Genomic DNA, 72,089 nt, shown 5'->3' with positions numbered 1-72,089 from the left:
TTTTTAGTTTATGTGTTTTAAGCCACGCCCCTAATTACACTGGCCACGCCCCTTTGAGAGACCCCCCCAGTTTTTTCATCCCACTTAAAGCCCTGTCTAGTGCTAAAATAAAAACTTATATGAACACACTTAGTGAGCCTCTTCTTACGTGAAGAATATAGGAAAAATAGAGCTTGAAGCTCAGGTAGCTGTAAACATCGTAATGTTGCTTTAAAAGTTAAATAAAGCAACCCTAACATCAGCACTTTTGAACTCAACCCAACAGGCGTCTTCTCTACTCGCTCACTCTTCAGAATGACTAGTTCATTGGCAATGTGACAATCTTTGTTACCTACTACTTCAACTTTCACTCCTCCACGTCACAACCATTACTGCGATATAGAATGTAAAAAAAGAAAACAGCACTGCTTTTTGCTCTCTCCACACCAAATACGCCACCTCCCACATCACCCACTCTTGCCCAAAAAGGTGGTTTAATAGGCATCTCTCAGCAAAATTCTCACTTCAGTACCTGCTGCAACAGGGAACACATCCCAGCAAACCATCACTTGCTGCTGTCTTCATCACTAGCATGGGGGTCATTCTTGGCCTTTCAAGGTGTCAATGATCATGTCCATGCATTCAAGTACTAAATTTGGGCAGCCTCTACTAAGCCACAGATAAACATGACCTATTTTCATGCCACCTGTTGTCACACTCTTACTCACTCCCTTACTCACTCAGCCTTCAACACTTGTGCCAATTGTAGCTTGAGATCCTGTCCAGCAAGCAAAGGCTGAGGTCCACAATTACTATTATTCATTATTGGGCAATCATGTGACACTAAGAGGCACTTCAGACCAAGCAATGGATCATAACATTGTGTTGAACTGTTTTCTAGGTCAAATTATTTGAGCTGAAATAGTGATTTGAGAGCAGTGCAAAATGGCTTTGCTTTTTGGTGTGTCAGCCCCACATATTATCTATGCAGAGGGGCGTAATACGGTGAGAAGCCCTCAAATAGTCAAGAGTTGTGAAGCGGAGTCAGATCTATTTAACCAGAGTGACCTGGATTTGCATGAGATCCTAGAGCCAAAATAGTGCAGGCACAAGGAAAGGGCAAATGGAATATCAAATGCAGAAGATGTGTGATTACCACAGTATGGCAATTTTTATGCAGCTCATCCTTATAGAGCCCGGACCACCCAGGTCGCTCCCTGCCCCGCCTCCCCAGAACCCACAAATCAATACTTGATACCAGAGCTGTAGGTAAAAACGGCCATGTTTATTTCACACCATCACACATAAACATGACAAATTAAATGTACTTATTTACATTCTTTAATATGCAGATCTAATACATTGATCATTAATCAATATTTAATCCATATTTACATTTTAATTTTGCATCCTAAACAATCAGCCTAAATGACTGACTTACTTGTATACAACACATATTCTATTGCTCCTGCACCAAGGGGCCCTCTGGCTCGCGTCCCCCAACTGAGAACCACGCAAGGCGCAACCCACCTGCATCCTTGAGAGGTGAGCCCCAGCCCTCTGGTCCTTGTCCGCCACCTTAGGGCCCACCCCTCTACCACCAGGCTGACCAAGGGGGCTCATAGGGTATAACCAGGTGCCGCTGCCCCATGCCCTAGCTTGTAACCTGGCGCCATTGCCCCCAGCCGGTGTCCCCATTCTCACGGCGGTGAGCTTACCATCTCTCCCCCTCAGTGCAGGCCTAGTGAGTCTGCAGGAGGACTCCCATTAACAATGTGAGTCAATCTTCTGTGGCCTCCTTACTGCCACGAGGGCGACCAGGGCCACAGGTTCTTCGCACTCCCCACCACAGAACGAGATCCGCACAAATGACCAAATGCCATTACTCAAACGTCAGTCCCAATGTCTAACAAGTGTACGCCGTCACAATGAAACATCTGGTCACCTCTGATCAGTCTGTGAGGTATATGGCACAGGCGGCACTGCCCAACACACAGTTTCGCCAACTCCCCTGTCAGGCGCCTCACTGACACGTTCAACGCCCTAGATCTCACTCCTGGGACCCATGTCTGCTACAGGATCATGCATCACCATGTGATCTGCGCCCGAAGGAATGCCCTTCCCAACCATGCGAATTCCGTCAGCAACGCCTCCCTGACTGCCTGACGACCAAGAGCCACCATGTCATTGCCGCCCAAATGCAGGATAATTAAATTCCAGGGACTGGAGTCCCTCGTGCGCCCTCGTCTCCTCCACCAGCCAACGCAGTTGCCCGATTCGAAGTCCCCCTGTGCCTCGCCAGTGGAAAGACATCCTCTCCAAACGCGCCGGTTTTGATCCGCGCTGCTGCTGCAATCGGTAGGCGGCCTGCCGCACGAAAGAGTGTCCCAACACCCAGATTACTTTAGAGGGCATACTACTGCGGAAAGAGAAAGACATTAGAGTGGTCACAACGGGGCATTCTTATGTCATATTACAATAAGTCTGGCCACACATAGCACCTGAAACATGAGGAGGACCATCGCCCCACACGCTTCACTTCCTCCACTGACAGGCTGCTCCTGCTGCTAAAGTCGCCGCCCCAATCCTGAATGAGTTGGACGAGTAACCGGTGGGATCCAACCTAAGACTCCTCAAGGAACACATGAACACCACCCTGAATTGGTATTTTGACAGGCACCCCTCGTGTTCGTGGATGAACAGGGCTTGCTCTCTCCCCTGCCGGCGAATAGGCAAGTATGCCCCCATTCGAGCTACTGGATACACTCGTGCCCTGGTTGCCGGTCTGAGATGAATCGTGGTCCCTTTGCCCAAAGGATCTGTATTAGATTTACGTAACGTAACCGAAAGCCCCCCTTGGAGTAGCTTTATATCCTCCCACTGCAGCCCGCCCGCATAATCTACTTTGGAGGCTCCCACCAATTCGCTCAATCTAAAAGCCCCATAAAAGGCTAGTGTGAAAGTAGCAGCAAACAAGGTAGTCTCATAAGCAGAAGAGCACACCGCCTGCAAGGCGTCTAGCATGTCACCACACGTATGCAAGTCAAGTGGCCTTCTGCACTCCTTCCTCACACCCTCTAACTTGGCCCACCCAGTCAGTGCCTTTTTGACTAAGAACAAATTCCCAGGATCTTGCACCCCTGACAGTTTTGCAAAAAAGCCCACTGCCGCTAGGTGAGCCCCTACGTACGACACAGGCCTGATCTACTCCCTCAATGTCTGTAAAAATCTACATATGGCTTCTGATGAGAACAAACCCACTATCCCTTCACGCTGCACGAAAAACCTGTAAGCCTTAAAATGATGCTGATATGTCTTCCGGGTGCGCTCGCTCAGTGAGGCCCCTACAAGACCCACTAATGCGGGGCTTCAATCCTCCACAAAGATGTCGGGAACACTGTCATCTGGTCCGCTGCTTGTGGATGGTACCACCGGAATTCCTGCAACTTGGAGCGAGACAAAGCATCAGCCACCTGGTTCTCTACACCTGGGATATGTACAGCTCTAAATAGCAAGTTCAGTCTCAAACATAACAGCACTGGATGTTTTAAAAGCCTTAAGACATGAGTACAAGTAGCCCCTTGCCTGTTAATAGCCTCCACTACAGCCATGTTATCTGACCAAAAAAACACAGATTTATTCCTAAAGAAGTCAGACCACACCTTGACTGCCACCACTATTGGGAACAATTCTAAGAAGGCTACGTTCCTTGTCAGACCGCTCTCATGCCAGGCTGCTGCCAATCATCCCTGCACTAAGTGAGGTTGCAACACTGCCCCAAAACCAACACTACTTACTGAATCAGTGAGAAAACCTAAGGCCTCACTGGTGACTGGCGGCGGCGGCCACACTACCTTCCCGTTAAAATCCTTCAGAAAACTGCGCCAAACTTTCAGGTTCTCCCTCACTTCAGCCCGCAACCTCACATGGTGGTGCTTCTGCGTCAAGCCCGCCATTGCTCTCGCAATTGATCTGGAGAAGGGGCGCCCCATAGAGATGATACGCAATGCAGAATTTAACTGACCTACCATCACCTGGAGTTGATGCAACGTCACCTTTGCACCCGCCAGCACAGAATCAATTGCCTGTGAGAAGGCCTGCACTTTGTCCCTTGGTAACCTGCACTCTCCTACCACTGTGTCAATTTCAATCCCCAGGAATGCCATGCATGTTGCAGGGCCTACTGTTTTCCCTGGGGCCAAAGGCACCCCAAACTCTACCAACATGGACACCAGTTCTCTTAAAGCTTTCCCACGTCTTCTCGACGAAGACAGGCCCATCACATTTGAAGTCATCCAAATAATGCACAATGTCTGTGTGCCCTGTTCTGAAGGTGAACAACCAATGCAACATAGAGCTAAACAGCTCAAAATATTTACAAGATACGGCACACCCCACTGGCATGCATTTATTATAGTAATACTGGCCTTTCAGCTGGAAACTTAGTAAGTGTTAATCATCAGGGTGCACTGGCATGAGCCAGAAGGCTGACTTAATGTCTGTTTTCGCCATGCAGGCTTTGGGGCCCAAGTCATGCAATTTCTGCAGTGCGGTGTCAAAGGAAGAGTATGTCACAGAGCATAATGCCGGGTCTATCACATCGTTCACTGACGCCCCCTTAGGTGCAGATAAGTTATGTATCATCCTGAACTGACCTGGGTTTTTCCTAGGCACTACGCCCAGCGGTGAACAAACATAATCGGGCCATGGAGGGGTGGCGAAGAGGCCCGCTATCCTGCCCAATGCACTTTCTTTACTAACCTTTTGAGAAACCACTGTGGAATGTGTGCGTGCTGATAGTAGGTTATTGCAATGACTAGCAGGTGGTACTCACTGCGCAGGTATGAGACAACCTGTGGAAAAGCCCTGATACAATATCTTGGCTGCATTCCTATTGGGATACTGATTCAGCCAGAAAATCAGTTTCTCCATCTCATCTGGCATGGGCAACATCCTATTGGGATGATGTCTTGGGATCCCTGCCTCTATCTTTTGATTTCTTGATACATTTGAATTCTAGGTGTGATGGGTGGCCACAAAAGGTGCAGGCATGCTTAAACTTACACGATCCGGCTGGCCGTGTACAAATTGTTCGGTTGAATGCCCAGCAAGTTCCCTTCTTTTTGCCTGACCTCCCTTGAGAAGCACAAAAGGGCTGCTTCATTGGTGTTTTGTTGTTAACACTCTCTAACCGGACATTCACCTCTGTCTGATACCTTCCAATCTCAGGGTCCTCCACCTTTGCCCATCTGAAATCCCAATCGTAGTCCAGCCATGCCATCCCGCCGTACATTGCGTGAGCCTTCAGAATTTTGTTAGAATAGAATACCAAAGGTACTGCCAACTCAGGCCTCTTTTCAAGTATCACTGTTGTAAACACATTAAAACCAAAAAGCCAATTTGTAATTGACTCCTCAACCCTTGGTTCCCTTTCCTTGGAAGAGCTATCCTTCCCATCCTTTTCTTTAGTCTCTACCTCCCTCTTTTTTGGCCTGATTAGTGAGAAGATATCTATGAATTCACCCTTCCAAATCTTTTCTGTAACATCCATCGGGACATGGGCAGCCAATTTACCTTGCTTGGACAGTAGTGTATCCTGCCCCCCAATAGCCTTCTGCCCGCCGTTGACATTTCTTTCCTGCATTCTCAGCCCCCTTACCTGTTGGGGCCACTGCTGATGCAACAGATTGTGCAGGGGCCGCTTGACCCACCGCTGGAGGGGCTGTGCTCGCTACCTTCCCCTGCGCCTTTGCCATGAGACCTATCTGTCTATGCATCTCACTGACCGCACCCCCCAAGGCCGGTGGCAATGCCCATGGGGCCACTGGGATGCTGCTGACCTGACCTCCTGTTGCCGGCACTGCTGACTTCGCCAATAAAGTCGCCATTGATGCCAGTATGCTTACTGTGGACCCCTACGTTAGCTCAGATGACCACCCCCAGGAATCCCTAACGCATGAGCCGGCGTCCCCACAGATGCTGTGCCCTGAGTTGGCTCCCCCCCACTTAACATGCCTTGTGTTGCTGGAGCTTGTACCACCGCAGGCACCACATTTTGCAGCATGCCCTGGACCTCTCCCTCGACTCCTGACAAATCATTCGCCACCGGCACCTGCGCTACTGCATTGGTGCCTGGGGGTTGCGTCGCGGATGCCAATGCCCTCAGTGCGCCCCAAATTTCTGCCAACACTGCCCCAACATCATTTTGTTCAGTTACACTAGGCACCACCTGTTAGTTTACTGGCGGTGGCGCGGGAGGGTTTGGTACGCTAGGTGTCCCCTGGGGTACTTCATTGGAAGGAGGCTGCTCCCCCCTTCCTCCTCTGCATTTTTAGTGTTCTTGCCCACTCTCCCACTCTTATTCTTTTCCTTACTGGGTCGTGTCCTGTGTCTCTTTTGTAATGGCAGGAATGCTGCCCTAGGAGGGACATTAGCTCTGCGGGGGCGATCCTCCCCCCCAGGTACCTGTTCCTGCTCTGAGACCGGCTCTATTACCTCTTCATCACTTTCTTCATTTGGGCTTAATTTAGCTAAAACCAGTTTCAGAAGCTGGAAATGGTCAGGATCGCTGTCCTTTCTCTTTCCATTATGCCCCGCTTTGGCAGGCATCGTCTGCTGGCTTCACCACAAATTGCTGAGCTCTCCTGGCCTTGCCGTGCGTTTTATTGTACAGACCGATTGCATCCCAGCTTGTTCTCAATATAGCCCCTTTTGCTCTGGTGCCTCGCCGCTAACATGCGCTCTTTCTAGGCATAACTGACGTGCTATTTCTCCGCTCTCAATCTCCCGCCGATAATTAGAGGAGGGGAGCGGCCAACTATAACTGGAGCGTTCAATCCCTTTACGCGCATCTTTCAATTATGTGCACCGGGCAGCCGCAGAAACCGGAGGCATGAGGGGTCACCAGATACAGTTTCCCCTATTCCAAATACCAAGCAAAACACAATTGCACAGCCTCCCCCGCGACTGCCCCATGCCACAACCAAAGGCCCCCCTCCCTTTACCTCTGTGTACCGCAAGTAAACTCTACCGCTCACTCCCCGCTTCCTAGGCTGCACTGCACTCCTCCTGGGCTGCACTGCACTCCAGCTGAAAAACGGCAAATCCGCTGCCCTCCGACTCCCAGCACCACTGCGAGGTGCCGCTGACAAACGCCAAAGAGCGCCGGCCCACCAACGTCGTGTAGACTCTGCAGATTCGCCGACCGCCACTTGCAGAAGAAGGGGAAAAGAAAGCCTGTGACGATACTGGAGATTCTTGAGACACGCACTGCGACTGGGGCCAGCGCCTGGAAGAAGAGGGGACGAGAGCCCGGGCACGATGTCCTAAATAGGCCATAGCTCCTTCCCCCCATCGACAGTCCCAGCCGGAAGTGCGTCATCCTGTGCCCTGGAAGTAATTACTGCGGCGGGTCGCCAATCGGGCTACCCCGGCGCACAAAGGTGAGCGGGGACAGTACCCCAGGCTGCCGCTCCCTAATGGTGCGCTTTTTGAACTTTTAGGTTGTCCTCCTATTCATATTTAAACTGGAAACACTACCTCGAGTACACATTTCATGCAAGGGAGTGCTTGCTAGCCTTTGTGCAGTAGCACTATGCTTAGCATCTAACAAAAATGACATCATCTTCATACAACTATTAATAATGTGGTGCAACACAATTTTTCCCCATTTAGGCGTTGCAGTACTGCAGACCTTCACCAGTGCAGCAGGAATGTTAGTAGATCTGGGTACAGATTACTGATTATGTGGATGTGTCAACTGTATACTGTAGTGTCATGCTGAAGCCTTGTTTTAACAGAGAATGGTAAATGTAGCAAAGGGAGTGAGAGAGAAACTCGTGTGGGACCAGTATGTTCCCTTCGACTCATTTCATTTTTCAGCCAGAAGGAAGCAGACATCTAACTTGGAATTGCTTATTACCTAAAAGAAGAGTTAGGGATACAAAGTTCGTGCACACATTTCAGTGAATTCAGACACTTAAAAATATCAACTCTGCCCGAAGATCTTTAAAAACTCTGCATCTTTTTCCACTAATGTGCAGCGTAACATATATCCCCTCTCTCACATACATGTAATTTACCTCGTTACTCACTCACTCACTCACTCACTCACTCACTCACTCACTCACTCACTCACTCACTCACTCACTCACTCACCTACCCTTTCTTGCCTCCGCTTGCAGAGACCAGTATAAACATCAATTCTCTCAAGTAGCAGATTTTTTTCCTGTATATTTCAGGAATCCTTTAGCACACAGCAGCACCTGCAACAAAGTACCTGCAGCTTAAAACAAAATAAGAGACAGAGAGAGAGAGAGAGGGAGAGAAAAAGAGAGAGAGAGAGAGAGAAGCATGCTGGGGAATGGCTTGCTATTGTTAATAATCCTTTTAAGAGCGTAAGAATATGCGATTCTCTGTAATAAGCTACAACCACCACAAACATGATGCACATGTGAAATAAGAGGATCCAAGGCCAGGGACACTGGTACTCTCAGGAACACCAGACCAAAGCTCACCCATATCTAAATGAATTCCTAGGTCATAGCATTGTGCCTTCATCTAGTATCAGGCCATTAGTGGGCATAGATGGCTTTCCAGGAGTCACCAGAAATTATGCAGGGTCTACCAGGAAGACAGCATTACTTTACCTCTCAGAGTTCAAGCTCACTGTGACCATCTGGATACCCATCTCCTTTGGTATTTCAGAGGGGCTACAGCTTCTCAAAGCACTTTGAAGCAGCAATAATGTGGCATGACAGTGTCATATTAGACATCCTATTTATTTATGTACTTATATATTCAGGATTTGTGTGAAGTGTAATACATAATAATGGCAGTTTAACAACTTCAGAATCCTGAAACAGAAAAAATGAATTTCAGAAAACACGAAAGTTAGATCACAGCCATGCATATGGATAGACCTATTCATTTATTATTTATTCATTTTATTAGATCTCATTTACTTAAAGTGCTGAATGCACAAAATAGGTCGGCAAAAATCAGAAAGTATTTTAGCTAACAGCAACAGTCAAAGTTAATTTTGTGAAATTAGAAATGTAAAACAATGTCTTACAACAGCCTCTTTAAAGTGGAAACATTAGCATCTGATCTAACACTGACAGGCAATTCATTGGAAAGTCGAGGTGCCAAAACTCAAATGATCGAAAAAGGGTGGAACGGGGGCGTGGCTGCGAACATAAGACAAGGTCAAAGAATATAAGCAGGGAGGAGTCAAGAAGTAATAATATTTAAACACAAAACAGAGAAAGTCAAATTTCATGGAAAATTGGAAGGAAATCAGCAAAGTTGATGCAACATTTAACAGATTAACACAGACAGAAGAACAATTAAACTGACAAGAAAGCAGAGTTTGCATAAGGAGCCTCAAGGAGGAGAGGGGAAAGAAACACTTGAGCTGTAAACGTTGAAAAGCATGAAGTGACAGTTCCCTTAAAGCCGAGGCAATATAAAGTGGAACATCAAAGGACAAATTGAGTATGAAACTTAGATTGTGAACCGATTTTAAGTCGGACCTAGATCTGAGATTTATCTGTGATTCCGAGGAAGATGTTAAATTTCACTGTTTGAAAATGTTAGTTTTCAGGAATTCCTTAACCTGAAAGTAGCACGTTTTTCTTTCTAGTTGAGGGCTAAAACTATTCCAAAATTGGCTTTTTTGAGCCTTGAGGCTGCAGCTCTCCGGTTAGTTGGTATATCCCCAGTATCTGTGGTCTACCTATGTATTCCCTTGTGCCTGGCATTGCAGGAGAGTGATTTGCACTCCAAGCTCCACACTCTGTAAGCACAGCCACCAAAGGTATGTATCAGCCTCCAACAAATTGAGTACATTTCGGTTAGGCTCCATTCCCAGCAATCAACCTAATCTCATTCCCAGTCTCTACCATCCATGAGCGTAACCCAAGTTTTATTCATAAACCTTCCTAAAGCACTGCACTTGATTACACACACACTTACTCATATACATGCTGTTAGAAATTGGGTTTTTGATTAAGGGGTTGGATTTCATTTTCGAGTAACAACCACAATTCCTGTTGTGTCTTGGTACAAAAGCTGTCAGGCTTAACTTAGAGGCAATGTGTAAGGTATTCATGCAGCACATAAGCAGTAATAAAGTCAAAACCAACACAAGAAAGATCCCACAACAATTTAGACAAATAGGGTAAAATCTTCTCAATTGTTTCACAGCAAAATGGCAAAACTGCAATCAGTATAACCGGAGTTATGAATTAAAAAAGTTTTTCGTTACAACCATTGCTTAAAAGATCAAAGCGTCAGCCACATGCATCTCGTTGCACAAGACTGTGGCAAAGTGGAAATTTATGGATAGCCATGAGGAAGGGCAGTTCGGATACATGGGACATTTGGGCCTCGTCTCAACTTACCTTTGGATTTAAATGTAGGGGAAAAAAGTCTCAGAAGGTAAAGTTCAGCAGAGCAAAGCCGCCGATTGTGTCCGATGAAAAGGCCTCATCATTGGGGGGCCACTGGAAGAAGTTGCAGTCAAGATCTCTTTATTCAGACTTTGTTACTTTTTTAGAAGTCAAGCATTTCCAGCTGGACGAAGTCACACACTGTAGCTGACAAGGGGTCTCTTCTGCAAGGAGCAGTGGAACATGATTTGCTTCAGGGAAGTAAGGCCGGCCGGCGATGCACCTTGGGCAAATAGGCAAGCAGGTAGTCCTGGTCTCCCCTCGGTTCTCCTAGCAATTTTGACTGGAAATTCTCTAAGTTCCAAAGCTTTGGGTTTTGGTTGTATGGCACCTTTAGCACTACCAAGGGTCCAGGAGTAAGTGGGCACCACTTGGATGGTTGGAATCCCTTCAGGCAGGGTCTAGGTGCAAAGTTCAAGTTGTTGGAGCTTTTTGTGTCCCTGCATCCCAGAACGGGAAGACAGTGAACTAAACTTTGGTGTCACTTTTGTAGTCCCGGGTTGAAGCAGCAAGGCAGCCCTCAAGCATCAAGGCAGTCCTCTGATTGTTCAAGGCAGGCTTAAAGCTTCAAGGCCATCCTCTGGGAGCAGCTGGGCAGTCCTCTGAAGACCAAAGCAGGTATCAAGCAGTGGGAAGTCATTTGAAGTATAGGGCAGGCCTTCTGAGTCTCGTCCACAGGTTAAGGAGTGAACTGAAGAGTGGTGGTCCCAGTTTTGATGTGGAATAAACCTCTGCAGTTTTCACTCCACAGATGGTTCTGGAATTTCCTTTCTCACTGCTCCAGCTTCCAAAAATTAGTGTGAAGTTCTTTGTGAGTGTGCTGAGGCAGCTCCTTTGAATGTAAGTGGGGTAAGGAACAGCTCCACCCCTCTTTTCCTGGCAGGATGACCCATCCTGCCAACACCTAGTCCTCCTTTGTCTCACTGCCTGGGAGCAAAACACCAAGGTCAACTGCCAACTGTTCACAGTCATGTGACAGAGGAGACAGGCTGCAGGCATCAAATGGTTAGGATAAGAAAATGCCAACTTTAAAAGTGGCACTTTCAGATTTGTAAATTAAAACCCGACTTTACCATTAAAAATGATTTTAAATGACAATTATTTTGAGACCAAAAATGATATTTCTACCTATTCCCAAACAAAAGTTATCAGTTAATAAATGTAATAAGGTAACACAATGTTATCCTATGGCAGAGGTAGGCCTTGCAGTAGCAAAACATTTTCTAAGAGTCTTTCACTACCAGGACACGTCAATTTTAAAGGTACATGTATAGCTTTTTTTAATACACTGCCTCCTGCTGTAAGGGCTGTGTAGGGCTACCTAGGGGGTGCCTTGCATGTATTAAAAAGGAGGAAAGTTATGGCTTGGAAAAGGGGTTGTTTTGCCAAGTGAAGTTAGCTGTTTACAACTGCACAAAGCCTGCAATGGCAGACTTGAGACTTATTTTGAAGGGCTACTTAAGTGGGGAGGCAAAAAAAGTGGTGCAGGCCCACTGGTAGAATTTAATGTACTGGCCCTGGGTACATGTAGTACCATGCTACTAAGAGTTTATAAGTAAATTAAATGTGCCAATTGAGCGTAAGCACATTTTTCCAGGGGGAAAGATCACATGCACTTTAGCACTGTTGGAAAGGGGCAAAGGGTACAAAGTCCTTAGGCCAACCAAAACAAATTTCAGCAACGAGGAGGCGATTAGGCAAAAGTTCTGGATGAAGACCATATTAAGGCATGCAGGTCAAACACACACTCACACAAAAACACATTCACTAGCTACATACGCTCAGTCCACACATTCACACACAAGTTCTCAATCAAACTCACATGCTACTTTCAAACTCCAAATCTCCCTCCTCGCTTACCTTCCAGGCCGTAGCTGTCAATGTTAGCTATTGGTAGCTTCACAGCCCTATTTGAATTTCCTTTGTGCAGTCCTACGCACCTGCGTTGCTTTCAGATGGAGGTGGAACAGAAGCCTCTGGTGGCAGCAGGAGAAGATGTGCCAAACATATGTTACTTGTTCTCAAAATTACTTAGAAGTCAAACAGCTCCTTGGATGAATCTGCCCATTTTCAGAACCATGGTGAGACCCAGCACCAGCATAAAGTGAGACAGAAACATTTGACAGATAGGCCTTAAAATGAGGCCATGATGGTTTGAAATCCAACATTTACACAAATAGGACCATTATGTCCCACAATGAGGCACAGACAATTCCCACCCTTGTGCTGATGGAATATGCAAAATGACATAGCATGTGTGCTAATAACAGCTGAGCCATTGCATTTGAATGCAACTGCCATTAGGTGAGGGAACACTCACAAGGCATCATTCAATAGGAGTGAAACAAGTACTCTTTTTAGGTGTGACCTACAAAGACCATCCCCAACCAAATTTTGTAGCTAGTGTATCAGCATGTAGGCAGAGCCAAAACCCCTCTTTCAGTAGTGCTTCTTAAAACTGCAATATCAGGCCAGCCTGATACCCTCAAACCAGGTAGAGTTGTGCCACTGATCTGAATATCTACTTCTGGTCCTTCTTCTCCCTTGATTTTCTCCCTCTTTCTCAAATCCCCTTTTTTAACAAAACAATTGAATAGTTTGAGTTGGGCTCTTACCGAGAAGAACTTAAGGGGGTTTGGCCCCTAATTAAAAACAAGAATATTTCTTGGTTGAGATTTGTTAGGGATATTTGTGCCAAGATTGGCCTTCCTGATTTATGGGCCTTTCCGGAGGCTTCATGTTTGGCCTTTTCGAAGGCAAAACTGGTTGTACAGTTTAGAAACTTCCACCTCTCGCGCCTGTATGAGAGCTCTGGTACTGGCAGGTTGACTGCTCAGTTTCTCCAAATCAAAGATAACTACAGGAGAGAGGCATTTTTAGATCTGATCTCCCCCCCGGCTGCCAGGAAGTTGTATTTCCAATTGAAAATGGGCAGTCTACCGCTTAGGTCTTTCACCTCCAGGTGGGATGTTAATAAAATCACTGTTTGCCCGGCCTGTGGGTTTAGACTAGAGTAAGAAAAACATGTTTTCTTTTTCTGTCCTACTTACCACCGACAAAGAAAACGTTGGGTTAAGCCCATATGTAGTAACCTGGGATTTAGAGAGTGCGAAAAAGCTTTGAGAGTCTTGAAGTATGACACTCACCCTCCAATTGTTTTTGCAGTCTCCCGGTTTCTAAACGCTATGTGGATAAAACGCAGGAAATTCTGCAATTAATCTGTAAATTCTAATATATTTTTGTAACTCTTGATTGTTTTTATATTATATTTCATAATTGTGATTTGACTCAGATATCTTAAAATTGTGACTAGTAATAATCTATGCTGCTTTTATGGCCTTTGGGGCCGAAATAAAGTTCATGAGAGAGAGAATAGTTTGAGTTTCATCAATTCTTTTTCCTACCTCTCCTGCACTAAACAAAATAATTAAAAACATAAAGACAACATATAAGCAAAGCAGCAACACAATAGCACAACAATGAAATTGATTTGTGGTTTTGTCCTGTATCAGCTAATTGTGTGGTGCTGTAGATATTTGTGTAGTTTTGGTGCGTTTGGATGTGTTTTTTTATTGTTTTGTGTTGCACTGTTTTGTGTTTCACTCTTCTAGATTATTGTGCTTTTGCTGTGCTGCTACTGCGTTTATTGATTTGTGTTGTACTGTCGTGCTGTGGTTCGCATTGTTTTGTTCTGTTTTCAGTGTGGTTATATCATTTTCATACACGGACATGCCTTCTTGTATTGTTCTGGTTGTTATTGTATAGCAGTTGCGTTCAGTTATCGTTATAATACATTATTTGCTAAGCAAACATCTACAAATGCAACTAGGATTCCAGGCAAAAGCATTCCTTGCCCTTGGAACTCGACCTGAAATGAACAGTTCCATTGCTAAAAATACTGAAATTCCATTGCCTCAGCTGTACATCTGTAAATGATAAAAACAAGCCTCACGCTGTGGCACTAATTATGCATAAAAAAGCAGTTCCCAAATTCACTTTATATATTCTGGTTCCGTGTCCGTAGTTTCTTTTAAATAAATGAAAATATTTATTGGGAACTATGAAAATAGTGACCACCTAATTATTCACCTAGTGCTTACTGCAAAGTAGTTGTGTTTTTTTAAACCACAGTAAATGCATCCGCAGTAAGATCACAAATGGTTGTAAATCCTCACTCACTGTTGGTCTTGACTTGGTTCCACACAGCAACTAAGTTTTTCCTTTTCTCTTATGGCTGCTGGCTTTGGAAGCCTGTCAAACTCTAGCTTTTGTGACGGCAAACACCCTGGACTCATTCCATAATGTCACTTTATTCAGGAGCAAGATGTGCTCACAGAACACAACCTTTGGCTTTCCCTCACAAACTAACTTGGCCTAACTACGATTAAACAGGGAACAACTATTCCTTCCTCACCCCCAAAACAATCCCCACCCGTAAAGTACTCATCCGACATCGTACATATTAGTTCATTGTGGTTTAAGGGTTTAACCTTTTGTCTTCTATACCATAGATGCTTCCACCTGTCTCCAGTACTTCTTGAAGATTATCTGGAGTGCCCTTACATGTATCAGGCAGGGCCGGCCCAGCCATAGCGGGCACCGGGCGTTTCCCCGGTAGGCCGCAAGGGTGAGGGCCGGCTTGGCCCCCTGGGGGCCGTTTCTGTTGCTGGGGGTAGGCAAAATCGGCCCCCTGTAACAAAATCGGCCGAAACCGGCCCTCGCACACTGCTTGGCTGCACTCCCTCTCACCCCAGGGGGGGCAGCTGAGCAGTTTGCCAGGACCGGTTTCTGTTCCCAGTCCGGCCCTGGTATCAGGATACCATATTGTTCATTTCTCCTTCTCTTTCGCCCCCTGAATTTTCCATTATTCTCTTTGCCTCTTACACGAATTGTTTCCTTAGATTCCTCGTGCTACTTGCTCTCTGCAGCACCAATAATTCCCTTGCACACTTCCCCAGTGCTCGACCTGCTTCCTACACTGCCTTCGGTGTAACAGACTGGGATGGAGAGCATTCAGTGGCAAATTTACTAAAAAACTGTCGGGCGCGGCATTAAGCCAAGAAGACTTACGCTGCGCTCTGACAGTTTCCAGATGCAGGGATGTGCCGTATTCACAAGAATTAGCGCTGGTGCAATTTTAGCTGCATAGCACCAACGCAGGACTTCTTGCACCATTGTGCAAGGGTGCCTGCATTGTAGGGAAAGATGTTTATGTGCATGAAGGTTTCCCTTCCTGCACAAAAACAATCAGCAATGGCGTTTTGTAACTTCTATGTGGGCTACGTTCTGCAACACACATAGAAGTTGCATCTCGTCATTATTTTTAATGATTGTTTATGTGCAGGAAGGGACACCTTCCGGTACATAAACAATCATACATGGCGTTTTACTGTACACAATGTAGCACACATAGAAACAAGCAAAACGAGGTGAAATAAAGCGTTTCGCCATGTTAAGACCAGGTTTTCCCTGGTCTTAATTTTGGTGTTGACCCATATTTATGCCACCCTTGTAAATATGGGGCAGCATCAAAATCAATTCGTGTTGCGACTGAATGCCCACTGCAACACCCATTTCCCACCCCTTCCATGCTAAGCGTAGTGTGAAAGGATGCCTTATTTACGAAGCATCGTTAAACCTCGTTAAGTGGCTTAATGCCACCTTGTAAATAAGGCGAGGCCACTATCACCACAGGAATGTCAAAAAAAGTGACGCTCCTGTGGCGATTGGGGCTTGTAAATATGCCCCTCAGTGTGCAAAGTCTAGTGCTCGCACATGCACAGTGTGTAAGCATTATGCCAGTGACCCTCTCACCACATTATCCTCCATGCCGTGCTTCCCCCATACATCTTCTGGCAGAGGGAGCAGTTCCATACCTCCACTCGGTCCGTATTCTGAGACATTACAAACTGTGCTGCAATTCTACAGGAGTATACTGTTGTATCTTAAGACAAAATAAAATATTCATGGCAGTAGTTAATTCCTGTAAAAATCTATGGAAAATTAGATGCTTGACAACAATCTAATATGATTGCCTTTTACCACAGAGGATTGGTTTTAATGGTTTATTTGATTTGAACTCAATGTGCAAAGAAAGCAAAACACTTCAGATGCAGTAAGGTAGTTCTGAATGCGGCAAAACTAAGGGGCAGATTTACTTTTCATGCAATGCAGCAATACAACTTGCTGTGCTGCATTGCACGAAAGGGAGATGGCAGAAATGCACCATAGTGCAAGGGAGTCTGCGTTACGGGCAGGATTGTTTTTGTGCAGTCAAGCATCAATTCCTGCACAAAAACAATCCTTAGATGCGTATTCCACTATCTATGTGTGCTGCACAACTAACAAGGAGAAATATAAATATGTTTCCTAGTTACGTCTCTGTCAGAAATGCACACCACTTGGTACAAACCCAGGTTTACAAGCCTTTGTATATCTGGGTTTGTGTCTAAATACATGGTTGGATGCATGGGCAGTAGCGGTCCGTGGAGGGAGTTCGGTGGGGCAGTGAGGTGGGGCGGGGGAGGAAATGTAAACACCAGAATATGAATGAACGGAGGTAAGTACACATTTAAATAAATAAAACGAATTTCGTAGCGCGCGCTGCATCGCATTTTGTGATGCAGCGCGCGCAAAGGAATTCGTTTTTATTAATTCAAATGTGTACTTACCTCCGTTCATCCATATTCCGGTGTTTACATTTCCCCACCCTGCCCCTCCCCCGCCTCACTGCCTCACCGAACTCCCTCCACGGACCGCTACCGTGCATGGGATCACCTAGGCTCCACCCAAGTAGCACCTACCTGACACAAAGTAATTCAAGGCAGGGCTATGCACTGTGTTGCATTACTTTGTATTTACTAAACCATAAGTGGCTTCATGGTTTAGTAAATCCCAGTTAAGGACAACACATGCCCTTAGCAATTCTGCTCCTAAATATCCTTCATCTGACTTTTATTAGGGGGTTGGGCTTGTTTTTAACCTTCTAAACTGAAAATCCCTTTTCCACTCCAGTCTAGATTCATGCTTTGATGGCTTTGCTGAATTTAATTCAAGCAAGAGTTTTTTTTTCATGCTACATGAGGCAAGGGAGGTGGTTTAGAGGAAACGGAAAGAGAGCACGACAGACGGGGAAAGAGAGAGCTAATGGAAACGCAATAGTAATAGTGGGCATCTGGTTTAATAGTCATCATTTCAAAGCTCCCATAATTTTGCTACGATTTCATACAAGAACTTTCCATTAGCTTTTAGCACAGGATGCAGCCGCAACTGAACACATATAATTTTAGGTCGTGGGTATGTTTTTGGATCTGGCATTAGATGACCTCCATTTCACTGTCAGAGTTAATTGAAGGCATTTGTTGCAGTGGCTCTCTGTAGCAACAGTAGAACACAGCCATTAAATCTCTTCTTGTGTGACTCCCAGATATAGGCCGAATCAGGCTTTAGTGCCCTGACACATCTTGCACTAAGTTGCATATGCACATGCACGTCATTATAAATGCAACACCTGGCTCATTTAAATAATTGTGTAACATAATGCTATTCTCTAGGCACCTATCGCATTTCAAAGCAGAGTTAGCAGAAACAAGGGCAAACAGTTTCCTTTTTTACCCAGGCTGTACGTCTTTAATAGCCATTGGAAGCATATGATCGATCGATCCATCCATCGCTCGATCCATCCATCCATCCATCCATCCATCCATCCATCCATCCATCCATCCATCCACTCGACCACCCATACTTGAGCATTATATTCTTAACAAGACAGAAAGCAGGATCCCAGGCAGGAAAAAGACCAAATATTAACGGATGTACCCTGACAAGTATTACGAATCTAGAATAACTACAATTAACAATGTGATAGAGATATGAAGCATATACATTTTAGCAGCTGTCTCTGTGACCGAGTAGTAGGCAAACATGCATGTGCTTACCCCTATAGACAATGCTTTCTATAAACACTAGCACATCTTACTCAAACATGGAAACACTTTATTTGGGGGCTAAAGTTGGATAGAGAAGTCTTCTACATATTAAACCATTAAGGGGCATATTATCAAGCATGGTGTTAAAATTTTCGCCGCTTTAGCGGCAGAAAACTGGCGCTAGGGCGGCGATAATGGGCTTCATAATATGCCGCAGAGAATTCCAATAGAAGCACATGCTGACACTAGAACATGGGCTTCTATGGGAATTCTCCAGGGCATATTATCAAGCTCATTATTGCCGCTTTAGCGGCAGTTTTCTGCCGCCAAAGCGGCGATAATTTTAACGCAGTTTCTTGATAATATGCCCCTAACTTCTTCTTCTTCATAGTCATTATAATCAAAGCAAAGAAATTCAATCCCTTACCTGACATTCTCGTGAAGCCTGAAACAAGACCTGTGGCATCACAAGATTGCTGTATCAATGTAGAAACAGCAAAAAGAGTCTTTCAGAAAAGAGGAGGTGGGTATTCGTCCCATTGCAGCTGTTACAAAATGCCCGTCTCCTCATTTTAATAAACCTTTAGGCTGCTTTCACAGTGAAATATCTACCTTATGATGACATAGTACTTAGCTGAGTCTTCAGGAGCAAGTTAGATAAGTGATTGTATTTGATTTGCGGAAATTTCACAGCAAAATACACATTAATGTATCTTTCATGCTGGTCTCTGCACTTCTGTGAAGACCCCTCATGAGTTCCTCTTCCTCCTTCTCACTTTTTTTAGGTGGCACTGCTGCTCTTCTCCTTTCCCCTCTCTCTTAAAAGGAGAACACATCAGCACCTTGGTTTCGGGTGTGGACTCCAACGGGAAGTGTTTGTTTAAGCTTCATTTACGGCCCACTTGTCTTTTGATTTCTTTTTTAGGTTTTGCCTGCACAGGGCTTGAGCTGTGCTTGTGAAATCTATTGTTTTTATTGTAAACTTAAGAGGGGCTTACATCCCACCTCCTCTTTTTCCTGCCCTTTCATTGGTTCCTGTGCTTGCCACTTAATGTTTCTCAATTTTTATTGGCAGTAGCATATTTCCCTGCATTTACCAATGATTGTTCTTTGTCTGCTTCTCTTATCAGTTTCCCATAGCTGAAATACTGTTAACATCTGCTTTAGTCGAATTTTCTTTTCATAATGTTTTGCCTCTTTCCGCTTTTTCGTCTTGCATCAGTTTTATATAGTGCAACTTATCACCCAGAGAAATTCAGTGGTTTGCCAAGAATCACAGTATGTTGCACTGCTGAGATTCAAACCGGGATCCACAGCTCTCTAGCTAGCAGCTCTGGGCACTGCGCCACAACCTCTCCACACACTTGTCAAGGAGCTCTTTCCTTTTGTCCCAGATGGTGATTGATAAAACAAACTGCTGCATTACCAATGCTTGTTTATAAATGTGACTTCTAGTACTCTAAGAGAGTGCCTGTGGATGCATGCCATCTCCCACGCTCCTCACTGTTCCTCACACCCTTCACCTCCCGCACTCCATTGTCTTGCAACCCCCTCCTGCTATCCCTCATCTTGCTGCCGCCCCAGCTGTCCATATTGGCTTGCACCCATTCACCATAATTGATGCCCTCTATGTAGAGTGTGCCCATTCTGCGGGCTGATCTTGAGGACAGAGCTAGCGACTGGGGGCATTGGATGCTTTTTGGATGAACGGACTGAACAACCTGTCTATCATAATGCTATGCTCTATAATTATTTCTATGTTCTTTGCACTCCCTTCCTGCCAATACTTTGTGCTCATTTCTGGCCAATATTGTCAGATTATATCTATGCTGTTAGTTTAAATTGCACATCTCTCATAAACACTATTGTAACATATTATTTTTTTGTGAGTGTTTAGACGCATGTATCGGTTTCATATTTTATATGTAATTCAAGCACTCTGAAGTCCTTATGAAACGTAACTGGTTCTATTGTGAAGCAGTCTGACGCCTTCATGTAAAGTAAGTGCTGTATAAAAATGAACAAATAAATAAATAAATAACAACAAAAGTGTGAAGATTCAGCGGACTCTGGCCGCCTCACAGCACTTTTTTTCTAACTTAATGATTTGTTTTTAATAACACTGTGTTGCCCTATCACCCTGTTCTGAAATGCTTGCTATAGCTAGAAGCTGTGGACCCAGGGCATATCTGTGTTTACCTTTTCCTATACATTTTATGGAGGTTAATTTCTTTCTTTAAACGCAAGCCCTTCATGGTATGCGTAGACCCCTGTTCTGATGGCATGCAGTAAAATATTATAAGGTGCTGTGGACTTGAGGTGTGTTAAACAGCAGTTTTCATTTGTTTTATAATTCCAAGGCTGATGTAAGTAATACAGCAGGCACACTGTGAACATCACTGTGCTTTAAAGCTATTCTTGCAGCATCATTTCAAGATGTGTGGATATCTTTTCTGTTGTTTGCATGTGCAATGCTGAGGAAGAGCGTGGTTAGAATGACTTTCATTGCCATCTCTGAGGATGTTTATAAGGAAAGGAAGTGTAACTTCCTCTCACGAGGCCATCTGAATCGGCTCCTCTCTACGCCAGCAGATGCCGTGAGGGAAACAGCTCAGCCCTTCTTCATCGCGCCGTGAGGGAAATGGCTTAGTCCTTCTTCATCGCGCCGTGAGGGGAACGGCTGGACTAAACTACAAGCCCAAGCAGCCCCCTGCAGCCAGTGACGCTTCCCTGACGCTGCACCTGCGCCCGGAGGCGCTACAAAAGCACCGAGCGCCCCATGCAGCGCGGGACGAGCGCGGGCGGCGCACGGGCCAAGCCTGGGCCAAGGGCAGGCCCGTCCTTGCCCGTCACTGCCAGGAAGAGGCAGGGCAGGGCTACCCCCCTTTCACCCAAGGTCGTGGACTCTTGTTTGGCACTTGGAGTTTGCTTGCAGGTACAGTTCATATTGTTGATACCATCATCTGAGCTTGCAGGCAATATTGGTGTCCCACTGTTATCAGCATAACCCCTATGTACTATGCTTTAAAGGACTAGGTGTCACTTATTCCCCTATATTGAACTCGGCCCATTTGGACATATGGACTTAGACGTTGGCCTTTGAACCAGGGCCCTGCTCTGCACATTGCACTTTAGTGTCATTATACTGTTTTAATGCGTTTTATTAATTATTACTGCTAAACAATATATATGCATTTTTAACGTGAATATAAGGTATAAGGTCTTGTTGAGTTCTAATATATGGCACTTTACTGGTTTGTGTTTTAGTATTGTATTGCACATTGCACTTTGTCTTAGAAACGGCTTAGCACTTTAATAGGGATCTGAGAAAATAACTTAGTGCGAATAGAGATAGTCAATATGAATAAGCGGAAGCCAAACTTGGGGAAAAGTGTGCCTGGAACTCTAGACGCCTTCATATTCAGGGCAGAATCAGCACTCATTAATTAAATAAAACTTACTGAACGTAGGGCCCGATTCACAGAACTAACTTAAGACAAAATCCTAAACTTACTATCATTTTGGTCTTCACAGAAGGCACTTACTCATTTTGGTATTCACAGAAGGCACTTACTCATTTCGGTATTCACAGAAGTTAGGAGTCCTAACTTTAGGACTCCTGAATGCCTTCTGTGAATACCGAATGTACTAAAGTTAGGATTTTTCTCAGTTTAGGAGTAGTAAAGTTAGGACTTCTAACTTTAGGACTCCAAAATGCCTTCTGTGAATACCGAAAGTCTTAAAGTTTGAATTTTTCTCAGTTTAGGAGTAGTAAAGTTAGGAGTCCTAACTTTACTACTCCTAAACTTAGAAAAATCCTAACTTTAAGTCTTTTGCACTCACTGAAGGCATTTAGGAGTCCTAAAGTTAGGACTCCTGACTTCTGTGAATACCGGAGTGAGTAAGTGCCTTCTGTGAATACCAAAATGAGTAAGTGCCTTCTGTGAATACCAAAATGGTAGTAAGTTTAGGATTTTGTCTTAAGTTAGTTCTGTGAATCGGGCTCGTAGACTATCTCTTGAGCCCCCACCTCCATGAATCAGACAATGATCGGGCAGTTCACTGATAGCACCCAGGAGGGGAATATTTGGGGCAGGCTTGAATCAATGATGACCACCCTATTGGATCCCATCTTCCAAAAAATAAGTACAGTAGAAGCTAGATTATTGAAACTAGAGGGGCTGGCTGGTTGCAAATTGCTGGCCATACCGACAGCTAGCACTAATACCAGCAGAGACCATACAGCAATCGGGGGTGTAGGAGCAGGGGTAGGCTCATCTGTGAGGTCTGCAGCAAATAGTGAGGTGTCAGATAAGAGCAGTTCCAACAACATCATGCCCAACAATACAGACATCCCATTACTCTCATGTCAGCCCCCTATAAGAGTGGGATCCTCTGTGCCTCAAAGGACAAGGAGACCAGAAGGAGGGGGACTTACAGCCAATAAGTCTTCCAGTTATTGACCTCCCACCCGAATCCACCCCATATGTCCTAGTTTTGGGAATTTTTCCCTCCCACCCCAAAGGGGCTAACAAAGACTATGGGCAGCTGATAAATAAACTAACTCACTGGTTCACACATAACACCACACTGGGTGCCCGCGTGGCTAAAAACATCCTTATGGCACGCAGGGTCAGTTGGATTGGGAGCTCACGCAAAATGGGCTCTGGTGATTGTGTTATTGTAAATTTTGATAACCCCCATACTGCGGGTAGCATCTTAACTAGGGATACCGGTCTCACCCCCTCTTTGGGATATGTTATCAGGGCTTTACCTCTGGGTTATTTCTACAAGCCATTCCCTTATAGGGATATGTCTGACAATATCCCCAGTTTATTCCTCCGAGGTAGGTGGCCAAATAGACCAGCACCTAGGCAACAGCCTATTTCTTTGGTCTGCTCATCCTCTGATTTAGATCAGCAGTTTGGCGCCGATCCCTTACTGGCACTAAACAATAGATTTGCTGCTCTAACTGGTTTGCAGGACTGTGATTGACTAAGGGTCCTTACACCCCCTGAGCTGGAGACTGTTGTTTTTAACCGGTCCCCAAAAGAGGTAGCTGTTAGGCCCCCAGATGTGAGATGTAAAAGTTTCATATCTTGGAATATTGCAGGGTTGGCTCACAAGCTTCAAGATCCACTGTGGGTGCAATATGTGAAGCAATTCTCGGTAATTAGCTTCCAAGAAACATGGACAGTGGATTGTGATCTATTTCTGGAGGGTCATAGGGCCTTTTTTGTCCCGGCCACTCCGTCGGTGAGTGGAAGACCAAAGGGTGGCCTAGTAGAATACATTTCAGTGGCTGTCGATTGTCAGATCCAGGTAATGCCAAATACAATCCCTGGAATTCTGGCATTGTCAGCCAAAAGGGGGGACACAAGATGGGGAATTATTAATTTTTACAATTCGGTGGCTTGTCCACATGAGCCCTGCAACATTACTACATTGGGAGCGATTATAAGACAATTTGGTCCCATCTAACATAATCTTCTGGTTTCTGGGGATTTTAATATGCCCCCCTGTGGTAATCCAACAAAATCTTGTATTTCTGAGTAGGGTTGTCCCTGCATGAGGGGCTTTCACTTTGAACATCATGCCCAGGGGGAACTGTTGAACAATATGGATAAAACTGGATATGGTGGCTCTGATGTCTTTAACTGCTCTGCAAACTAAGTTCCCTGTGCCAACTTTTAAAGGGAACGGTAGGGGGTCATTTATTGATTTCATATTAATTTCTTCTTCTTTGCAATCATGTTTTTATGGTTTTAACATTGTGGAGAGTGAATTTAGTGACCATAATCCATTAACAGTTCACATGACGGGCCCACTAACAGTAAAGATTGGCGATGTTTCAACCAGGGGTGCTCTGAGACTGACGGATGGCAAGAGCAGATTAAGATGGTCCCAGGTGTCCCCAGATAAATTTTATAACAAAGTAAAAATATCGAGTTATCATTATGCACAATGGTGGGTTCCCCCCCATTAAAATTCTTGGTGCATATGATCAATAGTGCGTAAAGTGGGTGCAATTCTAAGTGTTCCAGTGAGTAGAAATGCCTCACATGGCCCCAGATGGTTTGACTCCCATTGCTCCAAAGCAGCAAAGAGGTTGAGGGAAGCTTTGTCAGCCAAACCAAGAATTAAATCTGAGGTATGTGCTTGTCGAAAGGAATATAAGTCAGCTCTGGCCAAACGGAAGGGTGCCCTGAAGGAAGAGGCTTGGAGGGAGCTGATTGACTCAAGCACTCTCAGGAATAGCTTGAGGTTCTGGAGTGCTGTTAATCGGCCCCTTTTTGACCAGGCGGGGGGGGGCTTAGATTCACACATTACAGAAGAGGAGTGGGTGCCTCACTGCAAATCTATGTTTGACTGCCCCCTGGAGCTTATTTGCCAAGAAAGCTGGGACACAAAGGACCCTGTAATATCTTTTGAAAGGGGTGAGGTCATGGCTGGTATTATAGGGCTAACTATTAATAAAGCACCGGGCCCAGACGGGATCCCTCCAGACTTATTTAAGTCAGACCCCCCGTTCTGGGCCCCGATACTGGAGGCAGTATTTAATGCAGTGGCAAAGAATGGCTGCCCCCAGTCTTGGGCCTCTTCCACTATAGTCCCTGTCTTCAAGAAGGGCAACAGAAGCAGTACCCACTACTATAGACCGATCTCGCTCATTGATTCAGTGGTTAAAGTGTTTGGACGCATTCTTTTACAGAGACTATCAACATGGGCAGAGGAGCACGAGATTATGTCGGATGTCCAGTATGGATTCCGGCTGGGACGTTCTACTGTTGCTCAGTGTCTTAACTTATCTATGATACTGAGCAAATATACTGTTGCTCGCCCCGGATCTATCCATCTTGCCTTCATGGACTTGTCATCTGCGTTTGACTGAGTCAATAGGGCCAAGCTGTGGCAGTCCATGAGAGCAATGGGGGTGGAGAACAGTATCGTTAACTTTCTCGAAGACCTGCATAAATCAACCAACGCTAATGGGAGGAGGTTCTCACAGGATTTGCAGGTCACTAGGACTTTGAGATTAAGAGGGGAGTCCGGCAAGGATGCATTCTGGCGCCTTTATTATTTAATTTTTATATAAATGAACTGGATTGCACATTAAGAGCAACTGGAGCTGATTACCCATGTGTAGGGCGGCGTGGCATCCCCGTCCTGCTATATGTGGACGATGCCGTCCTCATATCCAGGACTGAATTGGGTTTGCAATCCTTTATAACCACATTCTCCAGATTCATGACTGACCGGGACTTGGCAAACAACACGAAGTCCTACGTCATGAAAGTGGGGCGATAATCGAAAAAGAGTTTTCACTTTAGTGTTGGCCCCGCTAAGATCCCCCGCACAAAAGTATTTTCCTTCCTAGGGGTTCTTTTTGACAACCAACTCAAATGGGGCCCTCTAATTTTGAAGAAAAAAGGGGAACTGGCTCGGGTAAATACAGCAATTTTTAACTTTGCCTCTAAAATAGGGAAGAAACCAACAGGAGCTATGTTGCAGGTTTATCAAGCCAATAGCTTGGCCATAGCTACGTACGGCAGTGAAATTTAGGGATATACCGCCGCAGATTCCCTCCAGGTAGTCAAGAATGATTTTTTGAAACGTTTATTATGTGTGCCGCGTGGAACCTCTAATTTAGCGGTCCACGAGGAATTGGGGGTCCCCTATCTAAGTGATGCTCTTGCTCTGCGACCCCTGATTTTCTGGTTAAAGTGCTGGCTGAATAAAGATTTAACTCTCAACCATCTGATTTTAAGAGAGTGTATGTCCCTCGACAATTCATCCCATATTCCCTGGCTCAGGTATATTAAAAGAAGTTTTGAAGGGATAGGGCGGGGCAAATTATTTTTTAAGCCTGATGTTATTGTCAAGAAGGACGTTGAATTAACTAAGATAGCCTTCCTGACCTTAAGGAAAGTGGACAGGGAAGCCGAGGAGGTGCTGAAACCTAGCGTTCGTACGTTTTTAACACTTAAAACAACACCGTCAATGAAACCTTATCTTATGGGGTCTCTGTCATCTCATGAGAAGTTTTTATTAACCAGGTTTCAGATGAATCTCTTCCACCTTCTGCTAGCCAGACCCAAGGGTTATAGTAGAGGTCAAGTGATAGCTCCCTGCGGCTGCGACGGACAGTCTCCGCAGGAGTTGCTGCACTTCATGTTTTTATGCAATTTGTATGAAACCCCCTGTAGGCATTTTCTGGTTCCCATTTTAAAAAGAGTGAATTTTAGACAGGCTTGACCTGCCCTTATGTATCTTCAACTGTTAAAAGAGGACTGCATCTTTTTTATAGTAGGGTTTTTAAAAGCTTCTGTGAAATCTAGGACCTGTATGGATGAGTAAAGTTTGTCGATCTAGGCATGTTATTAGTTTAGCAGATTTAGTATGTGAAACAGGACACATTTTTTTAATTATGTTTTAATATTTAATTGTCTTATGTATCTGTATCTGTGTAACTTTTATGGTTTTATGAACAAAAAGTTTATTTTGACTTTTACTTTGTCTGGGTCTTCTGGCATAAGTGCCTCTGAGAGAAGCCCAAAGTAACCAGCCGTCTCTTTTTAGTGTCCTGCACCTCATTTTTATGTTCAATACTACACCTGTGAGTGCTGTTGGTTGTCCCATTCCCATGCTGTTGCTTGAACCCCACCTCGCGTCATTGTTGCTTGCACCCTCAAGCTACTGATGCACGATTTGTCAACATCAGAAGGATGGCAGGGTGAGCTGGCCCTGCCAAGATGTGTAACCGTGGCTTGCAGTTCACACATAAATGTCATCACCAGGTGCATAACTGGACTCAATGAAGTTCATTGTTGTTTTACAAACTTTACAATATGCAACGCAAAAACAACCACTAAATAAACAACCGCCCCTCCCGTCCTTGTTGCTTGCCCTTCTCCAGTCGTTGTTACTTGCCCCCCTCAAGTCACTGTTGCTTGCCCCTCCAGCCGTTGTTACTTGCCCTCCTCCTATCGTTGTTGCTTGCCCCCTCCAGTCATCGTCTCCTCTTCCGCCTACCTTCTGTCATTGTTGCTTGGACCCTCAAGTTGCTACTGATCAATTTGTCACCATCAGAAGGATGGCAGCAGGAGTTGACGCTGACAGGATTTCTCACTGTGGCCTGCAGTTCACACACAAAAATTGTCACCCGGTGCTTAACTGAAATCAATCAAGTTTATTGTTGCCTTGCACATTTTACAATATACAATGCAAAACAGCCACCAAATAAAAAAAAGTCATTTAAGAGTTGTGGTAGATGTGGCCCTTGTATCATTTTTTCAGTTAATTAGCAATCAAACAATGAATGATTTTCAATGAAGTAATCACCTTTCATTTAAACAGTGTTTGAAGCATTTGAAACTAGTTCCACCTAAGAAGTTAGACACTTGCAAAGAGCGGGGTCTGGTGCCTTAGTGTACTAATGCGTCCACTGTAAAGGTCTGTGTTCGGCCTCTTGGTCACAGGGATAAATCCCAGGGGTCCACTCAGCCTTTCATCCTCCTGAAGTCGATAAAAACAAGTTCCTGTTGGGCAACAATAAACATCTGTTATTACTTAGAAATAATGGAACACTATCGCATGTTTAAATAAATGAAAGGAGATTCCCTCAATGGACACTTGACAATACTTCACTACTAAAATGAAGTCTGTCCATGTGTATCTGTGTATGTGTGTCCATGTTGGTGTGTTTGTGTTTATGTAGTATGTATGTGTCTGTGTGTGTGCGAGGGTACATATAGGTGTATGTTTCTGTTTATGTGGTATGTGTTTTTCTGCGCACGTTTGTGTGCGCATGTCTGTGCATGTGGTGAATATGCCTTGAGACACTCACTGGTGATTAGCCACACTTCACAAGAACCCAATTGATTGATTATATGTGTTTGTGGTTTTTGGTGTATGCATGTGTGTATCTGGGTGTGATTGTGCGTGCCTGTGTTTGCCCATGTGTGTGTTTTTGTGTGTAGTGTTTGTTGGAATTTATGTGGTATGAATGTTTGTGTCTGCATATGTTTGTGTGTGTCAGTGTGCCTGTCTCCCTGGCTTAATTTCTATGGTCCAATCTCCCTCATCCCAGTCCTCCTGCATTCCTGAAGTGAGTTCATTTATTAAGGTTTGGATCCCCACTACCCGCTATCATAAAGAGACTTTCTAGCCTCTCGCATAGTATGACAGGTTCCTCAAGCATAGACTGCAGCGCTTTCAAATAGGTAATCAAGTTGCTGTTTTGCAAGCCCCTAGTTCACTTTGTAAGGTGTCCCTCATGGCCTAGATTTGTACGCCAATGCAATGAATGGCCACCATCTGATGGGGTAGATGGGGAGACTACTGGATGCATAAAGAAGCCAGTAGATCCCAGAGGTGGCTACTAGATGCCAGAGATACCTATTTCATATCACGTACGGAAACCTTGCAGAAGAAACGGGCCACTGGTCGAGACACTCACTACCTACACTTCTCGAACAGACAGTCCAACGGTCAAGGCACTCACTACCTACACCTCGCAGAAGTGCTACGGATGGTTGAAGATCGAGTTCACCGCTACACTGCATTCTCCCGCACTGCATTCACCGTGGACAGCTTAAGTTCAGGTGGATTTGATTCCAGTGCATGCTCACATTGCAGGCCCTTTGGAACCACTAGTTGCCATCATGCAAAAAGTGCACCAGGTAAGTACTTCACACATTAAACTTCCTACAGTGTTCTCACTGCACCCACATCACACTGTGCAGTAGCATTTCACACGAATGCCCCACATTATTCACTATGCACACTTAGAGCCAGGTTTAGTTACACTGCAATCATTTTTGTCATGGCACCCACTGCAGCCTTCGCCTATTTCCAGTATACCCAGTGTGCATTCACTACTCATAGTACAGGGTACAATAAACTCAGGTCAGAGTTGCAAGGCACTAAAAATGCTGATAACATTGTATGGTTGGTATTGTTATGAACCCCAATGTACCCCAATATAGGTCTAGGCAGCTACACAACCTTTTACCTACATTCAACATACCTTGCTCTGCATAACGGTTCTGGCACAGACCTTTTACCTACTTATAGGCTGAATAAATGTCAATCAGTTATCTCCAAAACTGGCCACATTTATGATGCATGAGGATTCCTAGTATCATATCTTAATCCCCTGCCCAGGATTACCATCTTCTGCATAATAATTCTCTACAAAAGTCACCGCTAACGTCATCCTTGGACAACAGATCCACTACATATCTAGGTAGAACCCCTGAGGGTACTTTTGGGTATCAAAGAACCACATCTTCGCCTGGGTAAACAGAGAAGAAGCTTTCATGCTGACACTGGATGCTTAGGTCCTGGCCTGCAGAAGCTCCAGCATGCAGTGCTCTGACATCCCTTGTGGGGTGTCCAACTCGAGGCCAAGAAGGGGTCCTTCGTTCTCTCCTATCAGGTAATTGGGTTGGCTCTTTCCTAGGGGATTCTTGGTTTTCCACCCACATATATGCTAGGTACACGTAGGTAAACTTAGATACGGTTTGCATCATAGGAGTATGCATGATTACTGCCATGTATCAATATGCCTGCATATATTTACTGTTTTAGCACCATGGTAGAATCATACCTTTTATTTACTCTGTCGGTGTTTGTAATCTTATATATCTGTTTCTCTCTAATGATTGTCGCAGCAAACATGTTTTATACCAGAATGATGCTAGTTGAAAAAATCCTTATTGAAATCATCCCCATCGTTTATTCTCTGTATCTCTCTGAGACTAAGTGAGCACGATTACCTGAGCGAAAAGTACTGCACTGTTTCCACGATCCCGGAAGGATCAAGGGTTGTCATGTTTGATAGTTGACAGAAATTATTTGCTCCTTTATAAAATTAGGGGGGTTATGGTGGTACTGTGAGCTAGCTGATCTAATGGCTAGCATATCCTTTAGGGGTGTCTGGAATCAGTCTGGACACCAATCCCTTAGTTAATGTTGTCTAAACGCGCAGATCCTATATATTATTAGAAACTACACAACAGTATGTTTCAAGTAATTGCATCCAGAATGCATCCACTGCATATACAACTGTTCCCTTAGCATCTGCAGCATGCTCACTTCACACACAGTTCACCAGGCATACTTCACACAGTAAGTTACAGTAAGTTACAGCACCATCACACTGGCCGCAACATGTTTTCTGCATGATTCTATTCAAATGAGAGTGAACATGAGCTGCACTGAAAATCCTGCATCCGCTAGTCAAGCTGCATCCTAAATCCATCTAATGCTCACTCAATGCTCACACTGCAATATCACACTGTAGGCTACAAACAGTTCAGGAGAGTACAGCCACACAGCACAAACTGCCATCGCTGCAAGATAAGGAATCTCTAAGAACGTGCTGATCTAACTGTACTCCTGTACATTCTACTGTTGCAGTACATTACATTTTGCCTGAAGGCCCATAAATCTGCTTCCTGGGTTAGTGCATAGGTTCAAATGGCTGGCAAGTGTTTCCATTTACATTCTGACACTTCCTTATTCTTTTTAATTTCTGTTCGGAGGTTCCTGTGTAAAAAGTACTTGGTAAATTAACCATAACCAGGGCCGGACTGACTACCGGGCGTTTTAGAATTCTGCCGAGCAGGGGGCTGATTTCACTGCGGTGGGGGCTGATTTAGTTCATGGAGACCTGCGTGTACTTTGAAATAATTAAAGCAAAACGAATTTCGTTCAGTACACGCAGGTCCCCATCAACAAAATCAGCCCCCAGCTCAGCAGCATTCCAAAACCCCCGGTAGTCAGTCCGGCCCTGACCATAACATTTATAAAGATTGAACATTTTGAGTTCAATGTCCAGTTTTGAGATCCCATAAGATATATGATAACTTTTCCTCCACCTTTTGAAAAGCTTTTTCTTCTACTTTTTTAAGCAATGCTTTACAGACAAACATTGTCAAATGCAACACAATGGCACTCACATTAGGAAGGATAGACCTATTGTCTTGCCAATGCGTGGTAATATAGATCTTAAAAGGGGCTTATATGCTGCCCCCTTACTTTTCATTGGTTTCTGTGCCTGCCACTTACTTTAACTCCATTTTTATTGGCTGTAGTACATTTTACTGCATTTACCAATGTGTGTTGCTCCTCTGCTTCTCTTATCAGTTTCTCGTAACCGGAATTCTGTTAACATCCGCTTTGGTAAAATATATTTTCATACAGTTTTGCCTCTTTCTGCTTTTACATCTTGCAGCAGATTTCTATGGAGTATTTTATCACATGTAGAGATAAAGTGATTTGCCCAGAATCACAGGATTTTGTGCTGCCGAGACTCTAACCAGGACCCTCAGCTCTCGATTCAGCAGCTCTGGCCACTGTGCCACATCCTCTCCTCTCTCATGATACTTGTCAGGGAGCTCTTGCCTCCCTCTTTTCGTCCCGATGGGGATTGATACCAAGAAGCTCATTATTCATCACATAGGCGAAACCGATGCATTACCAATGCTTATTTATTCAGGGTGCTGTCCCTTTTCCACACTTTTTTACTTTTATTTTATAGGATGTGCTCCCGTACTCTAGCTTCTCAATTTTTCACTGCCTGAACCTACTGCACTGTGGAATCCTACGAAACTGTACTGGCAGAAAGGGGACCAGTGATGTCGTGTACACAGCGAAGGGGATGCATGCCACTGTATTTATCTTACAAAAAAAGGCAACATTGATGAATTGGTATTGATGGCAGACAATCCACCATTATGGGCTATATTTCTTTCCTGTCTGTTAAAGCAAGTACTACTCATGAGACAGTCCTCCATCATGGAAGGGGTCCATTATACATTCAATCCATAAAAAGAACCCAAAGAGCAACCCCAAAACCTTTTACCCTATTGCCTTACTCGATGCAGAAGGTAAGTTTTTTGCCAAATACCTATTGAGCAAGCTAACCAATTGGGCAAATGATAACAACTTATTGACAATAAACCATGCAGAATTTTGAGCAGTTTTCCCTACTGTCCACAACAATCTTGTCCTTATTCTCCTGCTCAACACCACATTCAGACACAAAAATTCCTTATACGTGTGTTACATAGATAACAGCAGTGCCTTCGATACTTGACACCCCTACCATCTTTGGAAGAAATTATTGGACAAGGGCACAGACAGTTCATTACTAGAGCTTGTGACTGTCTTGCATAAGGATAGATTCCTGGCCAAGGATCAAACTTTCAAGTAATAGCAAAGTCTCATCTAGGATGTACACTGAAAACGGTGTTGAACAAGGCTGTGTATTGGCCCCAGTGCTGTTCCCCCATGTATACCCATTCTTCTGAATTATTTGAACAGTTCAGAAGGCCTTCCTCCAACTTTAGGCAAGCAATCGATCAGTCACTTGGCCTATGCAGATGACCTGGTGGTCCTCTCACAAACTCCATCAGGGCTCCAAAGACAGCTATCACATCTCTTTAACATCCATAATAAACTAAAGTAAATGCCCTAAAAATAATTGGCATTTGGGAAAAAAGGGAAGCACTTTCCTGTTGAACCTTAGAAAGCTAAAAATGTGAATCAGTTCATACTACAGTGCTAATTTTTTATTGATGTCTTACATATTGATGCTACATACAGCGTTCCAAGTGCAAGTGTCCCTTTTTAGGTCTCGCCTAGGCAGCGCATGCGCTGTCTCGTTGAGACATGCAGTATATGCTTTACTAGGTGAGTCCCCGCCTCCTTTTTTCTATTTGTTATTGAGTGTGTCTTTCAAAAATGTACTACTTGCTACTGGCTAATAGCGATCCAAGTCCCTCCTTTTTTCCTGTTGTGCACGCCTATGGCTATTGGCCCCTTTACTTGCATTAGTCCACTTTTTTTTTGGTCTGTTGTTTTGGGGAGATCTCTTTTTTTAATGTGCCTTGCTTTTTGACAGAGGTAAAATGTTTCAGCTCGTGCCCAGTGTGTTTCCCGGCATGTATATATTTTTTTTACTTCGAGGCCAAGCGCGTGATATTGACAGACTTTGAACGTTTGATCTCGTGCCGAGTTTTTTTTCCCAGCACGTATAATTTTTGTTTACTTCGAGGCAGACTTTGAACGTATAATCTCTTGCCGAGTGCATTTCCAGACACGGATAATTTTTTTTTTACTTCGAGGCAAGCGCGTCATATTCCCAAGCTTCAAACATTTAATTTCGTGCCCACATTGCTGTCTACGGCATTGCGAACACTTTACAGTGCCCCTGGGGCACAAGCAGGGACCTACTAGAGTGCTTCTCTATCAGAACGCACTCTGCGGTCCCCCCGGGGCACAAGCAGGCATCCACTTTGGTGTGCTTTTCTTGCTTGGAAACCCGTGTGCCGAGGGGTTTCCCAGAGACCGGAGTGTTTCCCAACTTAGGACTTGCACTGCACGGATGGTGCACGCTGAGTCCTCGAGGCTGCCTGCTGACATCACTGGTGCATTGGGGTAAAGGTATTTTATGTTTCATTTTATGTGCTTTCAGATTGTGCTGCTCATTTACAACTGACGGTGACCCGGGCCACTTAAAGCCCTGGTAACTTCCTTTGTTGTGCAAGGCATTTACACTGTAAGTATTCCATAAACCCTAATGATCTGGCAAGTAGAAAAAAAGAAAATTGAAAATAAAATCCTGTTCTAGAACATGATGTTTGGAGTATCGATGACTGTAAATGATCGCCAGTGTTCGTTTTTGTGGAATCACTGAGGCTTGATGAACACTAAGTGAATCTGATGCATAAACGCAGCTTCTACCTCGATTCTGGAGTCAGTGTCACGGATAAGTGTCCGATGTGGAGCACATGTGATGTGTGGTGTCTTTGTGATCAGGCTGAATGCATTGCTGCTTTTAACTTACTGTAGCGCTGGCATGTTCATTGCCCCCACTCAAGAGGTGCTGCTACGGGGTTTCAGCTAACCCTTGACTGCAATCAAAGGTGGGATACTGTGGTGGTGGTGCTGGAGACAGTAATGGGGTGAGAGAAAGACGGGGGTCGGGCTCATTAAAAGCTGCATCTCAGAATATACACTCAGAAAGAAAAACTACAAAGCGCACACTGCAAAAATAAAAATCGTGCAGAGCACCAAGTGCTTGTTCTCACACTGGATTAAAAGCAGTGATTTAATTCACTTTTAGGATAGGAAGTCGAGTGGACTAGATTTCTTTTTTTTAACTGGATGCGCATTTCTTTAGTGGGTGATGTCTTTGTACGGACTTTGCCTTGCATTCTTAACAAAGTTGGGCAAAATTGAACATTTGCAAGGCTGGTGAATTAACATTATTACTTGTCTGTGGATTCGATCTTGAACGTAGAGCAACATTTATTTGAAAATGTTACTTTAAGAAAAGGTAAAGGTAACTAGGCAGATATCTGTAGGCAGTAGTGCTTCATTTAAATAAGCGCACACACTACTATCGAAGTAACAGATTTTGAATGCACATGTCCTCCATTTGCTCTCACGATTACAAAAAGTTACTTTCAATGAATTGATTTGAATAAGTCAGAAGCGGCCCATGGACTTGCGGTGAGGTCGTCAGAAACCCCAAACTGAGCAGGTATCAAAGGCATTCTCTTTTCGATTTGCCATGTGACGCACAGTATGCTTATTTTTGCAATAAATGCTCTTTCAGACTCATCAAAAAGATAAACAATAAACATACCAATGAATACAGAATAGATATACAAAAGGCAAAAAATGTAAACACTAAACATATCACATCTTCCCTTTGGGGGGGGGGTGAGTGAGGGGGAGATAAGCTCCACACAGCTCCTTCTGGGGCATGGCCTCGTGGAGTATTTCTGGGGAGCACCCACAAGCACAGAGAAGGAGGGTAAACAATGCTCACTCAGCCCTTGTGGGCGTCAGGCCACAGATTGCTCCCCACAGACACACTCTGAGGGTAGCTCTCTCCATAAGAGAGGCAAGCAAGAGCAACACTCGCTCAGCCCCTCTGGGAAGATGTTGAGATTCAGCTTCAGCCTATGTGGGAATACACATTGGGATAAAAGGCTAAAACAAGCTGCGCCCACACAAACCCTCCAGGGAGTCGGGCTCCAGATTACTCCCCTATAAAATGTATTTCGTGGTACACACCAGGAAAACGGGCAAGGGGGATGGGTGCACATGAACTCCTTACCAGGACTGGTCGGATCCCAGGTTACTCTTATGTAAACACCTGCAAGAGAGAGGACGAGGGTGGGCCAGAGGAATGCTGGAGGAGAGAGGAGAAGCTGCGACTGCCTTGACTCTGAACAGATGTGACCTCTTTTCTAGTAAATAAAATATGAGCACTAATATTATTAATTGTCATTTTTGAAACCATGCCTGTTTCAATGTGAAGGAAAAAAACGTGGACCAGATAGAAGCTACAACCATGTCAGGTGGACAGGCCCACCTTAAATTCCGTGACTCCGTCTGCAGCAAAGTGCTGCTGCCCTTAAAGACTTGCGCCTGCTCATGTTCTCGAAGTCTTCACTCAAGTGTACTTTGGAAGTGCCTGGTCAACCTGAGCAGATGTGTTAGCCAATAGCTCTGGCTAAACACTTCTAAGGTCCCAAAGGCGAGACCGATTGGCATTGCCAATGCTTGTTTATTGTTTGAATGCACTAGTTGCAGCATAATTCTTTTCGCAAATCACAAACTAGATATGGATAAATACAGATACAATAATCACAAATGAATATGGATAAATACAGATAAAATAATCACAAATTGAATGTGGCTAAATACAGACAGAAATGTAAAAAATCATAAATACCATAAAACCGAAGCCCTAATCATAACTGAAGCTATCCCTTCCTGCACAAAAGCAATCCTGCCGGTAATGCTGACACCCTTGCACCATGGTGCAAGGCTGCCTGCATTGACGCTAGTTTTGCACACAGTATGCCAGCGCTAGAAGACAGTACAAATGTGCCATATCTTAGTAGATATGGCACATTTCTTCTATATACCATTCACGCAACTCTACCCTACATTGCATGAAAAATTAGTAAATGCCTCCTCTAATGTATTAGACTGTGGAAGAATCAGATTCACAATTCCCACTCCAGCTGAGCTAGTAAGTAAAGTGTTGGACTTTACAGGGGTGAAATTTACTGCTCTCACTTCAACATAAGCAGAAGTAGGGAAAGTATTGAACTTTGGATGGGCCAGATCATAAACAACAGTAGGAAAAGAGTTTAATTTTGAAGTGATGAGATTTACCGTTCTCACTCTAATTTAAGCAACAGTAGAGAAAGTATTGGACATTGGAGGGGTAAAATTTAATATTTCCACTCCAACATAAGCAAAACTAGGGAAAGCGTTGGACTTTGGAGAGGTCAAATTTTCAATTCCCACTCATTTGTAAACAAAAGTAGAGAAAGTGTTGGACTTTGGAGAGGTCACATTTACTATTTCCACATAAATGTTTGCAAAAGAAGGGAAAGTGTTGGGGCCCGATTCACAGAACTAACTTAAGACAAAATCCTAAACTTACTACCATTTTGGTATTCACAGAAGGCACTTACTCATTTTGGTATTCACAGAAGGCACTTACTCATCTCGGTATTCACAGAAGTTAGGACTCCTAACTTTAGGACTCCTAAATGCCTTCTGTGAATACTGAAAGTCTTAAAATTAGGATTTTTCTCAGTTTAGTAGTTGTATAGTCAGGACTCCTAACTTTAGGACTTCTAAATGCCTTCTGTGAATACCGAAAGTCTTAAAATTAGGATTTTTCTCAGTTTAGTAGTAGTAAAGTTAGGACTCCTAACTTTAGGACTCCTAAATGCCTTCTGTGACTACCGAAAACCTTAAAATTAGGATCTTTCTCAGTTTAGTTGTAGTATAGTTAGGACTCCTAACTTTAGGACTCCTAAATGCCTTCTGTGAATCCCAAAAGCCTTAAAATTAGGATTTTTCTCAGTTTAGTAGTAGTAAAGTTAGGAGTCCTAACTTTAGGACTTCTAAACTGATAAAAATCCTAATTTTAATACTTTCGGTATTCACAGAAGGCATTTAGGAGTCCTAAAGTTAGGACTCCTAACTTCTGTGAATACCGAAGTGAGTAAGTGTATTCTGTGAATACCAAAATGAGTAAGTGCCTTCTGTGAATATCAAAATGGTAGTAAGTTTAGGATTTTGTCTTAAGTTAGTTTTGTGAATCGGGCCCTTGGACTTTTCAAACTCCAATGCTGGACTATTCACACTCCAACGTTAGCAAAAATTGGAAAAGTGTTGGTCTTTGGAGGGGTTAGATTTACTATTCACACTCAAATATGCGCAGCAGTAGAGAAAGTGTTGGAATTTGAAGTGGTCAAATTTACTGTTCCCGCTCCAATGTGAACAACAGAGGAGAAAGTGTTTGAGTATGAAGGGTACAAATGAATTATTCCATTTCCATCCTAAACCAAAGCAAGACAATATTGCACTTTGTAGGGGAAAGATATACTGTTCCCAATCCAATATAAGGGCTATCGGTAAAGAGTTGGACTTTGGAGGGGTGGGACTTACTATTCCCCCTCCAATTTTTTAAAATGGAACATTTACATATATGCCAAATAAATGTATTCATTAAATAAAAACCAAATACATAATTTAAAAAATGCAACTGTTAAATTATAAATATGCTAATTTAGAGAGACCCCCCCCCATATAAGATAAGATTCAGTCTTGGTCCTGCTCCAGCAGAAATCACCCAGTGCTTAATTTGAGCCGGTGCTTTCTGGTGCTCAGCATTGGCATCTAATCCTCAGCACCTGCGCTTATAGCACCAACTAAGGACACACTCATTTGTATGACACGTGATTTTCCCCAGAATCACAGGATGTTGAGCCACGCCAAGACTTGAACCCGGTTCCTGTGCTCTGCAATCGGCAGTTCCAGCCATTAGGCAAAGTCCTCTGCAGAATAATAAGTCCCGGGGCTCTAGTCAGGAGGCATTTTGCACAAACACATTTCTCCTGTTAGCGCTGCCTCCTGAGGAGAGCACCAGCACTTTTTATTGTACAAATTAACCCCTGGACACCGCAGTGACGAATCCAAAGAAGGTTGTACCTGTTTGGTGTTGTTTGTGTGCCAGCGTGGAGGGAACTTGACCTGATAGTTACAGACCAGGATAAACATTAATTTGGATATGGCTGGTCTCTTCCTAGAGGGCAAAAACTGATGAACTGAAATGCAGGCCGGTGGCTGAGCTACATTAGTTTAAGCAGTCCATCCATCACCTTGCTGTGTGTTGCAAATTACAGCTGGTGTCATTATATAGCAACATCTGTCAAATATTCACCCATTCCCAAAAAACTGCTCCGTTGACCATCTTTACATGCCAATTTACCTCTGCCTCCATTTCACATGTTTGATGGCATGCAAAGGAAGGACTCTGAGTACTTTAAAATCATAATCAAACGTTTGCTTTAAGTTAAATTAATCTAAAGCGCAAATGTCAAATTTCAACACTGAATGAGAAGTACTTGTTGAAAGGGTTCATCTCTGGTGCAAGAAATAATATTCTTAGCGCTCATTAAAATGTCCCCCTCCAGGTAATGCTATGTTTTATATCCTGGCTCCGTGGAAAGGTTAAATTGCTGTGCAGAAGGTTAAATGGTGCCTTTGCTGTTGTTGAGAAAAAGGAGTGCTCTTGAACTGGCTTTTAGATGTTGCTCTGACATTTAGAACAGTGCACTAGATCAAGGGCCTTCTCGCTCTCTCTTCTGCTCCTCCGCATATATTGTCAGGCTGCTTGGGGAGTTGATTGGACGCACACAACTGTTTTTTTCCTGTATCCTGGGAACGCAGAACTGCAGTGCAGCAGGGAAACAAAGTTTGCAAGAGGATTTTTCAGTTTATGGCGATAATAATGTAAAATGTGCACATACATCTCATTGATGAATACAAATCTGATAGTGTTAATATGGTCATTATGTTTAAGTTGTTGTGGTTTAATGTAAGGAAGTTCAGCTGGTTACGTTTCCCAATAATGAGTAAGAAAATATCGAACCAGAAAACCCTTTGTGCAGCAGTTGCGTCACTTTTTGTGACATTCTGTGGTGCAGGAGCCTGCTCCATATTTACGAGGCAGCACTAAGCCACTTTTTTTGGCTTAATGCTGCCTTGCAAATATCGTTCTCTTTAGCGCAGTTTTCTGCATTAAAGGGGAGTGCAATGGGTGTTGCTGGGGGCGTTCCCAGCAACATCCATGGCTTTTTCACACTGCCCCAGATTTACTGGAAATCGTAACTCTGAGGCAGTGCGAAAAATGTATGCGGGAGGAACAACGAGGAGAAATATCTTTATTTTTCCACGTTTTTCCTTTTTCTAAGTGTGCTGCATTCTGCAGCACACGCAGAAAGAGGGAAAAGCCTCTTGTGGTTGTTTTTGTGCTGTATCTGATAGATATGGCGCATTCCTGCCCTTTTCATTTGCCGTAGGGCAGTGTAGCAGGAAGGCCGAACATTGAGTAACACTATATTGTCAACCTAAGTGTAGAGTTACTATATTCAACGGCAAGTTACAGCAGGTGCCGTCACACCAGGGCCCACAACCACAGTTGGTCCATTGAATCCTGATAATATTTATCTAATGTTATACATATAATATTTTACTACCAACAGCAGTCTAAGGAATTGTTTTTCTAGTTTGAACCAGGGCCTGTGGCATCTTTGTATGCTGAGGACTATACACCACATTTATGTACCTTAAAGATATGTGTCTCAAAAAGGACCATAGCCGTGGAGAAAAGAATACTAAATCTATATTTAGCAGTAGATACTTAACTTGACAATAAAGCGGTAGCCGGTATTCTGCTGTCAGAACTGTTGCAGGCCGATCTTATCCTCTTGATATTGTAGTAGAAGACTAATTCTGCTGTCCAGTTCTACCCATGATTCCTGGCCTTCTTGTTCTGCTCCTTCACTTCCCACTGAGGTCAGCTGTACAGGTCTGGCTTCCACCCAGATTCTGAATGCTTTCTGAAATTAAGCCTTCTTACCTTGTGGCTATATTTTGCCCTTGTCTGTGCAGATCATCTTCATCTCCAAGCCTGTCCGGTTTATAAGAGTAGGGCAAATATACCTCTATGTACCCAAAACTTAAAGTACAAAATGTGAACAAAAATTACTTCCCAAAAAATTAAAATTGAGCCAATAAAAACTGAAAAAAAATTGTCAAAAACACAGTTTTGCCCCTACATTTGATATAGTTTATTTAATTCTTAACTGATAAGACTGAATGGACGTTGATGGACACAAGCCCTATCCTAATCCAGTGAAAGACAATTTTAGATTTTGAATTAATGCGGAGTAGGGATACTAGCGACTTAACAAAACAATATCCTGTAACGGTAAAACACAATTTTACTTCTAAATCCTGAGCTTGAGCTGTGGTTGCTTTTGATTTTTTCTAGAAAAGCGTGTGATGGGTATTTACGGAGCACCACAACAACATTGAAGCCAAGATTCAACACAATGAAACTCCCAATCCAATTTAGTAAAAAGCTAAAAAGAGTAAAATGCTTCAAAAACCACTAAGTGCCAATACATGTCAATTGACGAAGGTAACCAGCACCAGGACACAATTTCAGGTCAGCTCTAATGCAGTGGGGGATGAGTAAGGATCGTGGGCCACACCAGTTAAAATTCATACCTTGGACTTAAGGGGTCATTTTGACAATAGAGGGGGGTTATCCAGTCAACCATGGCAGATGAACACATGTCAAATTTATGGATCCCCACCAGACAGATGTAGATCTCTGTGCCTTCAGGAGAGCCACTGATGTGGTGGTGCTGCTGAAGACACTGAGAGCCTCATTTATGAGAAGTGACGCATCACTGCGTGAAAGCAGCGATGCGTCACTTCTCAGTGCGCCCTCCTTCTGACATGATGGATGCGTCATATTTACTGTATGACGCATCATGTCGCAAGGAGTTACAGATACGTCAGTATTTCTGATGTATCTTTTGGCTCAAAAGTGACACATTGCTGGAGTGTGTCACAAAAGTGACGTAACTCCAGCAATGTGTCCTTTCACATGGGGAAAGCCCCATATGAAAGGGCCTGCATCAGTCTTACGCCTGCTGTGAGGCAGGCATAAGATATTGACGCATTTGCACCCTAGAAGTGGTGCAGTGAAATCTTGTAGATTTCACTGCTTCACTTCTACGAGGCTTACTTACGTGGGAACGCCTACCCTGCATACATTATACCTGATGCAGGTATAATGTAGTGCAGGGGTTTCGAAAGTGACGCATCTGCTTAGATGTGTCACTTTGCAAATAGGGCGCAACAGGAGGCATGTTTTACGCCACCGATGTGTCACAAAAAGTTAAGCCACTGAAGTGCAAAATTGTCGCAAGGCCTCATAAATAAGGCCCTGAATCTTTGCTGAGTGGACTCACATTTGATGCACTTACTTGGAAATTATTTTTATTTTGCCAAAGTGGCAATTTGTTTTTTGAAAACAAAAAATCAATGCCTCCAATGTGCAGGTGTTTTCTCTTATTGTGGGGGAACATTGAGAGATAGCTCTGCCTAGGAATAACATGGCGTTGCGGGCAGGGAAATCTAGTAATGGTCACCGACCCAAAAGGATGAAGAAAAATTCACTATGAACTAACAGCTAAGTGGCTGACAGGCTTTTGGGCCAGCAGCAGAGCCAACTGAGGCACTGTTGTCAGAAACCCTGCTGTTTCCCTAATCTAAAGGGGCTAGCGGAACCATGAGTTTGGCAGAAGAGTGCTTCCAATTTTTATGGTATATGTACCATTCTGCCAACCTCTAAATTGTACTGTTAGTCTTTGTTTCTAAAAGTCATTCTCCTCCAGCGATGCAAAACAGGATTCTAAAGCCAGTGGGGGACTCACAAATCCTGATAAAATGACATTGAATTCTTGTTAAGAATTAAGGGGCAGATTTACGTTCCCTGGCGCATCCCTGCAAATCAGCAGGGATGCACCAGGGAAGATGCGTCACGCAAGTTTGCCATTGCGCCACCGCAGATGCTCTGCATTTACAATGCGGTGCATCGTGGCGCAAGGACAAGCAGATGCGTAACGCATCTGCCGGCATAAGGTTGGCGCAGTGCTAAAGTTGTGTCGCAAGCGTGACGCAATTCCAGCACTGTTCCAACCTGCCCTCTCCCTAACATGCTTGAAGCAGGCGCAAGGATTTGACTCACCTGCGTCGGAAAAGTGACTGCGTGAAATCTTGTAGATTTCACTGCGTCACTTTTCTGAGGCTTTTTCCGACGAAACGCCCACCCTGCATACATTAAACCTGACGCGGGTTTAATGTGGCGCAGGGCTTTACAACGTGACGCATCTCCCTAGATGCGTCAAGTTGTAAATCTGTCGCAGCATGGTGCTAGCTTTGCGCCGCCGCTGCGTCACAAAAGTGATACAACGGCAGCGCAATAGTGGCGCACGGGGCTTGTAAATCTGCCCCTCAGTTTTGGTGTAAAATTCTGTGATCAGGGTAAGTCTAAATTCCATAGTTTTCCAGACTGCTTCACTGCTAGAATAACTTTTCAACCTGGTCCCTGTCTCACGTTTCATCTTTGGAATCAGTCACTTTTTTTGAGCTCGCAAACCTACAGTGGTGCAAGGTGGAACACTATTTGAATGCAGAACTCCACAGTGCCAGATACAGTCCACCCTAGGCCAACTTAAAACTTTTTCCTTAAGTGCAAGTATCTCCATGTAGGACAAACTTGAAGATCTTTCTCACTGATGCCACACCTTTTCTAATCCTAGTCCTCCAGTAGTTCAAAATGACTAATGGGTTTCTTTTGGCCTTGCTGGGCATGCGGCTGTCCCTTGCACAGGGCTAACCATTATATTGAGAGAATACTACCTAACTGACACGGAAATCTCTGTTGTGAAGGGAGTCGTCACCCCTGTGGATTCCTTCACAGCAGTGAAGTTTGTTGATTGGCAACATTATTTAAAGTTCCCACTCAGCAAACTTTTTGTGTTCAGAAAAACAACCTTCCAAAAGGTAAATGGCTCCAATGCGCAAGCAGCTTTTTCTCAGCGTGTGGGGATGATTCAAGATTTTCTCTGCCCTTGTCCACCTTGCAAACTGAAGATGGGAAAGAAAAATAAATGATGGTCATCCTGCCTTTAACAGAGCATGACTACTGGATCATTAGTAACCCTGGCCTTAAAACTCCGCTCGCAGAGTTTGCAGATTTTTGGCAACTCCAAGTTCCAATTAGAATGCGGAGTTGCCGTAAAACTCCGTACTCTGCAAACAAGCAGGGTTTTTTGTGTTTCCGTGCCCAAAATGCATTTTTGCATGCGCTGGAGCGACTTACCAAGTGTCTGCAATCGCCGACGAGATTTCCCAACCGTTCGCGAATGCCACAAGATTTGGTAGCCGGCCGCACGGTCCCGCGATAGTGTGCGATCACGAACACGTCATTCGGGTGCGCCATCGCACTTCCGGTGGAAGTTTTGTGAACAACACGATCCTGAACACGCAGAATCTGCAATCTGGCGAAGGTTCTCTCCCAAGCAGCATCAAAACCTTCTCAAAATGATGATTTGGATTAAAAAAACTTCTCAGATTGACATTTGGCTGTACTTTTTTGTGCAAGCAGTCCCTTTTCTTTTTTTACTTTATTTATGAAGAGGAAGGAAGTGCCCCAGAGTCTCCAACTTCCTGTTCCTGTCTAGCAGGCTCCTCCCAGTGCTTTGTCCATCTCCTTTTCAATTTTTTATTTAGATTTAGATCTGGAAGGATCACTCCTTTTGTCTGCTGCATCATATTTCATTGGATTTGAGGACTTTTGAATTTGAGATTTCACATGTAAGTTTGAAAATTGGTGTTGTTTGTTTGATCGGGGCATTGCACCTACATTTTTTTGTACTTTTCATTGTTTTTTTTAAAGGTTATTGTGGTGGTTGGCCTGTTGTTTCAGTATGGCCTAGTTGTTTCTTTCTACATTTTTCTCTAACTTTTGAAATCAATTTGCAAAATGTATTAATTCACTAGCCCAGTAATCTGCCAATAGGCCTTTCAGGCAGTCAGCGCAGAGCTACTCATGGGTGCATGAAACAACTGTTTCTGTGGTGTCTGTTGAATTTAAACACCATTAAGGGCATGGATGCCAATGGATTGAAATGCAAAATGTGTTTTTTTGGTATTTCACTTTTTTCACGTGTGTTAAATAAATGTCTTTGTTGGATGTGTGTGGTTGTTGTGTAACTTGCAAGCCTTTTTGAGCCCTGTGGGTTTGTGTTTTGGCACTGTTGCATTATAGCTGTGTTATTTAACATGCCCTCCTTTGTCTGGCCACTGTGTGTGTGCTTGTAATAGTGGGCCAGCATTTGCCTTGGCTGAGCCTACTGGTGTGGCCAGGGGCAATTTTGTAAAGTCTGTGTCCATGTAGGCCTGCTTAAGTTCATTGTTTTCAAGGCCTCCAGCTTGTTGAAAGTGACCATGTGGCTGTCAGCTATTTTGTGAAGGCAGCCAGTGTGCTTTTGCCATAGGCCTGCATTGTCTGCCTTCCCTTTTTTGTTGTTGTAGCCTGGACATGTGGCTGGCGGCCATTTTGTGAAAGAGCAGCCAGTGTGCTTCTACATTAGGCCTGCAAACCTTCTTTGTTATGGCCATGCCTTGTTGTTTTGCATGCAATTTTTTCTTCTTTTCTCCAGCAAAAAATGCAGCACAGTTCACTACATTTCCTAATAACTTTACAATATTATAGGTTTGAATTAATTCACCATGTGGCCTTGTCTGCCAATGGGGTTTCCAACCAATAGGCCCAGAGCTACTCATGGGTACATTGAACAACTGTTTCTGTGGTGTCTGTTGAATTTAAACATCATTTAGGGCATGGATGGCATTGGACTGAATTGCAAAATGTTTTTTTTTGGTATTTCACTTTTTCCATGCGTCTTAAATAAATGCTTTTGTTGGATGTGTTTGGTTGTTGTGTAACTTGCAAACCTTTTTTAGTCCTATGGATTTTCGTTTGGGCATTGTTGCATTAAAGCATGCCTCCTTTGTCTGGCAGTGTGTGAGTGTGTTTATAAGAGTGGGCCAGCATTTACCTTGACTGAGCCTCCCCATGTGGCCAGGTGTAATTTATTGTTTAAAGCCTATGTCCAACTCCAATATATAGGCCTGCTTGAGTTCATTGCTCAAGAGGTGTGGCGCCGTGGCTAGGGCGACTGACTCCGGAATCTGGGGATCACGGTTCGATCCCCGGCGCCGGTGGCAGATTAGCCCAGCACCATATGACTCTGGGCAATAGCTTGCTTAATCTTCCCGACGGCCCCTAGCGCCTAGAGACCCTTACGGGTGAGTGTTCACGCTTTACAAATGTGGATATTATTATATTATTATTGCTTTCCAGGCCTTTTTCTTGTTGTGATTTGTGACTGGCCATGCGGCTGGTGGCCATTTTGTGGTGGAAATTAGTGTGCTTTACTGCTTTTGCCATAGGCCTGCATGTCTTTCCTTTGCTCCTCTTGTCTTATTGCTTTCATCCATTGTCAGATGCAGCTCCCTAAATGCTGCATCCCACGTGATACTCAATGCCAAACCGGGTCCTTACATTTGTATTTTTGTTGTTGGTTTTTCTTCTTTCCTATCATTCCTGAGTGTACTGTACAGTACAGCATGAAAACCCTTGTTGTCATAGTCTCACAAATGGCTACACTGTATTGTTATGTTTTTTTAATAACTGAGGTAATTAATGCAATAATATTAATAACACTAACAAGTGTGACCACACGCTAAGCTGTACATTATATTTGTTTGTTTGTACCAGTAGTAATTGAACCACAACAATGAATGCCATGTTTCACTGATGTTCTTCTTGCTTCTTTGCTTTTAGGTGCACAAAAGAGGAGGAGACAACATCACCAATTGTATTGCCAGACAGAAGTCCTGCGACCACAGACATCTCTTCAACTTTTGCCATTGCATGCTGCTGACATCTTAAACATGGCCCCAAAGAAAAGTACTAGGTCCAGTACCAAGAAAGTTGCCAGTGAGAAGAAGGCACTGCCACTTACCAAGATAGGTATGTCGTCCAAGACCTTTTATGGGAAACCTAAATTCACGCCTATAGCAGCGGCGTCTGGGGAGCAAGCTGGGAGAAGCACCCCTGCATCAGTGGACCCACCCCACCAACCTAAGCCCAAGCCCATGTCTGTCGCAGAGACAGCCAGTCTAACCACGAGTCTAGAGCCAACGAGCAGTGATGTTTAAATTGACTTATCACAAAGTAGTACCCAATCAATGCAGGAAACCCAGATAAGTGGGCAACAACAGCCGCAACCACCCGCAATAGTAGTTGTTCCTCCTGAAGTAGGGGCAGTTCAGGAGATCGAGCTTCCTCGTGAGGAAGAAGAGCAAGCCACACTTTCAGAAGATCCATTCTCTTCCAGATCCCCAGCAAGGAAAAGGAGGGATAGTCCATCTACTTCTTCTGCAACCTCCCTTCTGATGATCTAGAAGCCACTTGAAAGCCACCTCAGTCTGAGAGTGGGACACGCCACGAGACAAGGCTAGGGAAAAGGAAGGTTCCAGAAAGCCTTAGAGTTATGGAGCTAGATGTAGACGAGGAGGATGATGACAAGCCAGTCATCATAGACATTAGTCCTGCCCCAGTGAAATCCAACATTGCCCCATCCCAAATTGCTGTGAGGGATATGGCACTGATACCACCAATGCAGATGATACCACCAACACCATCTGCAGCTTCCATGTTTTGCCGACAGCGACTTACATCCACCACAACCACCTCAGTAGAAGTAGGTACTGCAGAGAGTCAAACGTCATGTCCACCTTCCAGTTCATTCAACATTGCAAGTAGTACCAGCAGCACCAGAAAATTGACATCCCCAGTTTGGGACTTTTTTTTCGGTTAGCAAGAAGGAGGTGAACATTGCTTTATGCTCCATTTGTGGCCAAGGTGTTAGTCGGGGTAAGCTTGGTAGAAATTATGGCACCGGACGCCAAACAAGCCATCTGTGAATACATCACTTGATCCAGAGGGAGGCACAGCTTAGCGTGTAAAAACTGCATATGTTGTTAGTGGAGGAGATGAAGAAGAACATTCGATCATGGTGGAAGGTGAACAAGAGTGAGACATTTTCTCTGCTACACAAAGCAGCTCTGTCCCCAGCAGTACAATGGTACCGCCCACATCATTATCAGTAACATCCCAATGGCACCAGAGTCAGGCTGAGACACCAAGGGGTCCAAGGAAAGAGAATACCACAACGAAAAAACATGCATTGAGCCTAACATCTGGAGTCAAGAAGTCACCTGCATCAGTGGCATCAGAAAAGAAAAAAATCCAGGCTACCATTCTCAGCATGTTTAGGTCAGAGGGGCAGTATGAACGCAACCACCCAACAGCACGTTTGTACAAAGTGAAGCTGGCTAAAATGTTAGCGATGGACCTCTTCCCTTTTTCTTTTGTGAAAGGGGTGATGATCCTGGGATCATCACCCTCCGCCTGGGATGACTCCTGGTGGCCCCCGGCCCTGGGCACCGCTCCCAAACCAACAGACCACGCACGCAACCTGGGCTTCATCCTGGACTCCTCCCTCTCGATGACCAGACAAGTCAACGCCGTCACATCTTCGTGCTTAAACAACCTGCGCATGCTCCGCAAGATCTTCAGATGGATCCCCACCGAAACCAGGAAGACCGTCACCCAAGCACTCGTCACCAGCCGACTGGACTACGGGAACACCCACTATGCCGGAACCACAATCATAAATGCCGTGATTGATTGATTGATTGATTGTGGGTTTTCTTGAATTTGTGCCAGCCATCTTCCTGAAATGGAAGGTTCCCAGCCAGTCCTATTTCGCCAGAGTTGCTGTTCCAGCACTACATCACGACGTGCTGGAATTGCTTGGACAAGCTTTGCAACAGAGTGCTGTTCACACTATCCACCTGACAACAGACATATGGACCAGTTGCCAAGCCACTGATTACATGTGCATCACTGCAGACCGGATCTCTTTTGTGGGGGTTAGAGAAAAGATATCTGCAGCAGGTGTTGTTGACACTGCTGAGATTTTTATTGCTGCTCTTAAACAGCAACTGTAGCCATGTTCGCCATGGAGAAATCTCATACTGCTGCAAACATTTTAGAAGACTTTGACAGCTAGGTCTTTGAATGGCTGTGACCAAGAGGGCTTAACATTGGTTTTGTTGCCACGGACAAGGATCATTCAACGTGATAATAGAATGCCAGTTAAAGCACTCATCCAGGAGGTGCCAGCACATTGAAACTCAACTTATTACATGCTTGAACGTCTGAGCAGTACAGACCAATCAATGAATATGTCATGCAAAGAGGGGATGCTACTGTGAAAGGCATGATCATTGAGATGGACCAATGGGGCCTGACAGAGATGCTACTTCCTTTCTAGGTCTTCACACGTGAAGTCAGCAAGGAGGACTATACTATGGCCAAGTTATTCCATTGTTGCACATGCTACAGGAACAGCTGAAGGGGGGTCTGCCATGTGCGCAGGTGTGGAGAAAAAAAAGAAGCATATGAGTTGGTGGAGAGCTTAACCCTTCGCTTATCTGAAAATACAAGGGTGCGAAGAGGCATTGTGGCATCCAGCCATCAGATTTGTGCCACTATTCTGGATCCAGGGTGCAATCCATTACTGCACACTTTCATTCCTTTTCCAGACGGGGAAGTTGCCAACTACAAAACTTTGATAGCTGTGGAAGACATGTCAACTAGAAAAAGAAAGGCTGTGATTTAGAGGCCCGCTACTCCAGGGCACAACAAGTACTGCAGGGACGCCGGCTCCAAGTTTAACTTCAGAGTCTGAGGGCAGTGCGGTTGCCTCACAGCAGCCAAAACCACCAACAATGGCAAGAACAACATCAACAACAAGAACAGGAGCATCAGCCCCAGAATTGGCACAGGAATGGTTTCTACAGTACTGTTCAGTTCTAAGGCAAAGGCAAAGGCAAAAGAGGCCAAGCAAAGCGGAGCACCCATGAGCATTGAGCGGATGGTCCAGGCCTATCTGGATGACCCAACAGAGGTCTACTTTGATCAAAACCCATTGCTGTATTGATATGGGAAAAGGCGCCAATAGCCAGTGCTCAGCAGGCTGGCGATAAACTATCTGGCTTGCCCTGTGGCAAGTGTCTCTTCTGAGCTTGTTTTCAGTGCTGCTGGTGCCATTCTGTCATTGAGAAGGACAAGTCTCTTGCCCAAAACGTGGAGAGGTTAACCATGATCAAAATGAATCAGCACTTTATACTACAGGATTACACCATACCTGAAGTATCACAGCAGGAAGATGATGACGGTGACCAAGGTCATGCAAGTAGTGTGTTAGGAGACCTACTTCTGGGTGAACCACCAAAGTTTGAGGACGAGCTCTACTTTCCTGACAACTAGGCTCTCGAGTAGCTTTCTTTCTTGCTTTGACACCCAAATAAAACTCCCCAAAAAGATATAGCTAAGAGCTAAGGAATATTATTTACTTTTATTATTTGTGTGTGTCACTATCTTTCTGGTTCGAATCACAACAAATCCATCACCACCGCCTTACTCTTTTATTGTCGGATTGGAGTTTCAACTGTGTGCAGTCAGTGAACAAGTAAGTCCACTGCTCCGAGTCCTGACTCGCCCTAAATATATTTTCTTCAAGCCATACTTTGGATGGAGAATAGTACAACAAATATGAAATGTGTGCCTGCCTCAAGTCTCTCCAATGAACCTGACTATATATCTAACCTCCTTTCCGAGCCTAGAGGGATTGCCCTGGAAGAACCGGTAAAGGATGGCATGCATTGCACGCTGAGTAATTGGTGTTTGTGGTGTTGTGCATGATGTCACTAGTATTTAATCTATACACAAAAAAGTGACTCAAGTCAATGTTACCCTTCTTGTTGTTCAATAACAAAATTGTACTACTGCAGGCAGATTCATTCCATTTTTGTTTCTGGACTCACTCGGGACACTATAGAGTTGGACACCATGACCATATCATACTCACAGTCAGTCAGTAGGATCGGAGATGATTGATGGAATAACTTGCGGCATTTCATGAAGTGGCCTAAAAGGTAAACAACAACACCAGACTGACAAGTCTGTCTAGTGGTGGAGGAGAGTGTTGTGGTATGACTGACAGTGGAGCGCTGGTTTTGTTACTCAATTTGGAAAATACTATCTTACTGTGTGTGTGTATGTGTGCTCTGTGCTGTCTGGCTCAAAATCTAAGCTAAGTGGAGGTTGGGTGGGCGGGCCTGCTCCTGTTGTTGGAGGTAACTGCTAGAAACAGAGTAGACATGATTTAGCCAAGCCGCCTCTGAAACTTTTCTTGTTGCACTCCTCCTTAATTTCTGCAGTTTAACTTTACTTTTCTCCTTGATGTGTCAATATCCTTTTTGTTTTTCCATCTACACTTACAGGCCGGCCTTTAACCTGTGCTATACTGAGAACTACAATTCACACTTACCTTACCAAACCGCATCGGCCAGGCAGGCACCCATATTGACGGACGGACAGTCCAAGGAAGGACCAAGAGGTATGCTGAGATGCAACTCCCAATTTGACAATAATTATACTATAATTTCATTCTATTCATTTGTTCTCTTCAATCATTACGACTGTGTGTGTTTGCTTATATTTGACTTCTACAGATATTTTTTAATTTTCTTTGCTAGCTTTAAAAGGAAGCCCGGTACAACAGAACATCAAATGTATGTAACTTGGGTCTCTCTCATCAAACCCTAACCCTCTTCCCCCGGGCTGTGTGATTTATTTTGAGGTGTGAATAAATTAAATTTACACCAGTTATTGATCACATACTTGCTGGGGCAGATGTGGTGAAAGCAACACTAACTCATGGCAGGGCAAAGGTCTTCTTTTGCTCTAAGTATGTATACTTCACTTTAGCCCACACTGCAATATTAGATAGCCCACCCATGGCACAGTATTCGATATTCATTTTTTTTTCTAGAGGAACATAAATAATCAATCATAATAATATAATTGGTTGCCAGTATCAAGTCATCAATCATCCTAGTTCCACCACTAAAGGTTATGAAGCCGCTTGTCCGCTTCATCATCATAGCTAGAGTCGACTGCAGTTTGTAACTTGTACTAGGCTAGCCCTCCAGCCATTCTGGTTTATTTTACTTTAGTATTGCTTATCATCATCATGGTTTATTGTTTGGCATTTTTCTTGTGTACTGTACTTCTACTACTCGTTCCCGAGTCTCCCTCGGGTGACTGACTGTCTCATTTTCTTTTTTTGCAAATGCTACTGTAAGTGTCTACTACTACTACTACTACCGTCACCATGGCACCTTGGGAAACCAAACATCACCATGCAGACATTGCTTCGCCTAAGTATATATAAACATCAATCACAGGTAAGAGAAGAAGTTTTGGGAGGCACAATTAATAATATGGAAATTAATTCACACACCCACACCATTCCGAGTCCATAGGGGTTTTAGTTGCAGACAGCATAGACTAGGAGGAGACACTGACACAGTAGCGGCTTGTGGAGGGAGTGCCGCGGAGCGGTGGGGCGGGGTGTAGTAAACTCTAGCTCATGGCCGACCGGAGTAATGTACATAAATAAATAAATAAAACGAATTTCATTGCGCGCGCTGAAACGCCAAATGCGTGACCAATACTCTAAGCAAAACAGTAACACAAAATTAATGAGACACATAAAATTATAGTGGCACAGTAGCACTAGCAAGCAGAGAACATAACATTTGTGGTATCAACCCACTTCCTCAGCCTCTAACATATATGGGAGTTTCAGGCATTAATACTAGGCACTATGGAGTAGACAAGTCTTCTTTTCTCTCTCTCTCTTGTTTAGCTAATTTAACCTTGTAGGCATGCCAGATCAGTCAGCTTGCACCCTAGACAGACATACTCGTGTCGCAGACTCACATTGGGGCACATGAACAAGGGCTTTATCTCCGCTTTTTTGGCTTTGAAAGCCAAAGAAGCGGAGATAAAAAAATCGCCCTATCAACAAAAGGGTGCTAACAGGCAAAATCGCATGTTAGCACCCTTTTTCACTACGCTTCCCTTTGCATCCCTAATGAGATGCAAAATGGGCATTCCAGAGCAAAATAATAGGAGAAATGTCGCTAAGTGACATTTCTCCTATTATCAAGCTTCATGCTAACCCTGTTAGAGACAAAAAAAGCAGTGCTAACCACAGTTAACACTGCTTTTTTTACGTCTCCTAATTTTCAGACTTAGCCATGTAATCCAATGGAACGTGGATTACATGGCTAAATCCACCATGGGCTATCAACAAGGATATCCCTATCATTGTAGTTTTATCGCTGCATTACCAGCGATAACCTCCCAAAATGCAGCTATCGCTGGATTTTTTATCGCCTAGGCGGTTAGCGTTGTTAATAACGCGATAACCAGGCGATATTATCCAGCAATAGCGGGCGTTAAAAAAATTAACGCTAAGCGCCCTTAGCATTAATTTTCCCTGTTCCGTGTTAATATGCCCCATTATTTTTATTTACTACTGTCTTCAGGTGGGGCAGCTGTAGTCTATAACTACACAATTATCTTATTTTTCTATTATGGCCATACTCTGTTACATCAATGGCAACTGCTCAATTTCAGTTTCATCCTGACTACAACAACAAGGCAGATGATATCTGATCTGAATGATTATATATGGGATGACGTGAGGTACTAATGATTGATTGTGTAACCATGCAGCCGATAGGCCACCCATGACAGGTTGACACGGTTGAAAATAACATAGGTAGGGAGTGGGCCTCAGAGTCGGAGGGAGGTGATTGATAATGGGTGGCTATAAGTGCATACATACACAATCTATAGGTTGTGCTTGCAAACTACTGTGAGTCAAGGGAGTATTCTGAAATACAACCTTGAATCAAAAACCTTGAAAAAAGCAGTCCTTGTTTCTCTTCCCAGCAATTTTTTCATTTATCATTGCATTGCTCTTCTAGCCTTATATTTTTTTTATTCAAATCTTATTCTTATCTTCACTCTTGGCTTTGCTACTCTGGATCAGTTCATTTTTATTTTTCATTGTCTTCATCCAGCGACAGTCTCCACCTATGCTATGATTGAATACCATTCAGGCATCCATCCATTCAAAGCAAACATGGCATCCTTCCTTGCTTTGAGTTTGACCCATCAACCCCCCCTGAGAATTCCTATCACCCACACAGTTTCATCCACCCAGGTAGGCATCCTTTCTTTCACCTTTAACCAATCCTTCAACCACCCATGCATCCGATTCCTATCAGCCACCTATGCATCCCACGCATCAATCTTTGCCAGTCATATATTACATGTCACCCGTCCTTCCTCCATCCATCCTTCTTTCCCTTTTTGTTCAACCCATCCATCAAGGTCATCTGACTCTTTAGTCTTCTTCATAAAATTTTCCCAGCTGAGTTGAAGACAGATAGAAGAGCCCATCAGTTGCTCAACTCCCGCAGCTAATGCTATTGCTAATGCTAAGTAAAGGGTGTTTTCTTCAACCATTGCTCACAACAACTTAGTATCTCTCAACAGTACAGTGCACACCCTTGCATCAAGTGTGTATTGTCAATAAGTAAGGAATATAACTTACCACCGCCCGCCACTGCTGCTGGCTCACCCACCCCTGCAGCTGCTCAATCTGCTCCCTCCTGGCTGGCGTCACCTGTCCCGCCGGGGGCCCCCTGCAATGGTTGTCGGTACGCCTAGAAAAAACCTTACACATTTCTTATATTCCCCTTATTTTTCTTTTTCACTAGCAAGATTGAAAATACAATACATACATACACAACACACATCACTAGTACAAATCGGGCCCGAGAGTAGAGTAGACAGTAGTATGTCCTATCCTATCAAAAATAGTAAAATATCTGGTTGGACATTTTGTTGGTGGTAATTTTCAAAAAGCCTCTCAAGAAGAGGACAACCCAAAGGACTGGACTCAGTGGCTAGAGCTATTGGTGAATCTGAGTTTCAAAACTTTTAAAAAAGAAAAAGAGTCGCCACTGGGGTAGCTACAGACAGACTAATAGTAGTACAGAGTCAGAGGCAGTCAGATTGAAGTAAAAAAAACACAGACACTAGAAATATAATAACTAAGTAGGTAGGTAATGCAGGGATAAGAAGAATTTAGAAACAGATAGATCGAAGAAGATTTGGTAAAAAATAGAATTAGGAAACGGAAATATTAGTTCGGAAAAAAAGGTGCAGTAAAAGTTAGGGAAATATAATTATTAATATGAACAACAGGAGGGCTTTCTGGGGCCAGCAGCAGAGCCCTCTGTAGAGGAGAGATCCAGGCCCTGGGAGGCATCTCCAGCTCCCGCCTCAGCAGACCCCATTGTCTTCTTGCCCCTGGATGCTGATCATGTAAGATATAATAAAGACAGAGATAAAAATTGATTGGTGTGAAATAAATAATAAATATTTTTTTGATGCTCCCCAAAACTTTTTTGACAGAAAACGACAATTTCAATAAAATTGACCTATCTAATCTGATCGACTAGTAGTATCATGATCGCTGACTGTCTAGTTATTTATTAATCCAGTGTTCTATTCCAATTCCAGAATCCTAAACCTTAGTACCACCTAGCCTGCCTATTCCAAAGACATTGGAATAAATTGCCAAAAATTATATTTGCTTCTTCAAAGTTCTGATTTCATTCGCAATCATCAATCAATCAACCCCCTTTGACGGGCCAATTGTTCACTAAATCGGCATTTCCATTTATTTTAGTCCTCAAAAATGCATCGATGGACGCATGCATATAGTATACACCACATTGTTGGTTGGTTGCTGATGTGCTGAGTTGCTATATTATTCACTCACTAACAAACTACAAAAGGTTCTACTAAGGACTGGAGTCAGCAGCACATGACGGAGGACGCATCACGCGAACCTCTAAAAATGACCAACTAATACTAAGGGGTCTATTAGTATGTCGGGCGGAGGCACCACCACGGTCCTGGCGGTGGCGGAAAATGATTTTTTCTGCACACCAGCAGCGGTCCTCACGTCTGCCATATTAGTATGGCCAAACATAGCCCATTTCTCGTTCGCCGCGGTGAGACGTGAACCGCCATCAAAGTGTGCCCGTCACTGCAGCGATGGGAGCCAATGGAGACTCACTGCCATGCAGAATGACGTGCCGTTCGCTGTACAAATCAGAATGCCCCAAACAGCCAGTCGCACCGGAGCGGAGAAACCGCCCAACGAGAGATGGCGGAAGCTCGACAGCAGAGCCCGGCCACAATGGATCCAGCTCTACACGTCTTTCCAGTGCTTTACCTGATATATACGCAATAACACAATCCCACACACAACCACAACACACAACTCATGGGCTGAGATATGGTCCCTGTCCACACCAGACACCCTGGTGGGGACAGGAACACATCCACACGTGTACCCACACATGTCCTACCTGTCACCAAATCACCCCTCTGCATCCAGGTCACCCATCGTCTGCGATCATGAAGTAATTTCCCGGTCGCGTCACCGCAGCGGTGAAGACGCAGAAAAACATGCATACAATGCATACGGCAGGGTCAGCGCCATGCATGGGCAGTACACAAAGATCATAGGGCAACACCTCCACACACTAGGCCCCCCCAACATGAAGAGACATGCCATGTGCACCTCCTGTGCCCCCCTGCACAATAACCAGCCAGGTGAACATACACCCTGCACCACACACCAAACAACTAGGGAGACAGCCACAGCAGGAGTGGCTGCAGAGGAACACACAGCACAGAAGTACAGGGCCAGGTCAACCCACACACCACAACAACAACACACATATGGCAAGGAAACACAAGCACAAAATGAACACACACACAGATAATGAACAATCACTCCACTGGACACAGCCTGCCAAGTCACACAGACATACCCCACACTGACACACAGCCACATACACAGACCACATGCCAGCAGCAATGGGGTACAGCATATAGGAAACCTAAAGTAAGGTGCCCACAAATGGAAGGCCAATGAGCTAACTACCAAGCATGTGTACATCACATGCAAGACAAGAAACATATAACAACATCCTCAGCCCATCAAATCACACATGGCTGGCACAGTGAGTGAAGTAAAACCACAGTCACCTCAGTGCGCCAACTCAGGGAGACAGCAAGGTAACCCATGTATAGGCACAGGGATGAAATTAAGGCCCCGAAGTCAAATAGTGAACAGCCACACATATGTATACAACTACTTGACAGGAGTATGTCAGCAGCACAACACACAGGGCCCATTGACACACTCCATGACTGTCAATCACAAGTAGGAATCTTCTCACTTACCCCCATCACACCTGCAGCACACAAGACCAGTGTCAGACACACAGAAGGGTATTAATAATGTCCAGTCATCACACAGACAAACAATCACACTCCCGGGGGGTATCCACAAACATCACACACACACAGGGATGCCAGAACCAATGTCTGCACTAAAACAACAGACAAACACAAAACTCAATAAAAACACACAGAGAACCACACCAAGACCAGACATGACCTGTGCAGCCAAACTGTGGAAAGCCAATGGGAGCAGAGACAGAACAGGAGTGCACAACCTCAGCATTCAGGAACAATGCACAGACAACATACCACAACACAGACAAGAAGTGCACCATCATAAAACAATCATGGACACAAACTGGGAGAAATGGGCCTACAACGACACACAGACAGATATTCCACACCACCCATCAAGTCAACATGATGTCATAGTGTACCACAAGCCTGCACATGCACAAGAATGACAAGAAACAGCTCAAATATGAGAGGAGAAAACACCAAGGAGTCCGCACCTAACACAAGCACAGGAACTAGAATAGACCTAGGTTCATGTGTCTGACACACAAGTATGGTACACCACAATTGCTACACTGTCTGAATGAATCACACCACACCAACAAAACACACACACTGTCATGCAAATAGAACACCACACACAGAGCAACTGTCAGCACCACGAGACAACACAGCCCAAACACTGCACACAGCCACACAACAGATGCACATGCCAATAAGTCACATTGCAAACACAGCCGGACATCAGTGGATGCACACAAGGCAAGGACAAGGCAACATACACCCACAGCACTGCACTCACACCAAGCTGTGTGTGCACACCAAACATACCAGCCCCACACAATATGAGTGACACAACATGAACACTCACAAAAACAATCCAAACAGCACACTGACAACATCACACTCAGGAAGGGAAGCAGTACCTCAGCAAACACACATACACCTAACCCAACATCCACAGATGCACAAGTCTGGGACCCCAAAGTGGAAACAACATGACCAGAGGACTGTGCAGCACAAACAGTTGAACTGCATATGAGCAACCATGACTGCAAAACAGTACAAGAAAATCACATATAACCAATTGGGAAAATGTCCCGAGTGGCACATTACTCCTGTGCACAGATCTGTACCATAAAAACACAGTGTTACAAATGAAGTGATGGGGAGACACACACACAGGCAACCCAAGGGGACAGCCGACATGAAAGTGAAGTGTTGTGTACGTCAGTAGTGGACATGGCAGGAGTGTACCATACACAAATGGATGGAGTGCAGACTCACAATGGGTAGGCATCTGAAGCACAGATAAGGGATGGTATGACAGCACACACCACATGCCATACTGGAGGCAACAAAGCCCCATGTGACAGCAATGCATGAGAAAACACACCCACAATGTCAGTGTGGCTGAGCAGGTATGCACAGTAACCCTGGGAGTAGTTTGTGTAGTCGCGCTACGCATAGCTACGCAAAGTTGTTAACTCGCTACGTGACCTACGCGTAGCTACGCGAGCGTGCGTAGTTGCTTGTCGTGCCATTTCGCGATGAGTTTTTCTTGTTCGGGAACGCATTGTGCGTGTTTGGGACATTGTTTGCGTGTCCGGGGGATAGTACCTCGCGAACTTGCCTGTGCGGTCGCCTATGGACGGGGCCATCTTATTTTTTTCAATTGTCCTGCTCATTCGTGATGCCTTATTTCCTGTTCCGGGTCGCGTATAGCATGTTTGCGATTCACATTTCATGTTCGGGAACGCGTTTTACTTGTTTGCGACGCTTTTTGCGTGCTCGGGGGAAAATATCACGCAAACTTACCCACGCGGTCGCGATGGGTGCGGCCATCTTTTTTTTCCCTCTATGCTATGTTTCTGGGCCTGCTTTTCTATCCTCCCTCAATCTTTGCAATCCTTAGTTTTTTACACAGTTTTTCTGATTTTTTAAAATTTATTATCTATCTCCCTCTGTCCCTAAGTCTTTATTTTGCATTTTATTTCTACTTTTACTGTGTTTTTTTGTACTTTTGTACTGTTTTATATTACTTCTTTCTTTAAGCTCCTACTTCTTCCCCTAACTTTATTTTTTCCTTCTAACTTTTCTTTTCCGCCTCCCACACACCCCAGAACCATGGCAAAGGGTAGCAGCAGCACTAGCGCTCCAAGGACAAGGCGCCTGTGCCCAAGAGCTGCCTGCCTTGCGGCAGACTGGGCCCTGCCAGGGTGCAGGTCCGGCAGCTTTTTTGCGAGGCGGAGGTGGTCGCCCTTGTTTTTTTTGTGCAGCGCCACCTCCCCTTGACCTTGGCAGCAGGTGGCAGGCCAGACTCCGGGTACCCTACCCAGGAGCGTCACCGCCGGTGGGCGAAGGTGCGCCGGGCAGTGTTTCACTGCTCAGGGGTCCGGTGCACCGATACCCAGCTGGCCCACTGGTGGTCAGACATCCTGGACCGGGAGCAGGACCTGTTGGACCTGCTAGGTGTCGAGGTCGTGGGGCTTGGTGAGTAGCTAATATATAGTAGTATAAATATTGTGTATATTTTTTTTACGAATAACAAGAATACTGCTGCTTACATTGCAGGTAAATTACGTTTCAAAATCTTCTGTGATTGTAGGACACAGGTACTCGGTGCTACTCTTACTTGTTTGCAACTTTGCGCTCACTTGGGCTGATTATTATGTAAGAGTTTACTTTAGAGAACTTAAGTTAGGTAATGCTATTGCAAGAGAGACTCTCTAGTCCTTCCTTTGTCCTCCTGTCAAATAGTGGTGGATGTATTGATACTAGGTTTAGTTAGTATTAGTTGATAATTTTTTAGCGGTCTTTGTGACGCATTCTCTGTCACTGAGTGCTGCTTACCCCAGTCCTTAGTAGAACCTTTTGTAGTTTGTTTAATGAGTGGTAGGCTTAGCAGTGTCAGTTAGTACCAGAACTTCAGACGCAACCAACCAACAATTTGGTGTATGCACAAATTGATGCATGTGTCCTCCATCTCATGTATGCATTTTTGAGGGCTAAAGAAAATGGAAATGCAGACTTAGTGAACAATTGGCCCATCTGGAATAGGTGGGCTAGGTCAGGTGGTACATAAATAAGTAGACGGTCCGTGAATCCCGCAAGCCAGTAGTCGATCTGATTAGATAGGTCAATTTTATTGCAATTGTTGTTTCCTAAAATGTTTTTGGAGCGTTTTTTAAAACAATTTATTTGTTTCACAATCCCAGCAATCATTAATATTTGTCTCTTTCTTTATTATATCTTACATGAGCAGCACCCAGGGGCAAGAAGACGGGGTCCGAGTTGGCGGGACAAACAGAGGACCACTCCTCTACCAAGGGCCCTGCTGCTGGCCCCAGTAAGTCCTCCAGTGGTTAATATTAACAATTATATTTCCCTAACTTTCACTGCACCTTATTTTTTCCGAACTATTAATTCTGATTCCACTTCCTAATTCTATTTTTTACAAAAGCTTCTTTGATCTTCTTGACTATCTGTTTCTAAATTCTGGTTATCCCTGCCTCTATAAGTTCTAACTGCCTCTGCTATGACTCTCTGTACTACTACTATTAGTCTGTCTGTAGCTAAGCTTGCCCAGTTGGCCACTCCTTATTTAAGGTTTTGAATAAAACTCAGATTGACCAATAGCTCTAGCCACTGAGTCCAGTCCTTTGGGTTGTCCTCTTCTAGTCTTCTTAATCTTGAGGCTTTGACAACTCCCACCAACAAAATGCCCAACCAGATATTTGACTATTTTTGATAGGATATAGTACATGTTACTACTGTTGTGGGGATTCTGCACAGCCAGATACAGAACTATGCACAAGAAAATAGGATGTTGGTGATGGGAGGTTGGACCTTCCTCACACCTCGGTCAGAGCCCACAATCCCCTGACCGACTAGCTATAGTGTCTCATTAGGTCCCCGAACCCCCACCTGAAGATACCAAATGATTACACAACCCACAACATAACAGCCTTTCGCTCACTCACTCGTGTAAGTCCACCACCACCCCAAATACCACAGAGTCTATGTGTAAGTTCAAAAGGTTTATTTTCAACTAACAAGCTCTGTACGTTGTTCTATAAAATTCAGTGTACTACAGCCAGATCCAAGAGCAAAATTCCATAAGATAGATTAAAACAATAAACATTGGTACAAGTGCATGATAGAAGACAAAAAATCTGTGCGAATTCTGGGAGACCCCTCACCGTAGAACGTAGAAGTACTGGTTACATGCATCATAAGCTCTGCAAATCTCTGGTTCGTAGAAGGGAATCTTCCGCCTTTTATGAGAAAAATGGTGCACGTTAGATAGTATAATGCAAGCATTTCTAAGTCATGCCAAAAAGTGTAACATGTACATGTTATGGCTAAGCAATGCGGACTACCCGATCTCCAGAACAAAGCGGCTTGCTTTTCGACCTCTTGTAACGCAATGCTCAGACAGTAGCTGTATGAGCTCATGTGGGCTCAAAGGCATCTACTGCACAACAAGTTGCGAGGTAACATGCGCAAAAGACATGAAGCTAAAATGGTTGCATGTCTCAGGCTAACTTTGCAAAGAGTAGAGTAGACTATAATGACCCTAGGGACTATTAGTCTCTACTGACTCTACTCTAGTACCCAATTTGGACTAGTGATGTATGCTGTATATGTATGTATTAACTTTTTTTTCAATCTTGCTAATGAAAACGAATAAATAGGGGGAGGTGTACAGGCATCTAAAAATGTGTAATGTTTTTTCTAGGTGTTCTACCGACCACCAGTGCCGGCGGGGGCCAGCGGCGATGGCGATACGGCCATTCAGGAGGGGGCAGGAGATGCGGCAGCGGCACCTGCAGGAGCTACTACAGGGGGTGAGCCAGCAGCAGCGGCGGGCAGTGATAAGTTATATTCCTTACTTATTGACATTACACTAGCGGAAAGGGTGTACTGTACACTCACTGTACTGTTGAGACTTAGTAAGTATGAAGTTGTAGTGAACATTAGACAACGGTTGAAGAAGACACCCTTTACTTAGCAATGGCATTAGCAATAGCATTAGCAGCGTGAGTTGAGTAACCAATGGCCTCTTTTATCTGACTCCAACTCAGCTGTGAAAGTTTTAGGGAGAAGACTAAAAGTCAGATCAGATGACCTTGATGGATGTGTTAAACAAAAAGGTAAAGAAGGGTGGAAGGATGAAAGACAAGCAAGATTTAATATGACTGGCAGAGAAGGATATGTTGGAAGCAGCATGCATAGGTGGCTGATAGGAATCAGATGCATGGGTTGTTGAAGGATGGGTGGAAGGTGAAAGAAAATGCCTGCCTGGGTGGGTAACACAGTATGGGTGGATACTGGATAGCAAGAATCATCAGCGGTGTTTGGGTCAAAATCAAAGCTAAGGCAAGCAAGGAAGGAGTGGATGCATGGGCGGTTGTTGGTGAAACAAACTAAGGTTTGTTGAGAGATTAAGAAGAATGATAGACATTTACTTTGAATGGATGGATGCCTGGGTGTATTCATCATAGACAGCATAGGTGGAGACTGTCACTGGATGCAGAGTCTTAGTTTGAAGAGAACGTAAAAGAAACTGCGCCAGAGTAGCAAAGCCGAGGGGAATATAATAACTTGAATTTTCAGAATACAGTTGACTCACAGTAGTTTGCAAGCACATCATATATATATATTGTGTATAGTTTAGATCAAGTGCCTTCCTCCGACTCCGAGGACCACTCCCTACCTATGTTAATTTATTTTCGACTGTGTCAGCCAGCCTGCAAAGGGTGGCCTATCTGTTGGTTACACAATCAATCAAAACAAAGTACCTTATGCAGTAGCGGTCGGTGGTGGGAGTGCTGCCGGGCGGTGATGTGGGGAGGGGGAGGGGCAGGGTGGGGGGTAGTAAACTATGGATTACGGCCAAATACAGGTAAGTAAACATAAAAATAAATTAAACAAATTTCATTGTGCGCACTGCACCGCCAAATGCGATGCAGTGCGCGCAACGAAATTAGTTTTATTTATTTATATGTTTACTTACCTATAATTGGAAGTAATCCATAGTTTACTACCCCCCACCCTGCCCCTCCCCCTCCCCACGTAACCGCCCGGCAGCACTCAGGGCACCAACCACTACTGACCTTATGTAGTCGTCCCATATATAAGCAATGATCATTGGATCAGATATATAATCTGCCTTTTTGTAGCACCCAGGGCAGGGTGAAAGTGAAATTGAGCAATTGCCCTCATGTAACAGAGAGAGTATGGCCAGTGCCACGCCGTAATAGAAAAATACGAGCTTCCCCACCTGCAGACAGTAGTAGTAAATAAAACTAACGTGAGTCTGTGTCATGACTCGTATGTTTGTCTTGGGTGCAAGCTTAGCTGACTGAGCTGGCATGCCGGCTACAACAAGGTTATGTAATTTCGCTAAACTAGAGATAAGAAGAAGACGACTGGTGTACTGTGTGCTGGAGTCCATAGTGCTAGTATAATGCCTGAAACTCCCACAAATGTTAGAGGCCGAGGAAGTGGGAGGATAGATACTTACCACAAATGTTATGTACTGTGCTTACTAGTGCTACTGTGCCACTATGTGTTGGATTAATTTTATGTTACTGTTTTGCTAAGAGTATTGGTTACAATATTCTTCTTCTTTCTTTATATAGATCCTCCTTCCTAAGAAAGACCAACACAGAAGGAGTTGGCATCCAGGGCCCGGCGCCGGAACCTGGAGGCCATCTGCGAAGAGTACCGGCGGCTTGTGGCTCAGGCGGAGGAGGAGGAGGCGGCTGCAGCTGCAGCCTCCTCCAATGCCCCGGTCCCCAGCCAGGCACCGCCTCCAGTGGTACGGTGCCACGGTCAAGCAGCCGCCCTCCACCACGATTCTATAACATCTAGCACTGCTGCCCCCCACCCTGGATGCAACTGCAGGGCATTTCGCCGCCAGATGCTCCTCCAGATGGCACGCTTAGAGGAGCACCTAGAGGAGCGGGTCAAGATCCCCGTGAATAAACACCTCAAAGCCCGACGAATTTAGGACCACGTTGGATTGCCCCTTTTTAACTCCTTTTGTTGGTGGGTGGGAATTGACCGTTGGGATTTATGGACATTGTTTGGAATTTTTCGTTTTGGACATTGGTTGGGGTTAGGGAGAGGGGTGGGTCAGGTCACAGTGGGATAGTTTACTTTTGTTAGGGTAATACATAATATGTATACTTAAACATACGATGTTAATGTTTTGTGGGGGGGTTACTGTTTTACAAATTTACATCACATGGTTTCCTTGCTGCTGCAGGCAGGCAGCCAGTGTTTGATTTAAAATATCTGCTGATTTTGTAACACACAAACAGATAGATACGGTACCCCTCACTGAGTTATTTGTCCTACTAGTACTGTCAGTCTCTCCTCCTAGTCCATTAAACCTCCCACCAAACTTATCTAACCTTTGATTGATGATGTTTGAGTTCGGCACAGCGATGGCTGCATGGTTTCCCAAGAGAATGGAGAAGATGCCATGGTTGTGGTGGTAGTAGTAGACACTGTCAGTAGCATTTGCAAACAAAAAAAAGAGACAGTCACTTGCCTGAGAGAGACTGTGGGAGGAGTAGTAGAATGAAGTAAAGTACAGTACAGAAGAATACTGCCAAACAAACAATATTGCAACTGCTAAAGTAAATGAAAAACATAATGGTGGCGGGGACAGCCTAGTACAAGAAGTTACAAACTGTAGTTGTATCGAGTGAGTCACTTAACACAATTGTAATTCTTAACCTTTACTGCTGTGTGGTAGGATGTTGATGATGAATCCAATCAATGCCGGAAATTAATTATGATGTATTAGGTGGGTCTCTTTGGAAAAAAAATTGCCTTGCACTTAGACTGAGCATGGGTGGGCAAGCAGAAGAAGATCCTCTGCCTGCCTTGAAATTGAATTAGTGTTACTTTCACCACATCTGCCCCAGCAAGAGTGTGATCAATTGTTGGTGTACATTTAATGTAGTCACATCACACCTCAATATAAATCACACAGCCCGGGGAAAGAGGGTTTGGGTTTGACAGTATGCATGGAAACAACAAAAGCAAAACACAATCTTGGAAGACGACCATGATCTTATACAATAAATCTATAAAGGGAGAAAAAGGAAATGCATGCATGATGATGAAGATAACTTGATGGTTAATGAGTAGTACTTGCTAACTACTACTGCACAATTAGATAGTACAGGGCAGCAGTATATTAATATGCAATTTGCCTTGCCTGTATGCCCTCAGAGAGACCCAAATTACATGTTGTACCAGGCTTACTTTTAAAGCTAGCAAAGAAAATTAGAAAATAGTTGTAGGGATCAATTAGCAAACAAACAACAACACAACACACAGTCGTAATGATTGAAGAGAAAAAAGGAATTAAATTAATTAAAAGACGAATGATGAATGATACTAAAGTTACTATATTATCCTGGTCCAATTGTGGAGTTGCATCTCGTCATTCCTCTTGGTCCTCCCTTCCATGGACGCTCCGCACATCAATCTTGGTTGCCACTGCCTACCTAATGCGGATTGGTAAGGTAAGTGTGAGTTGTTTCTCCCAGTATAGCACAGGGCAAAGGCCGGCCTGTAAGTGTAGATGGAAAATCAAAAGGGGTATTGAAAAATAAATGAATTAAAAAAAGCATCAATTACGGTGGAGTGCAAGAAGACAAGAGAGAACACTTTCAGACTGAGGCGGCTTGGATACATCGTGTCTACTCTGTATACAGCATTAAGCTACAACAACAACAGGACAGGAGTCAGGACAGAACAGGCCCACGGCACCGGGCCGTGACCCAACCTTCATTTACCTTAAATTTTGACAGAGCCAAACAAAAGGCATATACAGCAACCTAGCATTTTACAAATCAAGTTACTAAATCAATGCGCCGCTGTCAGTCATACCACTACACTCGACTCCACCACTACACGGACATGTAGCCTAGGTCTGCTGTGGTTCTTGTTGAATTGTTTTGTTTACCTTTTATGCCACTTCATGAAACACGGTTATTTCATCAATCATCTCTCATCCAACCGACTGACTGACTGCAAAGATAGTATGGTCACCATCATGGTGTGGTACATGTTGCGTTGTCCAACTCAGTCTGTAGTGACTCAGATTAAGTCCATATTCCATATTAAACAATTGCAATGGATATTGGCCTGCACCTGCACTAGTAGTAGAAGTACAATTTGGTTATTAAACAACAAGAAGGGAAACATTGACTGTCACTTCAGTCACTTTTACTTTGTAGATTAACTAGTAGAGTTCGACTTCATGCACAACATCAACACAACAAACAACAGCAATCATTCAGAGTCAGCAAGCATCCAATGCATGCCATCATTACCTGGCTTGCTCTTCTCTTTGGCTGTCAGATCAGATGCCTAGTTCTGACAGGTGTGTGTGTTTTTTTTAATGAGGTAGTCGCCTCATTACTCCACATTTATTTTGAGTTTTGTTAGTCGCTGTTTCGGTTTTTTTCTTATTCATCTGCGGTACTTTGTCGCAGTTGAAGTTGGTTCACATGGTCAGCGCTGTGATGGGCCGCGGCCTGGGTAGCGGTCATTGGTCAATTGAGTTTGCAGAAATGTCAGCAAGTTTCTTTGAAGAGTCTTGTCTTTCTCTGCCAAGTACCTTCTGTCCTGACAGTGATGAGCTTTGGATGCCTGCCGAGGCTGTAGCCTTATGACAGTGATGAGTTTACTTTTGGATGCCTGCCCAAGTTCTGACAGTGAAGAGTTGTGGATGCCTGCAGAGGCGGTAGCCTTCGGACAGTGATGAGTTTCGGCTCGGAAACAAAACGGAGGATAGCTATAGTCAGGTTTCACTTCTTATGGAGGGACTGTTAGAAACAACATTTCTTGTACTATTCTCCATCCAATGTCTGGCTTGATGGAAATGTATCAGGAAGATGGAGCAGGACTCTGAGGAGTGGACAGTTAAATGCACAGACATGCAACTCCAATAGGGAAATAAAAAGAAAAGACGGTGGTGATGGATTTGTTGTGATTTGATTTGAACCAGAAAAAGACAGCCACACACACAAATAAAGGAAGGTAGAAAGTAACAATTTGAAAGCCTAGTTGTCAGGGAAGAGGAGCTCGTACTCAAACTCTGGTGGGTCGGACAGAAGTAGGTCATGTAACCCACTACTTACGTCATCTAAGTCGCTCTCCTCTTCCTGCTGTGATTCACGTATTTTGTACTCCGTAGTATAGAGTGCTGATTAATTTTGATCATGGTTAACCTCTCCACGCTTTTGGGTGAGAGACTGGTCCTTTTCAAAGTTACAATGGCACCAGCAGCACTGAAAACACGTTAAGAAGAGATGCTTGCGACAGGGGAAGCCAGATACTTTATTGCCAGCCTGCTGAGCACTGTCCATTGGCTTCTTTTCCCATACCAATACACCAATGGGTTTCGATCCATGAAGACCTCTGTTGGGTCATACAGATAGGCCTGGACCATCCGCTCAATGCTCAGGGGTGCTCCGATGTGCTCGGCCTCTTTTGGCTTTGCATCAGCACTGGACTTACCATACCCCTGCCATAGAAACCAATCAGTTGCCGATTATAGTGCTGATCCTGTTCTTGCTGTTGTTGATGTTATTGGTAGTGTTGGTGTCGGTGACTGCGGGGAGGCAAACGCACTGCCCTCAGGCTCTGAAGTAGAACTTGACTCTGGAATCTGCCCTGTAGTACTTGTTCTGGCCTGGGGCGGGGGGCCTCTAATTACCAGCCGTTCGTTTTCAAAGTCAATGGCTTGCTCAGCTATCAAAGTTCTGTACTTGGCAACATCCACTTCTGAAAAAGGAATTACTGCCCTACTGTTCGGAAATACTTTGTACCGTGGATCCCAAATTGTGGCAGTAATGTAATGTGGATGTGACACAATGTTATTTTGAATCCTTGTATTTTCAGATAAGCGAACGGCTAAGGAGCCCGCCAAATAATGTGCGTCTTGTTTGTCATCCACACCTGCATATGTTTCAGACACCTCCTTCAGCTGTTGCTCTAGCATGTGCAACAATGGGATAGCTTGGTCCATAGTACAGTCCTCCCTTCTGACTTCACGTGTGAAGACCTCAAAAGGAAGTAGCATCTCTGTCAGGCATTTAACGAGGTCCCATTGGCCCATCTCAACAGTCATGCCTCTCACAGTAGGATCCCCTAATCTTTGCATGACATAAGCATTGAGTGGTATTTACTGCTCAAACAGATGGTCAAGCATGTAATAAGTTGAGTTCCAATGTGTTGGCACCTCCTGGATGAGTGCTTTGACTGGCATTTTATGCTCACGTTGAATGACCCTCAGCTGCTTCCGGGCTTTAAAAGAATGGCTGAAATGTGTGCATATTCTTCTGCAGGTGGCCAGTAAGTTGTTGACTTTGTATTCATTTTTCAGAAAGTCTTGAACAACAATGTTCATGCAGTGTGCCAAACATGGGACCCTGAAACAGCCACCATCTTTCATGGCCCTAACTACTTTACTGCCATTGTCCGTGGCAACAAAACCAATGATAAGCCTTCTTGGGCGCAGCCACTCAAAGACCTTGCTGTTAAAATCATCCAAAATGTTTGCAGCAGTATGGGATTTCTCCATGGCAAACATGGCTACAGTTGCATGTTTGCGAGTAGGATGAAAAATCTCAGCAGCATCAACACCAGCAGATATTTGTTCTCTTACCCCCACAAAAGAGATCCAGTGTGCACTGATGCACATGTAATCAGTGGCTTGACAACTGGTCCACATGTCTGTTGTCAGGTGGATACTCTGAACAGCACTCTGTTTCAAGGCTTTTCCAAGCAATTCCAGCACGTCGTGATGTAGTGCTGGAACAGCAACTCTGGCAAAATAGTAGCAGCTGGGAACCTGCCATTTTGGGCAGATGGCTGTCACAAATTCCAGAAAACCCACCCCTTCAACAAAAGAAAAAGGGAGAAGGTCCAGTGCTAACATTTTAGCCAGCTTCGCATTGTACAAACGTGCTATTGGGTGGTTGCGTTCATTCTGCCCTCCCTGCCTAAACATGCTGATAATGGTAGGCTGCATGGTTATCCTTTCTCTTAGGCTCAACGACGCACTTTTTTTCATTGCGGTACTCCTTGCTGTCTCAGGCTGACTCTTACTCTTGTGCCACTGAGATGTTGCTGAAGATGTGGGCGACGATAACACTGCACTGCTGGGGACAGGGCTACTTTGTGTACCACTACCAGAGAGAATGTCTCCCTGTCCTTCCTCTCCCACCGTGATTGAATCTTCTTCTTCTACTCGTTTATCCACACCAACACCAATTGTTGTAGTTTTTATGCTGCGAAGGTGGTCCTCCCAGTTGATCAAGTGGTGTTTTTTCAGATAGGTTATTTGGCCTCCGGTATCATAGTTTCTACCAAGCTTACTCCGACTAACAGAGGTATTACAAATGGCGCATATAGCAATGTTTTCCTCCTTTTCGCTGACCGTAAAGAAGTCCCAAACTGGGGAGCTTAACTTTTGCCTCCTGCTGGAGGTGCCACTTCCAATGCCAGATGAACTGGAGGGTGTGCGTTGAATTTGACTCTGTGCTGTACCACTACCTACTTCTACTGAGGTGGTGGTTGTGCTGGATGTAGGTCGCTGCCGGGCCTTTGCTAATGCAAATATGGAAGCTGTAGGTCGTGTTGGTGTTACCTGTGTTGGAGGTATGCATGCTACATCCCTCGCAGCGATTTTGGATAGGGATAGGGAGTGATGTTCGTGATGACTGGCTCATCATCATCATCCTGCTGTTCTACATCAACCTCCATAAGTGTAAGGCTTTCTGGAACCTTCCTTTTCCCTAGCCTGGTCTTGGGATGTGTCTCCCTCTCATGCTCAGTTTGTGGCTTCCAAGTGGCATGTAGAGCATCAGAAGGGGGGCTTGGTGAAGAACTTGGTGGACTAACACTCCTTTTTCTTTCTGGGGATTTGGAAGACAATGGATCTTCTGAATGAGTGGCTTCCTCTTCTTCTTCCTCTGCATGAGGCTCAATTTCCTGAACTGCCCCTACTTCGGGAGGAACAACAACTACTATTGTGGGTGGTGGTTGCGGCTTTTGTTGTTGACCACTTATGTGCTGTGTTTCCTCCTGCATTGATTGGGTACTACTTTGAGATAGCGAAAAGTTTAGCTCAGGCTCAGCATCACTGGTTTCCACCATTAGGCTGGCTATCTCTTCCACACTTATGTGCTTGGGCCTGGGTTGGTGGGTTGGGCCCACTGATGAGGAGGTGCTGCCCCCAGCTTGCCCCCCGGACACCACTGCTGTAGGCGTCATTTTTGGTTTCTCAAAAAAGGCTTTGGGTGGCACACCAGACTTAAGTGTCACTTCCTTCTTCTGTTCCTTCTCAATAGCAACTTTCTTGGTACTGGAGGACCTGGTACCTGCTTTCTTTGGGGTCATCTTCTTCACATGTCAGCAGCACTTAGTTGCACAAGTTGCAGATATGTCTGGTCAGGTCACTCACACGTCACGTCGTGTACAGCAGCAGGACGTCTGTCTGGCAGCACAACGGGTGATGATGTCACACCTCCTCCTCAGTCTTTTGTGCACCTAAAAGCAAAAAAATCCAGAAGAACATCAGTCAAAAGATAGTACAATCAAACTAATATAATATATAATTTCTTAGTGTGCGGTGGTCACAATGATTACATTTTAGTAACTCAGTGAACAACAACAGTGTATCCATTTATGAGACTTTGACAACAAGGCCAGGGGTTTCCTGGTGTACTGTGTACACTCAGGAAGAATCAGAATGGCAAAGAACAAAAACAAAAATGTAGTGGAGCCTATTTGGCCTAAATGTGTGCATCACGTGGGATGGATGCAGCATCAGGGAGCTGCAGCTGGCAATGGGGATGGATTTGGAAGCAGTAAGACAAGAGGAACAATGGAAAGACACGCAGGCCTATGTGGCAAAAACAGCACACTACCAACTACCACCACAAAATGGCCCCCAGCCACATGGTCATTCAAAGGCACAAGGCACGGCAAACAATTAACTCAAGCAGGCCTATATGGCCAGGCAAAGGATGCCTGATAAACAACACAGCTTTAATGCAAAAACGAAAATCCACATGGCTAAAAACAGGTTGGAAAGTTACACAACAACCACAACAACAACACATACACATGCAAAAAAGGCATTTATTTAACACACCCAAAAAGTGAAATATACCCCAGAAAAAAACCCACATTTTGCAATTCAATCCAATGCCATCCATGCACTAAATGAAATTCAACAGACATCACAGAAACAGTTGTTTCATGCACCCATGAGTACCTCTGGGCCTACTGGCTGAAAAAGCCTAACACACACCCAAAAAGTGAACCCACCCCAAAAAAAAACATTTTACAGTTCAATCCAATGCCATCCATGCCCTAAATGATGTTTACATTCAACAGACAACACAAAAACAGTTGTTTCATGCACCCATGATGATTGATGAGTACCTCTGGGCCTACTGGCAGACTAGGCCACAAGCTTGAAGGCCTATGGCAAAAGCACAGTGGCTGGTCCCACAAAATGGCCACAACCACATGGCCATGCCACCCACAACAACAAGAAAAGGAAGACAAGACAGACAATGCTGGCCTATGGCAAAAGCACAATGCCTGGCTTCACAAAATGGCCGCCACCCACATGGTCAGGCCACCCACAATAACAAGAAAGTGAAGACAAAGGACAGGACCAGGAAGTTGGAGACTCTGGGGAACTTCCTTCCTCTTTTAAAAAATTGTAAAAAAAGAAAAATGACTCCTTGCTCAAAAAATTACAGCCAAATGACAACCTGAGGAGTTATTTTAGCAAAATGAACAAAATCATCATTTTTTAGAAGGTTTTATGCTGCTCGAGAGATATTCTTCACCAGATTGCAAATTCTGTGTGTTCGGCATCACGATCTTTACAAAAAGTCGTTATCGCGTGTGCAAACAAGCATATTGAGCGCGCGAAGACGACAAAAAGTGTAAGTCCGCATTGTCGCGCAGTACGGAGTTGCCAAAACTGCGCAAGCTGAACGCCTAGGGTTACCTACTGGCTGAAAAGGCCTATTTATTTAACACACACCAAAAAATGAAATTCCACCCCAAACACCACATTTTGCAATTCAATCCAATGCCATCCTTGCCATAAATGATGTTAAAATTCAACAGAAAACACAGAAACAGTTTTTATGCACCCATGATGTCTACCTCTGGGCCTACTGGCAGACTAGGCCACAAGCTTGGAACTGAAGCCTATGGCAAAAGCAAGCACACTGCCTAACTCCACAAAATGGCCTCCACCCAAATGGCCAGGCCACCCACAATAACAAGAAAGTGAAGACAGATAATGAATGCAGGCCTATGGCAAAAGCACACTGCCTGGATGGCTCCACA

The 72,089-nt window shown here is 44.3% G+C and overlaps 1 long non-coding RNA gene across 1 annotated transcript; it reads left to right on the top strand.

The window, feature by feature from the left end:
* The first annotated feature begins 20,984 nt into the window (after positions 1–20,984).
* Positions 20,985–64,073, top strand: LOC146862286 (uncharacterized). The gene is made up of 7 exons (XR_014978410.1): positions 20,985–21,293; positions 46,182–46,370; positions 50,756–50,871; positions 51,620–51,721; positions 59,941–60,024; positions 61,417–61,525; positions 63,323–64,073. It is a non-coding gene; the product is annotated as an uncharacterized LOC146862286 (long non-coding RNA).
* Positions 64,074–72,089: the final 8,016 nt, after the last annotated feature.

This window comes from Triturus cristatus, chromosome 2_2, assembly GCF_964204655.1.
Source record: "Triturus cristatus chromosome 2_2, aTriCri1.1, whole genome shotgun sequence".
Classification (NCBI taxonomy): domain Eukaryota; kingdom Metazoa; phylum Chordata; class Amphibia; order Caudata; family Salamandridae; genus Triturus; species Triturus cristatus.
Note: the sequence above shows the minus strand (reverse complement) of the source record. Positions and strands in the feature narration are given on the sequence as shown.